The sequence below is a fragment of the Cenococcum geophilum genome (genome assembly GCF_001692895.1).
Source record: "Cenococcum geophilum 1.58 unplaced genomic scaffold K441scaffold_87, whole genome shotgun sequence".
NCBI lineage: Eukaryota > Fungi > Ascomycota > Dothideomycetes > Gloniales > Gloniaceae > Cenococcum > Cenococcum geophilum.
Window position 1 is genome coordinate 31675 of NW_027137645.1, and position 61703 is coordinate 93377.

The 61703-nt window shown below is 40.3% G+C and overlaps 9 protein-coding genes across 9 annotated transcripts; 4 read left to right on the top strand and 5 right to left on the bottom strand.

Annotated features, from left to right (window-relative positions):
* Positions 1-38732: 38732 nt before the first annotated feature.
* Positions 38733-41722, top strand: K441DRAFT_709420 (uncharacterized protein; the record flags this gene model as incomplete). The annotated part of the gene is made up of 6 exons (XM_067653850.1): positions 38733-39090; positions 39143-39463; positions 39541-40900; positions 40981-41272; positions 41305-41426; positions 41463-41722. The coding sequence occupies 6 exons, from the start codon at positions 38733-38735 to the stop codon at positions 41563-41565; spliced, it is 2556 nt and encodes an 851-aa protein (XP_067496835.1). The 3' UTR covers positions 41566-41722.
* A 4-nt stretch (positions 41723-41726) lies between these two features.
* Positions 41727-43817, bottom strand: K441DRAFT_670898 (ARF/SAR superfamily protein). The gene is made up of 14 exons (XM_067650342.1): positions 43766-43817; positions 43462-43505; positions 43279-43338; positions 43184-43194; positions 43008-43036; positions 42892-42945; positions 42771-42802; positions 42664-42682; positions 42517-42585; positions 42402-42461; positions 42325-42353; positions 42188-42266; positions 42075-42123; positions 41727-42020 (listed from the first exon to the last, which is right to left on the bottom strand). Exons 1-14 carry the CDS (start codon positions 43782-43784, stop codon positions 42005-42007), a joined length of 570 nt encoding a protein of 189 aa, XP_067496836.1. The 5' UTR covers positions 43785-43817; the 3' UTR covers positions 41727-42004.
* A 697-nt stretch (positions 43818-44514) lies between these two features.
* Positions 44515-44999, bottom strand: K441DRAFT_357354 (uncharacterized protein). The gene has a single exon (XM_067641355.1). It carries the CDS (start codon positions 44881-44883, stop codon positions 44590-44592), a length of 294 nt encoding a protein of 97 aa, XP_067496837.1. The 5' UTR covers positions 44884-44999; the 3' UTR covers positions 44515-44589.
* K441DRAFT_682675 (uncharacterized protein) lies at positions 44887-47256 on the bottom strand (the record flags this gene model as incomplete). Its single annotated transcript, XM_067651604.1, has 1 exon — positions 44887-47256. One exon carries the CDS (start codon positions 47254-47256, stop codon positions 44887-44889), a length of 2370 nt encoding a protein of 789 aa, XP_067496838.1.
* A 3155-nt stretch (positions 47257-50411) lies between these two features.
* Positions 50412-51734, bottom strand: K441DRAFT_594537 (alpha/beta-hydrolase; the record flags this gene model as incomplete). Its single annotated transcript, XM_067644957.1, has 1 exon — positions 50412-51734. The coding sequence occupies one exon, from the start codon at positions 51732-51734 to the stop codon at positions 50412-50414; it is 1323 nt and encodes a 440-aa protein (XP_067496839.1).
* An 863-nt stretch (positions 51735-52597) lies between these two features.
* Positions 52598-54064, top strand: K441DRAFT_514771 (HET-domain-containing protein; the record flags this gene model as incomplete). Its single annotated transcript, XM_067642106.1, has 2 exons — positions 52598-52959; positions 53083-54064. Coding segments are annotated over 2 exons (1344 nt in total), but the record flags the coding sequence as incomplete, so codon positions are not given.
* Positions 54065-57578: 3514 nt separating this feature from the next.
* K441DRAFT_670908 (glycoside hydrolase family 95 protein) lies at positions 57579-58708 on the top strand. Its single transcript, XM_067650343.1, has one exon. The coding sequence runs from the start codon at positions 57797-57799 to the stop codon at positions 58412-58414; it is 618 nt and encodes a 205-aa protein (XP_067496841.1). The 5' UTR covers positions 57579-57796; the 3' UTR covers positions 58415-58708.
* On the bottom strand, positions 58378-59300 carry K441DRAFT_623134 (uncharacterized protein). Its single transcript, XM_067646028.1, has 3 exons — positions 58810-59300; positions 58463-58747; positions 58378-58410 (listed from the first exon to the last, which is right to left on the bottom strand). Exons 1-2 carry the CDS (start codon positions 59279-59281, stop codon positions 58542-58544), a joined length of 678 nt encoding a protein of 225 aa, XP_067496842.1. The 5' UTR covers positions 59282-59300; the 3' UTR covers positions 58378-58410; positions 58463-58541.
* Positions 59301-59458: 158 nt separating this feature from the next.
* On the top strand, positions 59459-60276 carry K441DRAFT_670910 (Thioesterase/thiol ester dehydrase-isomerase). Its single transcript, XM_067650344.1, has 2 exons — positions 59459-59685; positions 59767-60276. Exons 1-2 carry the CDS (start codon positions 59605-59607, stop codon positions 60193-60195), a joined length of 510 nt encoding a protein of 169 aa, XP_067496843.1. The 5' UTR covers positions 59459-59604; the 3' UTR covers positions 60196-60276.
* The last annotated feature ends 1427 nt before the right edge of the window (positions 60277-61703 follow it).

A 61703-nucleotide genomic window follows, 5' to 3' on the forward strand; every position in this document is an offset into this window, starting at 1 on the left:
TTATAAAAGGGCGTAGATACGCTCCCCCTATATCAACCTAATAACTATACTATTAATATTAAATAAGGAAAAATGCTATTTTATAAGAGGCCCTATTTAATATCTAAAGATAAACTTCTAGTTATAAAAAAGTATATTAATAAACACCTTAATAAAAGGTTTATTCGTCTTAGTATATCCCTAATAGCCGCCCCTATTCTTCTCGCTAAAAAGCTAAATATAAAAAAAAGGTATTTAATTCTGCGTTAGCTATAAAGGACTTAATATTATTATAATTAAGAACTAATACCCTATACCGCTTATACGTAAGACTTTTAAGCGGCTTAATTAAGCTAAAATCTATACTAAGCTTAATATTATTACCGCCTTTAACTACCTATAAATATAGAAAGGTAATAAATAGAAAACTATATCCGTATTACGCTTCGGCTAATTTAAATATACTATTATATCCTTTAGCGTATATAACGGCCTAGGTACCTTTTAAAGCTATATTAATAACGCCTTATAGGACTACCTTAACGACTTCTACTCTGCGTATATAGACGACGTACTTATTTATAGTAATAACCCTTCTAGGTATACTAAGCGCATTTAAAAGGTCCTAGAGCGCCTTAAGAACGCAGGACTTTATATTAATTTAAAGAAGTGCAAATTCTTAGTTATAGAAGTAAAATATCTTAAACTAATTATTACTACTAAGAGTGTCTATATAGACCCTAAGAAGGTATATATAATTACTAAATAGCAAGCCCTTAACTGCATTAAGGACGTATAAGCCTTCCTTAGTTTTACTACCTTCTATTAGAAATTTATATATAACTTCTTAAGTATAGCAGCACTATTTATAGCAATAATATAAATAAAGGGCCTTTCTGCAAAAGGAAGAAAAATGTATTTATACTTTACCTAGATGCCTAAATACGAGAAGGCGTTCTAAGACCTTAAAAATGCTTTTACTAAAGCACCTATCCTAGCTTACTTTATACTAGGACGATAACTCTATCTTAAAACCAACTTCTTAAACTATATTAACGTAGGCGTCCTTTCCTAAATAGATAATAACAGCCTTTTTTACCTAGTTATATTCTACTTATCTAAGCTTATACTATAAGAGTATAATTATAAGATCTATAATAAGGAACTTCTCGCAATTATATAAGTATTTAAGGAATTCTAACCGGAACTCTCCTTAGTAAAACCTAATTAGCCAACTAAAGTCCTTATAGATTATTGTAACCTTAAGTACTTTATAACTATAAAGTAGCTAAACTAACGCTAAGTACGCTAAAATAAGTTCCTCTCTAGTTTTAACTTTAAAATCGCATATAGATTAGGAGTATAAGGTACTAAGCCTAATAGCCTAATACGCCGCTTATAAGACCTTCTTTAATTAAAAAAAGACCTTTAAAATTAGTTTTAGTAACAAACAATCCTAAAAGCATAGAATTTAGCCCTAGGTATACTACCTACAATAAAGCTAATAGTATTTTAGCTTTATACTATAGAACTAAAATTACCCCCTAAAATTAATAAGCTTATTACTATGGTATATAATACCTCTATTAACCTATTACTATATTAACTTATTACTATAAAGGCCGCTAGTGCCTATATACTACCTACTAATCTCTAAAGCCTAGGCTAGATTAATATAGCAGCTTTAAAAGTAAAAGAGAATAGACTCTATTATAAAGGCCACCTATTTATCCCTAACGTAGAAAACCTATAACGGTAACTAATCTAAATAGCCTATAACCTCCGGTTAAGCGGCCACCTAAGTAAAAAAGGAACCTAAGCTTTTTAGCTAATACTACTTCTAGCCTAAGATAATAGACTTAGTTAAACGCTTTATAGGTGCCTACTATAGTTATAAGTACGCTAAGGCCTTTAATATAAAGTACTAAGGACTACTATACCCTTTACTAGTACCCATATAATAATAAGCAGATATTACTATAGATTTTATTATTAACCTACTACCCTATAAATAACACGGCTGTACCTATAAGAATATCCTTATAATAATATGCCGACTTATAAAAGAGCGCCACTACATCCTAACCGAAGGCGTAGCTATTAGCAACGTTACCAACACCTTTTTTTTTTATAAAGTTTACTAATTACATAGGTTACCTAACTTAATTACATCTAACTAAGGTATATAGTTTAACTCTAATATATAGAGACAAATCTGCTAACGCCTTAGCATCTCCGTTAAAATATCTATATCCTTTTACTATAAAACTATAGGGTAACTAGAAAACGCGAACGCTAATATAAAAGCGTACCTATAATAGGTAGTTACCTATAGTTAAAATAACTGGGTAAATTACCTTCTACTAGGTAAATTTATAGTAAATAACTACGTCCTAACCACTATAGGACTTACCCCATTCTTTATAAATAAGGGTTATTACCCCTAATCCGGTATAGAGCTACTAGAACCTATTAATAAGAGACTGCCATATAAAAAACGCCTTAAGATACTACTTGCTAACTAGTACGCAGACTATATAAAAAATCTACTTACCTACTATAAGGGAGAAATGGCCTAAGCTTAAGTAAAGTAGGCCTACTTCGCTAACTATTATAAAACACCACCACCGGAGATACGTATTAGCGACTAGGTATAGCTAGATATATATAATATCTCTATATAAAGGCCTATAAAGTTACTTAATTATAAGAATTTTAGCCCCTATTAGATTAAATAAATTATTAATAGGGGAGCTATATATAAGCTAGAGCTTCTACTTACCCTAGCCACCCGCGGAATATGGCCTATATTTTACCTATAGCTACTATACCTTTACTAGCCTAACCCCCTACTAGGATAGATATAGCCTAAACCCCTACTAGTACTAATCCAAGATAAGAACAAAGGTAAAAACTATAAAGAGTAGACCGTTAAACAAACTATTAACTCTAAATACTTTAGCAAAGGCAGAGGACGGCAACTCTACTATAGGGCTATCTATACAGGATTCGACATAGATTAGCTAGAATGGTAATTATAGAAAGACTTTAAAAAATATAAAGGATCTAATTAGCGATTTTTACTACGCAAACCTATAAAAACTAGGTCTAAGCAGAGATTTCATACTTAATCCTTTATAGAAACCCTTATAGAGTTAAACCATTATATATTACTACGTAAGGGTAAATTGCCGTTAAATTGCCGCAGATTGCCGTTATATAATAGTAGAGTGCAGTTACGTAACCAGAAAATTGTTAAGATATCTAAAAACTTTAACCGGTGGTTAAAGTTATCTAATTAGTTAGATTCTTAGGTGCTAAGCCTTATTATATAACATTATTACAAGCCTTTAGCAATACCCCATTTTTTTCTTCCCTATACCTTAAGTGTCCCTTTTATATATATATAGTAACTATAGCGTCGCCAGAGCTCCGCCTCTATAAGAGGGGGGGTAGTATTATAAAACCCTACCATAGGGGCCTCTATAGGAGAGCCCCGTGCTCTTGCATATACCTCGCGTATAGCTTATATTAGCTACGCGTAGGTATATCACCTTCTTACGCCCTCGACCTTACAATCGATTGCATAATATCTTATAGACTCCTTAAATACATACATTTTATAGCCACTACCCCCGTCCTATAACATTAATGGCGGAGTTATTTTATTTAAGCTAGCTTATTTTAAGGATAATAGGGTAGTTAGTAAGCAGTATAATATAGGCTTAAAGCTCTTTTTAGTGCCCGTTTATATTTAAGTAAAGTTATACTATATAGGTAATCTTCTATACGGTATAACTATTATTAGTAAGTTATAGGGCGCGGGCTTCAGTAAGGGGTAAGGTAAGTAGGTTATAAGTATACACAAATTAGGTATCTATAAATTTATTAATAGCTTTATAGTTAATTATAGAATAGCTTTTATATTATTTTTTAGCAGTAGTTCCTAATATAGGTAAAACTATCTATTTCCGTCTATTTATCTTTACTAAGTTATTTATTAAGTAGGTCGATATATAGATCCCTTTATTATTAGGGCGTCCTAACCCGTAACTTAGGGCTAAATTTTAACGTTTTCCGCTTCTATATCCAATTCTACTACTATTACTATGTCTTATCTTATATAGTAGTAGCGCGTAGTAATATATTTGGTATTTAAGGCATTAAGTTAGATATTAGGCAGTAGCTACTAAACCTAGCTATTAAGTAGTTTAGGTTATTGTAATAACGGCCTTCTTAACGGTATTTATAGCAGTATTCTAGTTTCTAGAGTAGCTCGCGCTCTCTATTTAGGAGTTTTTACGGAAAGGTTAGTATAAAGAGGTTAATATTAGCTCTAGCGGTCCCTAAGGTAGTAAGCATTAGTAGCTTAATATATATAGGTTTAATAGGCCTAGAGGGCTTCTATAAAGAGGTCTTTAGGTAAAAGTTAGTAGTAGTAATCTAATTTAGTTATTATTTAATCTTATATAGGGCTGCTACTATATTATAAACATTATTATAGTTATAGCTAGCGGCTGCGTAACTAAGGCAATAAGTAACTTTTTTAAGGAGATCCTTCTAGTCTTTAGTATTATCTTAGGTAAAAGCTCTAGTATATTCCTAGAATTTAATATAAAACTCATTAAATAATTTAATAGGGCCTATCTTTAAGGTATATAGTTTAGCTTAGCTAGTAGCTAATAGGTTATAGTCGCGGTATATTAGGTTAAGATTATTAAGAACTTTTTAGTAGGACTACCACTTCTAGGGGCTATTAGTCTCCTATTAGGCGAAGAGTCTATTAAATAGTATATCCTTTATTCGCCTAATAATATAGCTAATCTTAGTATCTTCTATAGGAAAAAGGTAGGCGCTTTAGGTTAGTTTTTCGCGAATTTATATCTTTTAATGTCTATATTTCTTACAGTTTTTATAAAAGACTAAGGGATTAGAATAATATATATTAAACCCTATAGTAGCGGCTTAGGTTTAATTATTATAGTTTTTATTATTGCTGCTTTAATAAGGGTTCCCGTTAGGTAAGGCTACTTAGCACTAATTCTCTATTAGGCATTAAGTAGGTAAAGTTACTAGGGGCGTAGAGACTTAGGTAGCGTTATATACAGTAAAAAGGTATTTAGCGTTATTATAAATATACTTATTAAGCTAAGATTATAGGTATTTAATTATGCCCTCTTTTTTAGTAACTGTAGTAATAAGTATAATCTCGGCCTTCTTTAACTATTAGACGTCGCATTTAGATATATAGTAAAACCGCGTTTTACCATTATCTCGGTATACCGTTCCTCTACGGTATACCGGTCAATAGCCAGGAACAGTTGATTTTACTATAGGCTTACGTTTAAATTTAATACGCCGTTACGTTCAAAGCCCTCTTATACAAAAACGGTATAGCGCGAGTTATTATAGTGTTGAAAACCCTGTTTTTAGGAGCTGGTTTAGGCGCAATTCGGCGCCACGCATTAACCCCTTACTCTTAAGCCTACAGACCAGCACCGCAGCTATTAATATTTATCAATTTAACACCCCTCTTGCTATGGCGAAGCCTAAGGACCTTGAGCGCCTTCGCCGTCATAGTGTTTCAGAGCGTGAGAGGCAGTAGATCCGGGTATACTGCTATAAGAACCCTGGAAAACCTCAGAGAGACACTGCTCGCTATTTTACCGATTAATTTCGACGCCCTATGCGACAGTCTATTATATTAGACTCCTTAAAGCCTAAATATAAGTACCTTAATTCACTAGTCCTTTAATGCGGCAAGGGTGGCTTTAAGAGGTATAGAGCTCCTAAGAATCCTAAGCTTAAAGAAGCGCTATTTAAATAGCAACAGCGTATACAGGCCGCTGCTATACTTATTACCGGCGACCTTATTTGGGCTATGGCAATAAAGCTCTAGAATACAATGGCGTGCTATTAGGGTTAATGGTAGCCTAGCTTCTTAAGCGGTTAGGTTAACAACTTTAAGAAGAGGAATTGTATATTAAGACGGAAGCTACACGGTAAGGCCGGGTCAGCTAATATAAAGGGCGCTTAGGAGCGTATGCAGGAGCTTAGAGCTATTATAAACAAGTACTTAAATTAAGACGTTTACAACATGGATAAGGCAGGGCTTTTCTATAAGGCTACGCCGGATATAGGACTTGCAACTAAAGGGTAATTAGGCACCAAAAAGCAGAAGGAGCGTATTATAATCGTCCACTATAGCAACGCAGACGGCAGCCATATTGTACCCCTATGGATTATTAGAAAAGCAAAGAATCCTTAATGTTTTGGCAAGCACCGTAGCAACTTAAGGGGCCTTAACTTCGCCTGGAGGTTCAACAAGAGGGCCTAGATAACGGCGTTAATATTCCTTAATTATATCGAGTAGTTTAATGGCTTAATAGGCGGGAGGAAGGTCCTCCTACTTATTAATTCTACTCCTGGCCACGCTGCTAGCATAAATACGGTATTGGAGCTCGCTAGCTTACTTAATACTAGGGTCGAATTTCTACCTAAAAACGTTACCTTTCTCTATCAGCCCCTAGATTAGGGTATAATTTAAACCTTTAAAGCCTACTACCGCCGCTACTGGCTATCCTATATGGTAGATTAGGTAGAACAAGATAGGAACCCCCTTAAGTTAATGAACGTACTTAGGGCTGTTTAATAGGCCACTACAGCTTGGTATGAGATCAGCCCTTAAACCGTAATAAATTGCTTCACGCATTTAACGATCTTTAGACCCCGTGAGGGCCCCTAGGGTCAGCCAAGCGGGTACAGCGAGCCTCGGCTTAAGGCCGAATTGCAGGTATATGCATAGCAGCTCAGCCAGGTAGGGCAAATTGAGCAGTTAATGGCTATTAGTAGCTTCATTAATCTAAAGGGGGAGGACGCCTTAGCAGAGCCTGAGGCCTCATCAACTTAGGAAGCAATTGAGGCCTTAATTATAGCTTTATATGACGAGCCAGATAACGAGGAAAGCGACACCGATAAACCACAAGTTATTAAGCTTAATAAGGCTTTAGATGCACTGGAGCGCCTTAAGCTCTACGAGGGGTAGTAAGAGGGGGGTAATAAGGCTCTAATTTCAACTCTTATAAAGGTAGAGAGAGTAATTTAAGGCTGTTAAGCTGTGCGAGCAAAGCAGACAACTATTACGAGCTTCTTCAAGTAGTATGGATAGAGAGAAGAGTTAATTTAGCCCCTTGCAGCGATTAATAAGTGAACTCGCAATATAACGTTTCTCTATGATATAACGTTCAAACCCCCTGCCACCGAGCTGAATGTAATAACGAGGTTTTACTGTATAGAGGTTATCTTTAGTCTCTTAGCATGTATTATTAGTAAGCGCCTTATAAGCTTATAGGTCTTAGATAATATTATAATCTTAGGCAGTATATATCTTAGCTTATATAAGCTTTAGGTAGTAGTTCTATAAAAGGTAGTAGTATTTATTAGGTTCTTGTGCTACCCTTTTTATAAATATCTTAGCGTCTTATATTTTGATCTTAATAGGTAATAGCCATTTTACTTACTTATCTGTAGTTATATAGTTAATAAAGGATAAAATATTATTAGTGTCTACCTTATTAAGGTTATTATAATCTTCTAAGCTACTAAGCTTCCCCTTAGGGGTTAAGGCTAGGGCTAATAAATTAAATTCTTCTAGGGTTAATTGGCGGCGTAGGTTAAGTATAGGTATTAAATTACTCTTTAGGTTTAATATAGTAGCTAGTAAGGAATATTATCTTACTATTATAGGTTTCTTAGAAGTATAAAGTAAGGTAACTTATAGATACGCTGCTTTTAGCAGTGTCTATAGTATTACAGAGATATAGAATTAGTTTTAGGCTAAGTGTTAGTAGTAAAAAAGGCGTAATATAATATTATGGGACGGGGGTAGTAGCTATAAAGCGTCTGTATTTAAGGAGTCTACAAAATATTACGCGATTAATTGTAAGGATTAAGGGCGTAAGGAGGTAATATACCTACGCGTAGCTAATATAAGCTATACGCAAGGTATACGTAAGAGCATAAGGCTCTCCTCTAGAGGCCCTTATAGTGGGGTTCCATAATAAACGCCTAGCCTATATATAATTAGGAAGTTAAACTAAAATAGAATATCCACCTAACGCACCTACCGTACTATTAGGGCCTTTATTATTATAAAATATTTTAAGGCCTTATAATTGGAAACTACTTAGATAGGCTTAGGGGTCCCTTTTAACTATACTCACTAGTGCTAAAAGCTAGAGATAATAGCTAGCATTTCTTAATTATAAACTAGGTAGTTTAGCTTAGCATCTACTATAGTCTTTAAATAGTAAGCAATAGGGTGCTATTCTCTGTTCGTCTACTTTTAGGAATAAATACTAGCTATAGTGCTATTTAAGGCGTTAGTTTTTAGCATTAAGGGCCGTTTTAAGTTAAAGTAGATAAGTAAAAAAGCGGAGACCAGTTATTTCATAAGCTTGTTAAAAGCCTACTTATATGCGGTATTAAAGTAAAAGGGCTAGTCTTTCTAGGTAAGGCGGTTAAGGGGCCTAGCAATCTTACTATAGTCTTTAATAAAGCGTTAGTAAAAGTTACAGAAACCTAAAAATAATTATACCCCCCTTATAGTCCGAAGGGATGCCTACTAGGTAATTATAGCCGTTTTCTCTATGTTAGTCTTAATTCTATTTATACTAATAATGAACCCTAGGTACTTTATACATTTAATACTAAACTTTAATTTCTTAATATTGGCCTAGAGGCTAGCCTTATAAAGCCATTAGAAGACTTTATAGATATACTCCTTATATTCTAGCTTATTCTTAAAGTAAATTATAATATTATCTAAGTAGGCCGTATAGAAGTTATTAAGGTAGTTAAAAAGTATATCGTTTATATACCGCTGGTACGTAGCTAGTCCGTTAGTTAGCCTAAAAGGTAATACCTTATATTTATACGTTCTATAACGGGTTTAAAATATAGTAAAACCCTCTAAGCTAGGGTTTATTCTAATTTAATAAAAGGCCTAGCGGATATTAAGCTTTATAAAGACCTTAGCTCTACTTATTTAGGCTAGTGTCTTATTAAGTAGGGGTAGTGGGTAGCGGTCCTTATAGGTTATATTATTTAGCTTATAGTAATTAATATAGAAACAAAGTCCTCTATTTAGCTTTTTAGTAAAAAGGATAAGTAAGCTAAAAGGGGCTTAGCTAGGCTTAATAAACCCTTATTTAGGTTATTAATAAAGTATTACTTTATAGCCTATAATTTAATAGTAGACTGCTAGTAAAGGGAGCTAAAGCTAAGGGTTTTTTTTAGCTTAATCTTAATCTTATAGTCATACGGTTAATAAGGTGGGAGTTTATTAGATACTACCTTAGAGAATATATCTTTAAACTTTTAGTATTAATAAGGTAGTTTTTATTTTACTAGCTTCTTATTTATAAGTTCGCCTTTCTATCCACTAAGTTTACTTTCCTTTTCCTTAAGTATTTAGTTAATTTTATATAAGCTAGTTATAAAAGTAATAGTATTAGGCTAAATTAAGTTCTAGTAGAATCCTACTGCGCTAATATAGCAGATATTAACTAGTAGGAGGTCTATAGGTTTCCTTATAGCTGTTTACTAGACCATATTTTACAGTTTAGGGTTTATAATCTTTTTTAACTCCTATTTTATCTTTTATAAGTTATCCCTCTAATCTATTAGTTTAGTATAATATTTAATATCCCTTACTATTCTTTATAGCTATATAGGGCCTAAGCTCTCTATAGGGAGCTTTTTTAGGTTACTATTAACTTCTTAAGTTTTTAATACAGGTAGCGTAATATAGGTAGTCTAGGGGCGGTATAGTATACGGATCTGTTATAAGTCTAGCCGTATATCTTTCTTAAAGGTATAGTCCCTACGTATAGCATTGGCCTAATAAATAGTATTAATCTAGGGCCGTATAAGGTTTTCTATTATAATACTAATTTCTTTTATAAAGGAAGGGGTTAGAGGTAGAGTTTTAGGCTAAATAAGCCGTCTACTCTATGTATTAAGCTATAAGCCTAAATAGGCTGGCCATTTGCTCTTTAAGATTATATTATAGCTTCCTAGGTCCTTAATAAGAAAGGGAATATTATACTACCTTTATCTATTAACGCGAAGGTAAATCCGTAAAATAGTTAAAATAGGTAGTCCTCTCTGTCCGTTATACCCATAAATAGGAATTAGTTTAGGTAGTTCTTTAAGGGATATATTTAAAAGGTTAGCTAGCTTTATAGCATACTAGGTATCTATTAAGGTAAAGATATTTACTTTAGAGTTAGCTAAAGTAGAGGTTAAAACTTAATATCTATTATAGAATAAAGTATATGGGATAGTGTAGCTTCTTTTACTAACTAGCCGACCTAGATTAATATATAATATATTAATCCCTTTTAACCCTAGAGAGAAGTTTTTCTTTAGGGTTTTTCTTTTTCTAACTCTATACTATCCTCCTAGATTAATAGAACTTTATCCCTTTTTATATTTATTAGGTAGTCTTTAATAATATAGCCCTTTTAGCTTTAAGAGAAGCAGGCGCCTTAATTACTAAGAGCCTATATATAGGGGCTGCTATATATAGGCTAAGCATTCATTAGACCTATAGTAGGACTAGCCGTATAGCTAGCTGTTAAATTAGTGGTAGGCTATATAGCTAGTGCTATAGGAGTTATTAATCGCGCTAGGGCACTATGGGCCGTTTTTATATTGCTTATAGTTTAATTTAGAAGGTTTCTAGCTTTATACTGTTTAGTGCATGCCTTAATTTATTAGAGGCCTTAGTTAATAGCTAAGTACTAATTTATAAGTTCCTTTAGCGTCTATATAGTAGTAAAAACTAGTAGTACGGCTCGCTATAGGTCTAGTATTAGATCTTCCTAAGGAATTTAGGCCTGGCCTACTAAGTATAAAAGGTAGGTTTAAAAGACTAAAAAGGTCTCCGTTATTTTTATATTTAGGCCTTTATAATTAAGGTCGGCGTTTTATACCTTAAAGGGGTCCTTATAAATAGAAGATAAGTAATTAATTATTTCTTTTTTAGAGGTAAAAGGGTTTATTAAGTCCTTAGTGTATTACGGGCGTAGGTGCATCTAGGTGTCCTTACTAGTATGGCTAAAGACATAGGCCATTTAGGCCTAAGGGGTGGGAAAGTAGTCGGTATTAACTTTAAGCTTATCCCATAGTTAGAGCTTCTAGTTATTAAATATAAGGTCTATTTTATCTGTAAGTAATAGGGGATCCGCAACCTTTATAAATCGTAATAGTACTATATAGGGCTTATTGGGTCCGCTAAGGCGCTAGGATAGGGCTTTAAGGACCATAGCAAGTCTTTAGGTGTTTAATGATTTATTACTAAATACGGAAGTAGGGGTATCTCTAGCTTTAAGCAGCTCTTATAGTCGTTTAATCTTAGCGTTAGCTGCTACTAGCTCTGCCTAGGGGTTTAAGATATTAACTGTTTTATTATCTAAGGTATTTAAAGGTCCTATAGCTACTTTACTAGCTACTATATTTCTTAGCATAGTAGTAGGGGTATTAAATAATTCTAGGTAAATTTTTTAGGGGTTCTGGTCTGTGCTTATCCTATTCTTAGGGTTTGTATTCTTTTTATATATATATATTTTTTAGTTCTGGTTCTTAGGTTCTGGTTCTTATTCTTATTCTTATCTTTAAATATATTTAAGTTCCTTCTTAGGAAAAAAGGGTGGGTAAGCTTTAGATAATATTAGCGACTTAATTAATTAAGGCATAAGCACGCAAGAAGGATGCATGCAAGCCTATATAATTGGATTATCTATAAACGAGGATCTAAAGCCAGAGAAAGGAAAGGAGAAAAAGAGTAGCGCCGCTTAATATAGGATCTTCGCGTCACGTGACCGCAATATACGGCAATTTGTGGCAACTTGCCAGTATAAAAGGCTATAAAGTTTTGCTAAGTTTTACTAGTGCCATAATATCTAAGATAGAGATTAGCATAGTATTAATATAGTAAGCTTTAAGGGTAAATCAATTAATAAAGCTCTAAAGGCCCCTACCTTAACGGTATAGAAGAAAGATACCCTAATATACTACTATAGAGAGGTTTACTAGTTCTAAGATTGTCCTTATATTAATAAATTAGCTTAACTAAAGGATTAGAAACTAGATAAAGCCACAGCTAAGAAAGTTAAGGAAAGGATTGCTAGCGTACTAGATTGGATTAAGTTAAAAATAAAAAAGCTAAGGCAGTAGGCTTTAGAAAAGGAAGCTATATAAAGCCTAAAGAAAAAGGAAGCTGTATAGGGACCTAATGGTATCTTTACCGTAAGCTAAGCAGACACCTAAAATGCGGGAACTAACTACTATAACGGAACCTTGTAGTAGGTACTACGATAGGCTCATTAATAGGCTAGGTATATAAGTAATGCAAATTAAAGTCAATAACGTAATAATAACTAGTGGAGTGGTTGCGTAATAGATTAACTCTAATTATATTCTAAGAATTACTATAAGGAAGGAACTATCTAGGTAAGGACTAAGGGTCCTTAAATATATAACCGTACTCCTATAAAATCCTTTTTATACGTAATATATATATTATATATAAGGTACGTAAGTTCCTTCTATTCCTCTCGTTTAATACGTAGTATATTATATAACCTTAGCTACTATTCCTTGTTATATAGTTTTACCAGCTCTATACTAAACCGTGCTTATATTAACCAACTAGCTTCCTTTAACTCCTCTTTAAGTAGTTATAATATTGTACTTAAAGCGTCCGTAATACCATCTCCCTCCTTTTTATCTTCGTCATTAAAGATTCTAAATATCTCTAAGTTGTTTATTAAAGGTATAATATCTATCTAATTAATTTAGTTAATATTGTTACTTATTATACCTAAAGCATCTTCTTCTTTATATACGCAACGTCGTGCCCGCACTATTGCTGCTATACTATCGCTTAGTAAAATAATGCTATCTCCGTATTCTCGTTATACAAAAGAGGGGTTAGTCTATATTACATTAGCAAGTCCTTCCTCCTGGCAACCTTCCTCTTATTTAGAGTATACTAAAGCAAACATTTAATTGTCTTACGACGTTTGCTCTACTTCTAACGCTAAATATACGCGTCCTATAACTCTTAATAGTCTTTATATTCCCTAAGTAATTTATTATAGGGTCTTATATATAATCTATTACTGCGAAGCTAGATGGTAATCTGGCGTAAGCTCTTATAAAGTTAAAGCGCTCCCGTAATGTGGAATAGAAAGCTCTAAATGCTTATATCGCGGCGTCTACTTAGTTACTTTATCTTAAAAAGGTGCGTAAAAAGGTCTATTTTAAGGAGTGGAAACTTATAGAATAAGGTCTGTAGGAACTTAGTAATAAGAGAACTAATTCTCTTCCTATAGTAAAGGGAACAACTTTAAGTAGTTTAGCAGTCGCTCTTCCTAGGTCCCCTTTAGGCGACTTATTCTTTAGCGATCCTTCTTTATTAATATTACCTAACCTATTTTCTTCTAATACTCCTATACCTTTCCTATAGTGTTCTTTAGATTCTCTAGTAGCTCCTAGGTAGTCTTAGTATAGCCTATCTACTTTACCTTATACTATATTTTATTATCTACGTCCTTATAACTAATAATCTTTAAAACTTACTATTTATCCTCTTCCTGCCCTCTATACGTGTCTTCTTTATAGATTAGTAGCTTAATATTCCTATATACTAGCTCTAGCATTATAATATACTATATAGGGTAGATTTTTATTTTAGCTAGTAGGTTTAACTTAAACGTAACTAGTAAAATCCTCTATATAATTTTAAAAGGTCCTGGTTTAATATAGTCCAATTTCTTACTTAGTTATTAACTTTTAAAATTTTTATATAGTAGCTATACTTTATCTCCCTCCTTAAGATCTGGTCCCTCAGATCTCTTAGCGTCGTAATATCTTTTCATTCTTTATTATACTACCTTAGCTGTTTTTATTAGGTCTGCATAAAGATTTATTAAAGTCTCTATTCTTTACTTAGCTGTGCTATTTATTTTCTTTACTTAACGTAGCGATAATAATATTCTTAGCTCGTATCCATAATTCGCCTTAAATAGTAAAGTGCCTATTCCTTCTTATAGTGTTATATTATATATAAACTATATAACTAGTAATAGCAATACCTAATTATTCTATGCGTAATTAATATAGTGTTTTAAATACTGCTTTAATATCTAATTTAATCATTCTATTTAACTGTCTGTCTGCAGATAATATACGGTAAAAGTTACTGCTCTAAATCCTTGTTCCGCTAAAAATACATCCTAAAATACTACTATAAATCTTAGATCTCTATCTAATATAATTTTACTTAGTGCTCTATATCTTACGAATACTTCTTTAATATAAATTCTAGCGATATCTTCTACTAATATTTCTTCTATATATGCTATAAAGTATCCCTACTTTATAAGCTTATCTACTATTACTAAAATTATATTATAATCCTATCCGGTAATAGGGTCTCTTAACTTTAGTAACTTAATAATAAAGTCCTATAATATAACCTCCTATAGTCTCTCTGGTATTTTAATAGGTTATAGCCCTCTATATAGCCTATGCCTTATTAGCTTATTCCTTTAGTAATCTAAATATTCTTTAGTAACCTTTCTAGCTATCCTTTAGATTCCGTTAATAATATACTCCTCTTAAAGTCTTAACACTAAGCCTATAGCTTCGTTATGTCCTTAAGTTAATCCCTTATAGAAATCTTCTATAAAGTACTCTGCTATACTTCTTAGGATATACTTTACTTCTTAGTTTTTGTATATATCTATCTATAGATCTTCTAGCTATGCTTTTAGAATTCTTTATACCTAAAAGCTTTCTAGTGACTTATAAACTCTTTCTAACTTATTTTCCTAAGTCACTACAATTTTTAGATAATTGTATCTAATTAGTCTATCTATATCTTTTCGCAGTAAAGCCCCTAATGGCTTTTTATTATTTTATAGTTTAGCCTTTTAACTTAACGCATTGGCTCGTGTATTATCTATACCCTTAGTATACTAAATCTTAAAATAGTATTCTATAAGTATCTCTACCTATCTAACCTATCTTTAATTAAGTTCCTTTATCGTTAGGAATCCTATTAGGTTTTTATAATCTATTTTAACTATAAATAGTTTTTCTATACCTTATAAAAATGCTCTCTATTTCCTTAATACTATAATTATACTTAATAACTCCTTGTTATAGATGTTATAGTTTAGTTTTAGTAGTGTTATCTTTTAACTATAGTATACTACTAGGTGCTATCTATCTGGATACTTTTATATAAAGTATACCCCTAATACAAAGTCTAATATATCTATTTCTATAACTGTCTCTAGTCTTAGTTAATAGATTTTAAGAACTAGCTCCTAGGTAAACAACCTTTTAACTTCTTTAAATAGTTTTTATTATTCCTTTCCCTATATCTATAGTTCTTCTTTCTTTATTAATTGCGTAAATGGCTTAATATCCTTTAACTATTACGCTATAAACCTTCTGCAGTAATTGCAAACCCCTAAAAATAATCTTAACTGCGTAACGTTCTCTAGTTCTTACCAATTTACTATAGCTTTAATCTTTTTTAGATCTATGCTAAGTTGGCCTAGTTTAATAATAAATCTAACAAAATTAGTTTTCCTAGTAAAGAACTTATATTTCTTAATTGCTACTAGCATCTATTCTTCTTATAGTCTCTCTAAAACCTATTTAACGTATTCTCTATGTTTTTCCTTAGTTATTAAGTAGATAATAATATTATTAAGATATACTATAACAAATTTATCTAAGTATTCTCCTAATATATTGTTAATTTGCTTTTAGAATATCACTAGTACGTTTATAAGCTCGAATTATATAACTAATAGCTTATATAGTCCTTCCTTTAACCTAAAAGCTGCCTTCTATTTATTGCCCCCCCTAATTCTAATCTGGTGGTACGCCTATCTCAGATCTATCTTCGTAAAGATTTGCGCATTGCCTATCCTATCTTAGATTTCGCTAATTAAGGGTAAAGGATATCTATCCTTCCTAGTAATGCTATTTAACTATCTATAGTTAATACACAGCCTTAGTTTACCATTTTTCTTTAGTATAAACAGTACTAGATAACCTACTAATAACTACAATAGTCTAATATATCTCTTTTATAAGTTTTCCTAGATAAACTCTTTTAGTACTCTACCTTCTTCTTCGCTAAGCTTATAGATTGGAAAAAACCTTAGACTTATTCCTAGTTTTAATTCTATCTTATAGTCCTATACTATATACTCTAACAGCTTTTTACTTTCTAGTAACTATAGTTTCTTACTATATTTATAGTATCTCTTTAGTATATAGCTTAACCATTTCTCTATTTCTTTGTAGGTCGCTCCTACTTAGTACTATACCAGTTTAGCTTATTATCGCATCTTACGTTATTAAGTATCTCTAATATTAACTTAACCTATAACCTAATTAATCTTTAGATTATATTCCTATAACTAAGGCATTCCTAATACTGCCTTATTATTCCCTAATAGTAATATATTAAAAGACATCTTAACTTATCTTCCTTTAATGGTTAACTAAATAGGTCCTATTTTAAGATTAATAATACCTCCCCTATAGGCTATTAGATCTCCTAAAATTATTACTAATAAATATAGGTACTCCTTTTGCCCGTATAGTAGCCCTATCCTTTTAACTATTGCTAGTAATACGTGGTTCCTTATTACTTTACTATTTACTAATACTTTAAACTATTAATCTTGCCATTTAACTTATAAATTTAGGTGTTAACCTTAAATTCCTTTAAGGGTCTAAGACTCTACTACTGGTTCCCCCAGTTTTATAGGCCTCTACTTTTCCCAATTATTAGCTGCTTAATCCTATTTATACTTAGTCCACCTTTAGCTAATACTTAGTTCGCTTTTTGTCTTCAATATACTATAGATAGGTATTCTCTAGATATTCCCACCATTATTATCTATCTAAGTATTCTTTTATAAGGAATCTTTCTGGTTAAAGCGTTAAGTCCCCTTATTCTTAAACTTCTACTAAGTGCTAACTATATATATACTTAGCGTTTTAATATTTTACCTCGTCTGGTGCCTAATATATCCCTACTAAGTACTTCCGGTTTTTATCCTTAGGTGCTCTATATATATTATATATATTATCTATATATGCAATCCATGCCAATATATAATATACTTAGTGTCTTAGGTTAACTTTTAGCTCGTCTTTATCCTTAAGTTTAAACCTCTCTTATATTAATCTAAGTGTTGCGACTTTATTTGTAGGTACTAAGATTTACCTCTCGCTTCTCTAGTCCTCTAATTGCTCCTTTAGATCCTTTAATGTTATAATTAAGGCTCTTTTAATATAAGTTATAGCCTTCTCTGTAATCGGGTGGTCTTAGACAACTTTTTCATCTAACTATATATAGAAATCTTCCTACTTATTATTGTATCGTTATCTATACTACTTTTAGTACAGTCCTTTAAGTATATACGGCTCGTCTATAAGGAAGTATCTCTTTATTATTACGTTGTAACAGCCCTTTATATATTATTCTTCGAACCTAGTTAGAATCCCTAAATCCTCTTCTTCTTCCAGTTTAGTAAGCCACTTAGCTTATAGTATACCTACTCTCAGCCTATTAGTAATTCTTTATATAGGTACTCTGTCCCTTATACAACTTAGTATACTAGATCTCTTATCTAGTTTTTGTTCTTACTATATAGTAATTCTCGCTTTAAATTCTACTATAGTTTCTTTCTTTTCGCGTCTTATAAGCGGATCTTTAAAGTCTTTGTGCTTCTTAATTCCTTTATTAATAGTCCTTATTTATATATTAAAATCTTAGTTTTATAGAATTCTTAATCCTAAGCTTACTTCTAATTTAAGCTTAGCTCTTACCTTAGTCTAATTAGGTGTCTATAGTGTTCTCATCTCTTCTTAAGAATCTTAAATCTTACTTATCTTATCTTAAGAGTCTTGTACTTATAGGAAACTCCATCCTAAGCTTATTCGTATGTCTTTAAACTAAGCTACTGCCCTACTCTATCGGTTTTCGTCTATTGTAGGTCCTTAAGTATACCTTATCTTATCTTAAAAATCTTAGTTATCTCTTATCTCGTCTTAAGAATCTTAAGCCTTTAGCCTTTTACCTTTATTAAGTGGTAAGCTAGTACTAGCAGTCGTCTACTTACTTAATTTCTTTTAGATATTACTCCTTCCGTCTTATAAAGCAATAGATACTATATCTAACGGTGTTATAATACCCGTTACTAAACCTCACTTTATAGCGGTCTTAGTCTCTACTTCTATTATAACTTCTCTAAGGTTTGTACGCTCCTAGTAAGCTACCTTTATTACCTCGTCGTCTATAAATGTTTCGCCTATATCGAACTTATTATCTTTAATATCCGATCTACGCGATGGTTTATTAGTTCCTCTACACTCTATAGATTTTAGCTCTTATAGCCAATAGCTTATACTATACTTAGCGTCTTTATAAATTTAGTATGCGTTATTATAACAAAACGCGAAACTTCTAATTAAATACTCTTTTATTCCTCGCAGTACACTATTATCCCTCTATATATGTATGCCTTCTGCTAATCTAGTTTCCTTTATTATATAATAACTCTAACCATCTTTATAATCCCTTATAAAGTGACCCTATTTCCTATAATTTATATAAGCTCTATTTCTAAACCACTAACTTTACTATAGAGTCCGTGTTACGGACGCTTTAAGTACAATATTATAACTACTTAGAAGGGAGTTAGAAGAAGCTAGTTAGTTAATATAAGCACGGTCCAGGATAGAGCCAATAGAGCTATATAACGAGGAATAGTAACTAAAGTTACGTAACGTAATCTGTATAATTTATAGGATTTATATAATCCGTAATAAAGCAAATAGAGCACATATATATTACGTACAAGAAGGATTTTATAGGAGTATAGTTATATATTTAAGGACCCTTAGTTCCTACCTAGATAGTTCCTTCCTTATAGTAATTCTTAGAATATAATTAGAGTTAATCTGTTAGGCAACCACTCCACTAGTTATTATTACTTTGTTAACTACTATTATTTACATTTCCTACACACCTAGCCCAATAACAGGACCTATCGTAGTTCTTACTATAAGGTTCCGTTATATAATTACTACCTAGTTACAGTATTAAATACAGAAAAGTTAAACAACATGCTACTAAAAGCAGCCACCACAACGCCATTAACGGCGGCAACTACTTTAAGGTTAGGTAATAACACTAGTATAGTAGACACTAACTTATAGCAACCTATAACGGTTAGACAGTTATAAGAAATAGTTGACTAGCTAATAGAAAATAATATAATATTAGAAAATAGGCTTAACGGGATCGGAGCAGCGAAGATTAAGTTACCATTAATTAAAAGATACTCAGGCGAAAAATCTAAGCTTAAGGGATTTTTTACGCAAATACACTTTAAGGTTACACAGAAAGGGGTAAAATTACCGACATTTATAGACCAAATAGCCTATGCAGGACTATTCCTATTAGAAAGAGCACTTAAGTAGTTTAAGCCTTACCTTATAGAGATACAGGCAAACGAAATAACGACTACTAACTAAGAGGTGCGATTTATATTCTTAAGTTAGGAAGGGTTTACAAAGCGACTTACGCAGGTATTTGGAGATCTGGAGGTAGCAACTATAGCGGAAAGAAAACTCCAAAATATTACGCAATAAACCCTAGTAATTAAGTATATAATATAGTAATAGTAACTCTTTAATTAACGTCTGATACGGATCCTACTGGCCCACGCAGACTACTCCGCACAGGGGGGAAAACTTATGTATTTACAGGAAGAAAACCCCTGCAGTTGGGGGAGGAAAAACCCTATGAGCAGCCTCAGTAGGATGAAAAACCCCGATTTGCCATGTTTGCACGTAGCTGCGGCCCTACAGGCCTATAGCACGTCCTCCTCCTTAGATGTTTTAAACTCCTTGGGAACCACTGCTTCCCTCTCTAGCTTATCTAAAGCTAGGGTTTACTACGTCCTAGCTAGGCCTTGCCAATCGATCGCTGTGTATTTGCCTCTCCTATATCTTAACTATCCCCTATATACTATCTCCTATTAACCATTACTATATACGCCTTGCCTCCCCCCCCCCAAGAGCTATCGAAGGCGTAAGGGGGATTTATCCGTTCTAACTACCGTGATACTAAGCAGCGGGATATGTTGTATTAGGTATCTTTTATGCCTAAGCCCCAGCTAGGCCCTTTTAAAGGGTTACTACTCCGTTGAAAGAAGATAAGGAAAACCGTGGGTCGCAATCCAGGCTGCCAGCAGTATTACGGCAGTAAAACGGCGAGTGACCGCATGCTCCGCGGGCGATCGCCCTAGGGTTTAGGAGGGGCCGTATATTTGCTCGTTCGTTCGTTTATTCGCGCGTTCACTTATTCATCGATATAAGGTCATTAATGCTTTTAATTGGGGGTTGGGGGATGTTATCGAGTACTATCTATCCATGTTGGATCGTATAGGTGCCCTGGATAGGAGAATAGTGTAGTAGTCGTCGTATTGTAGAGGGCCAACAGTAGTAGTTTTCAAGATCTTACCATCCGAAAAATTTTCACCACCGCCCTTAACGCCCACAACCACCACCAGGTCCTGTCCGCACGCTGTGCGACGTCTCTGCGTTGGCTCTGGATCTGATCTTCGAAGACCTAGGTTCGTAGCCGTCACCACGTACAGGTGCAGAGTCTGATTTTGACGGCTAAGTATATAATATAGTTCCAGACGTTAGTAATATAAGTTAAGTGGAATAATAAGGCGCTTATAGTATAGTATAAATAGGGACTTAAGGCTAAAGTCTAGAACGTAATTATCTTAATAGAAGATACGGAAACCCTATAGGAACTAATAGATTAAGTAATTAAGATTAATAATTAGATCTACTAAAGGGAATAGGCTAANAGAGGNTANGATAGAGTTNTANAGTTATATAAGGCGCAGANTANNTAANAACTAAAGCTAAGTTAAAAACTATAGTATAGCGCAGAGCTAATGGACCTAAGTAGTACTAGAGAAGCCTATAAGAGATAAAGTAAGAAACCGTAAAAACCTAGAGGATAAGGATTAAGTAATCAGAGGTCTAAGGAGTAAAGGCTAAATTAGGGATCTTAGTAGCAGAAGATATTTAGGTAAACTCCATAGTAAGAGAAATAGTTTAGAAAGGGAGCTTACATAAATTGCGGAAAATAAGGTCACTTTATAAGGGATTATAAAAATGGTTAGAAGTACTATATAATAAAGAGAACTAGACTAATAGTAGACAATATATATGTATAGAGGGATAATAATATGCTGCGAGGAACAAAATAATGTTTAATTAAAAGTTTTACGTTTTATTATAATAACGTATACTAAATTTATAAGGACGCCAAGTACGGCGCAAGTTATTAGCTATAAGAGCTATACTTAGCGGAGTATAAAGGAACTAATAAACCAGTTCGTAGATCGGACATTAAGAATGATAAATTTAACGTAGGCGAAATATTTTATAACAATAAGGCTATAAGGGCGGCTTACTAGGAGCACGTAGACCTCGGAGATATTATACTAGAGGTAAAGAATGATTTCACTATAGAATAGGGAACATTAGTAGGGATTAAGACCCCACTAGCCATAATGTCTATTGCTTTATAAAACGTAAGAGAAGTAGGATAGCAAACCACTTCGGCACTTAATAAAGGCAAAAGGCTATAAGCTTAAGATTCTTAAGACGAGATATAAAACGACTAAGATTCTTAAGATAAGATAAGGCAAGCTTAAGGACCTATAATAGATAATAACTAATAGAGCAGAGTAATAGCTTAGTTTAGTAATATATAAATAAGCTTAGGATAAAGTTTCCTAAAGGTATAAGACTCTTAAGACAAGATAAGTGAGATTTAAGACTTTTAAGACAAGATAAGAACACTAAGTAAGCCTAGTTAAACTAAGGCTAGGGCTAAGCTTAAGTTAGAAGTAAGCTTAGGATTAAAGAATCTAATGAATTAAGAATTCGGGGTATAAGTAAAGACACCTATAAGCAAAAAGCGAGAAATTAAAGAATCTACAATATAAATAGCAACTAAACTAGAAGACAGATATATCGACCTAGAGGATTTACTAGGGGAATATAGTGTTTAGCCTAAGGATCGAAAAGTTAATACCAAGATTAAGAAGTAAGAGGACTTTAAGGATCTGTTAATAAGACGTAAACCAAATGAAACTATAAAAGAATTTAGGTAAAGAATTATCGCATAGTAAGAATAGAAACTAGATAAAAGATCTAGCATATTAGGACGTATAAGGAATAGAGCACTAGTATAAAAAATTACTAATAGGCCTAGGGCAGGTACACTAAGGGCTAAGTAGCTCACTAAACTAGAAAATAAAGAGGATTTAGGAATCCTTACTAGGTTCGAAGAACGATATATAAAAAACTATTACAATATAGTAATAAGAAGATACTTCCTTATAGATAAGCTATATACACTCTAGCAGCTATACTAAAAGTAGTATAAGTAACAACACAATAACAAGTAGGAAGATTTCTATATATAGTTAGATAAAAGAGTTATCTAGGACTACCCAATTATAGAAAAGGCTATAACTTATATTAAAGGAGCCTTAATTATAATGTTAAAGGATCTAGAGGAACAGTTAAAGGACTAGAGAAGTAAAAGGCATATCTTAGTACCTACAAACGAAGTTATAACGTTTAGATTAGCATAGTAAAGGTTTAAACTTAAAGATAAAAATAAGTTAAGAGTTAACCTAAAGCACCTAGTATACTACACACTATTATAGATTTTATATATAGACGATATATACGAAATGCACAAAAATCTAAAAAAAAAAAGAATTAAAAATACCCTATAAGAATATATTAGATAACGGACGAGTAATAATATAGAAATGCTAAGTATATACACAGCTAGTATCTAGCAGAAGTTTAAAAGTTAGGGGACTTAATACTTTAACTAGAAAGATTCCTTATAGAAAAATGCTTAGACGGATAATAGTAATAGAAATACCTAGAGAATACGTGTCTATAGTATATTAAAGACAAAAAGCGAACTAGACATTAGCTAAAGAGTAAGTTAAGTAAATAAAAATTAAGTAGCTAATAGTTAGGAAAAATAGAGGCCTACGAGACTAAAGGGAGCTAGTAGTAGAGCCTTAGACCCTTAAAGGAATTTAAGGATAACACCTAAATTTATAAGTTAAATAGCAAGATTAGCAGTTTAAAGCGCTAATAGATAGTAGAGTAATACAAAACCATATCTCACTAGCAGCAATTAAGAGAATAGGACTACCTTATAAATAAAAGGAGCAACCTTACCTATTAGTTATAATTTTAGGAGATCCAATAGCCTATAAAGGAGGGATTATTAATCTTAAAATAGGACCTATTTAGATAACTATTAAAGAAAAACAAATTAAGATGCCTTTTAATATCCTACTATTAAGACGGGATAAGGTAGTATTAAGAATGCCTTAGTTACAGAAATATAATCCAAAGATCGATTGGATTATAGGTTAGGTTAATATTAGAGATACTTAACGCCGTAAGATATAATAATAAGCCAAGTTAGTATAGTACTAAATAGGGGCAACCTATAAAGAAACGGAAAAGGGACTAAGTTATATACTGAAAAGATACTATAAGTATAGTAAGAAACTATAGTCACTAGAGAGTAAAAAGCTATTAAATTATATAGCATAGGACTATAAAATAGAATTAGAACTAGAAATAAGTCTAAAGTTCTTTTTAATCTATAAGCTTATAGAGAAAGAAGGTAGAGCATTAAAAGAGTTTATTTAAGAGAACCTATAAAAGGGATATATTAGACTATCGTAGTTATTAGTAGGTTATCTAGTACTATTCGTACCAAAGAAAAACGGAAAACTTAGGTTATATATTGACTATAAACAGTTAAACAGCATTACTTAAAAGGATAGGTATCCTTTACCCTTAATTAGCAAAATCTAAAATAGGATAAGTAACGCGTAAATCTTTATAAAGATAGATCTAAGATAGGCGTACTATTAGATTAGGATTAAGGAAGGCAATAAATAGAAGGCAGCCTTTAGGTTAAAGAAAGGACTATATAAACTATTAGTTATATAATTTAGGCTTATAAATGCACCAGCAATATTTTAAAAGCGCATTAATAACGTATTAGGAGAACACTTAGATAAATTTATTATAGTATACCTTAATAATATTATTATCTACTTAATAATTAAGGAAGAGCACGGGGAATATATTAAATAGGTTTTAAAGAGACTATAGGAAGAACAGATGCCAGTAGTAATTAAAAAATGCAAGTTCTTTACTAGGAAGACTAATTTTATTAAATTTATTATTAAACTAGGCTAATTTAGTATAGGTCTAAAGAAGATTAAGGCTATAGTATATTAGTAAGAACTAGAGAATATTACGCAGTTAAAATTATTCCTAGGGTTTTATAATTACTGTAGGAGGTTTATAGCGTAATAGTTAAAGGATATTAAACTATTTACGCGATTAATAAAGAAAGAAGAACTATAGGCATAGGGGAAGGAACAATAAGAATTGTTTAAGAAAGTTAAAGAATTATTCACCTAAAAGCTAGTTCTTAAAATCTATTAACTAGAACTAGAGACGGTTATAAAAATTAATATATTAGACTATATACTAGGGGCGTACTTTATATAAAGGTATTAAGATAGATAGCACCTAGTAGTATACTATAGTTAAAAGATAATACTACTAGAGTTAAACTATAACATCTATAATAAGGAGTTATTAGGTATAGTTATAGCACTAAAGAAATAAAGAGCATTCTTATAAGGTATAGAGAAACTATTTATAGTTAAGATAGATTATAAGAACCTAATAGGATTCCTAATAATAAAGGAACTTAACTAAAGATAGGTTAAATAGGTAGAGATGCTTATAGAATACTATTTTAAGATTTAGTATACTAAGGGTATAGATAATATAAGGGCAGACGCTCTAAGTTAGAAAGCTAAACTATAAAATAATAAAAAGCCATTAGGGGCTTTACTACAAAAAGACATAGACGGATTAATTAGGTATAATTATCTAAAAATTATAGCAACTTAGAAAAATAATAAACTAAAAAGAGTTTATAAGATACTAGAAAGCTTTTAGGTGTAAAGGATTCTAAAAGTATAACTAGAAGATCTACAGATGGATATATACGAAAATTAAGAAGTAAAGTATATCCTAAGAAGTATAGCAGAGTAATTTATAAAAGAGTTCTATAAGGGATTAACTTAGGGATATAATAGGGCCATGGGCTTAGTGTTAAAACTCTAGGAGGAGTATATTATTAATAAAATCTAAAATATTATAAGAAAAGTAATAAAGGAGTATCTAGATTACTAAAGGAATAAACTAATAAGGCATAAGCTATATAAAGGGCTATAACCTATTAAAATACTAGAGAGACTATAGGAGGTTATATTATAGGACTTTATTATTAAGTTACTAAAGTTAANAGATCNTATTACNNGANNAGANNATAANNNNATNTTAGTAATAGTAGATAAGCTTATAAAGTGGGGATACTTTATAGCATATATAGAAGAAATATTAGTAGAAGATGTCGCTAGAATCTATATTAAAGAAGTGTTTATAAAATACGGAGCACTAAGTAAGATTATATTAGATAGGGATTTAAGATTTATAGTAGTATTCTAGGAAGTATTCTTAGCAGAATAGGGAGTTTAAGTAGTAACTTTTACTGTATATTATCCGCAGATAGACAGTTAAATAAAAAGATTAAATTAGACGCTAGAATAGTATCTAAGGCACTATATTAATTACGTATAGAATAATTAGGTATCGCTATTACTAGTTATATAGTTTATATATAATATAATACCTTAAGAAGGAATAGGCATATTACTATTTAAGGCAAATTATGGATATAAGCTAAGAACATTATTATTACTACGGTAAGTAAAGAAAATAAGTGGTATAGCTAAAGAAAGAATAAAGACGTTAATAAATTTTTATATAGACCTTATAGAATTAGTAAAGAAAGTATAAAAGAGAATAAAAAAGTATTATAATACTAAGAGATCTAAGGGACCAGATCTTAAGGAGGGAGATAAAGTATAGCTACTATACAAAAATTTTAAGAGTTAACGACTAAGTAAGAAGTTAAACTATGTCAGACTAGGACCTTTTAAAATTATTTAAAGGATTTTACTAGTTACGTTTAAGTTAAACCTACCAGCTAGAATAAAGATCTACCCTATATAGCATATTATAATACTAGAGCCAGTATATAGAAATATTAAGCCACTAGTTTATAAAGTAGATACGTATAAAGGATAAGAGGAAGATAAATAGTAAGTTTTAAAGATTATTAGTTATAAGGACGTTAATAATAAAATATAGTATAAGGTAAAGTAGATAGGCTATACTAAGACTACCTAGGAGCTACTAAAAAATTTAAAGAATACTATAAAAAAGGTATAGAAGTATCGGAAGAGATTAGGTTAGGCAGCATTAATAAAAAAGGATCGCTAAAAAAATAAGTCACCTAAGGGGAACCTAAAAAGAGCAGTTGCCGAACTACTTAAATCTATTTTTTTTTGCTATTAGAAGAGAATCCGTTCTTTTATTACTAAGTTCCTATAAACCTTATTTTATAAGTTTCTACTTCTTAAAATAGACCTTTTTATAAACTTTTTTAAGACGGATTAACCGAGTAGATGCCGTAAGATGAGACTTAAGGGCCTATTACTAAGTATTAGCAGCCTCTTATTCTGCGTTATAAGAACGGTATAACTCCGCTAGAGTAATAGATAGTTTATTATCTAGCTACGTAGTAGTAGATTAAATATAAAACTGTAAAATAAATTAATTAAGGAACCAGATAACTATTAAGAGTAATAGGTCGCGTATATTTAGCATTAGAGGTAAAGTAAATATTATAGGATAAACAAATATTCGCTTTAGTATACTTTAAGTAAAAGGATAGTTGTTATAAAGATGGGTTTACTAATGTAACGCAAACTAACCCCTTTTTTAAATAACGAGAACATAGAAATAGTATAATCTTACTAAGAGATAATATCGCAGCAACAGTGCGAATACGACGAGCAGTTAAAGAAGAAGAAATTACTTTAGGTATAATAAGTAATAATATTAACTAAATTAATTAGATAGATATTATACCTCTAGTAAATAACTTAGAGATATTTTAAATCTTTAAGGATAAAGATAAAGAGGAGGGAGATAGTATTACGGACGCTTTAAGTATAATATTATAACTACTTAAAAGGGAGTTAAAAGAAGCTAGTTAGTTAATATAAGTACAGTCTAAGATGGAGCCGATAGAGCTATATAACGAGGAATGGTAACTAAGGTTATATAACGTAATCTATATAATTTATAGGATCTATATAATCCGTAATAGAGTAGATAGAGTATATGTATATTATATATAAGAAGGATTTTATAGGAGTACGGTTATATATTTAAGGACCCTTAATCCCTACCTAGATAGTTCCTTCCTTATAGTAATTCTTAGAATATAATTAGAGTTAATCTATTAGGCAACCACTCTACCAGTTATTATTACTTTATTAACTACTATTATTTGCATTTTTTATACACCTAGCCTAATAATAGGACCTATCGTAGTTCTTACTACAAGATTCCGTTACAGTCCGCCTAAACATCTTCTACTACTAAAATCCCTAGTTTAGCCTCTACTCCTTAGTCCTATAATTACTAAATCCTTAACCTTTAGGTTTCTATAGTTTCTTACTTTATCTCCTATAGGTTTCTTTAGTACCGCTTAGGTCCATTAGCTCTACGCTATACTATAGTTTCTAACTTAGCTTTAGTTATTATGTACTCTACGTCTTATATAACTATAGAACTCTATCTTAGCCTCTCTTAGCCTATTCTCTTTAGTAAATCTAATTATTAATCTTAATCGCTTAATCTATTAAATCCCTTAGAGTATCCGCATCTTCTATTAGGATAATTACGTCCTAAACTTTAGCCTTAAGTCCTTATTTATACTATACTATAAGCGCCTTATTATTCCACTTAACTTATATAGCTAATGTTTAGAACTGTATTATATACTTAATTACTAAGGTTTATTATATAATATCTTAAAGTTTTCTTTTCGCTATAGTTACTGCCTCTAGGTCTCCGAATATTTGTATAAGTCGCTTTATAAACCCTTCCTAACTTAAGAATATAAACCATACCTCTTAGTTAGTGGTCGTTATTCTATTCACCTATATTTTTATAAGGTAAGGCTTAAACTATTTAAGTACTCTTCCTAATAGGAATAGTCCTACGTATGCTATTTAATCTATAGGTATTAGCAGTTTTACTTCTTCTTACGTAACCTTAAAGTGTATTTATATAAGGAATCCTTTAAGCTTTAATCTCTCTCCTAAGAATCTCTTAATTAAAGGTAACTTAATTTTTACTGCCCCTATCCCGTTAATCCTTTATTTAAGTATTATATTATTTTCTATTAACTAGTTAACTATCTCTTATAATTATCCAACCGTTATAGGTTGTTGTAAATTAGTATCTACTATACTGGTATTACCTCCTAACCTTAAAGTAGTTGCCGCCGTTAATAGCGTTATGGTGGCTGCTTTTAGTGGCATATTATTTAACTTTTTATATTTAATACTATAACTAGGTAGTAATTATGTAACGGAACCTTATAGTAGGTACTATGATAGGCTTATTAATAGGCTAGGTATATAGGTAATATAAATTAAAGTTAATAACGTAATAATAACTGGTAAAGTAGTTGCCTAATAGATTAACTTTAATTATATTCTAAGAATTACTATAAGGAAGGAACTATCTAGGTAGGGACTAAGGGTCCTTAAATACACAACTGTACTTCTATAAAATCCTTCTTATACGTAATGTACGTGTTATATATAAGGTACGTAAGTTCCTTCCGTTTCTCTTATTTAATACATAGCATATTATATAACCTCGGCTACTATTCCTCGTCACATAGTTCTACTGGCTCTATGCTAAACCATGCTTATATTAACTAAATAGCTTCCTCCAACTCCTCTCTAAGTAGTCGTAACATCGTACTTAAAGCGTCCGTAATAACTACCTACTGCATAACAGCGTAATCCTTAATAATGCAACTAGTATATATATTATCAACAATCGATCGAGATTCGTTAACGAGCTCCGACTAGGTAATAGCTTTTTATATATACTGGAACGGGCATAGATTTAATTAAAGGTATAGAAATGGCAGCGATTACGATCTAAACGCCATTAGGTTCTAGGGAGATTTCACTAACTAAGGCAGTGTATATACCAAATTTCCATACAAATTTAGCCTGCTTGAAGAAGTTTAACGATAAGGATGTATAGTAGGACAATAGAAGGAGCCTACTATATAAGAACACTACGAGATATTTACCTATTGCGAGCGTTATTGCGACCAATCGACGCTTAAGTATAACGGGCCGCGACTAAGGACCTTAAGCAAGGCCTTATTTAACCCTATTTCTAATTAGGAAGGACTTTAAAAAGAGCTTAATAAGACGTTAGAGATTGTAGATAAAATTTAAAAGGATATTAGTAGAAGTTAATAGGTAGATTTTAATAGAAATTAAGATTGAGCGACTAATTGAGAGGAGCTTAGTCGTTAAGACGATGACGTTATTAGCCTATAAGTCTTAAAGGACGACTTCTTACTAGAGCTTCTTACTCTAGATTCTACCCTAGATTCTACCCTAGATCTTACCCCAGAATAGACCCTAGAGCCTCCTACCCTAGATAAGACTTTAGTAGGACCTTCTAAGCCTCTAATATAAAGAACAATATCTCTAGAAGCAGTTTTTAAAGAGTAGACACGTAAGACCTACCACGTCTATATTGACAATATTATAGCGATTTACTGTAAAGAGAGCTTACCAAAGCCCTAGCTATTTAAAAAGAAGCTTTGGCTTAGTAAGATTTCCTATATTAATAAGATCGATTGGCGCTTTATAGACTGTTTAGCTTATTTATATTATCTCCTCACTTATTAGTTTAACACTATAGATATTTCCTATTTAGGTATATTGGTATATTTAGCTAATTACCGACTAGTTAATTAGCTAGGGGGGTATATTAACCTAAATCGGACATCTATACTACTATTATACTACTATTATACTACTATCTAACGACTTAGATCGTCTATACGAACTATGTCTTAGTTGTCTCTTAACTTATAACTAAATGTCTTATTGAATATTTTATTACCTATTTCTATTACCTATTTTAACTTAGTTGTTTAGACCTACCTAATGTATATAAAGAGCTTTTAGAGCCATATTTAATAGATAGAGTCCTTATCCTATTTTACGTTCAACAGTATCTATTATATAAATCTTCTTACTTAGCTCTTATGCTGTTTTATTTAGGCGTTATAAAAGAGAGGGTATATACTTAGGCTTGCTCGAAGCGACTGGCGGATATATTAAGCATGGTTAAAAAGTCTATAACTAAGTGGACAAAAGAGACGTCCCAGCTATAGTAATTGTATTAGACTAAACTAGACTAGATTTAAGCTCAAATCTAGTCCATCTAATTCTTTTAGAATTTGGCTCCTAGAGCTCTAAAGAAATCTAATATAAATATATACTATAAATAGTAAGTCTTAGCACGATTTTGGTATTAATATTAAGATAGGTAGGTAAGTAAATGTACCAAATCTAATGTAAAAATAGCCTATATTACATCTCATTAAGCTTATCTACTATATTAACCTTAGCAATATTATCGCCGTTGCCCTTAATTAGAGCTAGGGCATCCTTAAAGCCCTCCGTACTATTATTAGGAAGCTCCGCCTGCGCAGTAGTAATTATAGTAACATTTATAGTAGTATAAGCCTTCGCGGCTTCCGTTAGTAGTATTCTTAATAAAGCCTATAGTTCCCCTTCTACCTTATTAATATCCTTATTATTAAATATATCTTTCTATAGAGGCCTAAACGAGTACTAAAGGACCTTATTTACCTTAATTATATCTATCTAAAGTTAAGATTATTAGTCTTTAAGGATGATCTTATAACTGCTAAATAGGCGTTTATATTTATTACTTATAGGAGGTATTATAAGGATATTAAGGGCAAACTAAATAAGGTTAAGTTAGCTAGTATAGCAATCCTACTAGTATTAAATTACATTAAAGTCTTTGTTATCTTTAATAACCTTAATATTTATATTAAGGTACTCCTAGAGATTATCTATTTCTATTAGTAACGTATTATCTTCTTAATAAATAGTCTTTAAGCATTTATAAGCCCGAGCAGATATATAAACCTTTAACTATCTCTACCGCAGTACCTACCTAGATAATAATTCTTAATTAAGCTAGCGCCTGCCTTTATATTTAAGGAAGAGATCCTTTACTAGCTTTCTTACTTATAAAATCTAGTACTTTTTAACCTTATAGTTAATCTATTTCTCTTTAAACCACTATATTTTAAGTATTAAATTAAAAATAATTACGGTATAGTAAGCTAGCGTATTATCGGCATACTTATAGTACTTTTTACACTTTTTTTATACTATATTAGCGCAGCTAGATAAGATCTTATAGTTAAGCCTTAGCTTACTTTTATTTTTTAGTTACTAGCTTAAAAAACTTCTGCTTTATTTAATTAAGCTCTATTATAAGCTAATCTAAAGTTTAAAAGTGGTTAGTAAGACCTATATAATTGCCTTTTACTATAAGAGTAGCCTTATAGAATATCTTAAGATAGTTATATAGATATTTAAGTTCTTTCTAGTAATGTAGTTAAAGGAAGCTATTATATATAAGCCCCTTTAAGCTAGTAAACGGCAAATAGTTATTATAAAACTTAATAATACGCTCTTTATAGTTTAGAAAGCAATTAATAGCTATAAAAAGGAAGTTCTAATACGTTTAGTTATTTTTAATAAGCTAGTAGATCGTTAGTATAACTTTGAAATATTGCGACTATAGGTAGAATATTGCGACTATAGGCAGAATATTATAATTATAGAGCGGCAGATATAAAATTTTAAAGCTATAACTAATTAAGAAGCTAATATTATTACCTTTAGTATTTGACTAGTTAGCAAATAGTACAAATACTTAATACTATAAGTCTATTACATACCTTTAAGCTATTAAATTCTACCAAATTACTACTAATTTAAATCTTTTTAAAGAAGCTATAATGCTAGAGAGTTATATAAATATATTGAATAATATTGTAAAGCAGACTAATTACTCTGTGCTTTCTATAGAGCTTATATACTTTCTTAAAGTCTTATTTATAATAAGTAGTTACTAGCTTTTTATAGATTTTTTAATATCCTTTTTAATAATAAAGGCCTATATATAGAGATTTATAATATAACTAAAGTAGTATAATTATTATTCTTTCCGCTTTTTTACTAATATCTTTAAATAGAGAACTTAAAAGATTACGTTAATATAGGTATTATTTAACTTAGTACTATCGGCCATAAAATACCTAATATTACCACCAATTTAATACTCCTTAAATAGAGTAATTAGAATAACTGCTATATTATTACTACTATACTTACTAATTACTTTATAGAGGCCTAGTATTATATACCAATACTTACCAAACTAGTTAATAAAATAGGTAGTAATACCTAGAATTATCCCTTGCACAGATAAACACGCCTTATAAAATAGGGCCCGTGCGCACCAATCAATGAGGTGCATATATAGGCGGTAAGTCGTTCTGCCGCATCACCAAAGGTCTCAAATGAAGTCATAAATATATCGAATTTTTGGTATATATTGTATATAGGGCCCTCATTCTTTAGAGTTAAGTCAATCTACGTGCTCCTGCTAATAGGGGCCCTTCTTACATAGTGGTATTCGACAGAGTCTACACCCATACGTCGTTCTTGGCGACTTTTGAGGCCTCTTAAAGTCCTTACTGTCTCGCGATCTCTTTGTTGTATTGACTAAAAGCTCGCATAGAGGCTTCCTTTTTAAAAGCTTCTTAATGCAGCTCTTTCTTCCTGCCGCTAAGTATGCAGAGTAAGTCTTCTGCGTCTTATTAATCCTAACTGATTTATATCTATAATATACCATAGGCCGCCACTATATATCGTCCATAGAGAGCCGAGCGCGATCGCTTTAAGGTAGATAGATAGAGAGTTTAAATAGAGAGTTAACAAGGCGTTTAAGGAACTTCTTATGGCCACTGCGTTTTGGCCAGCCGTTGGTAGAGTAGGAAGATAGCTTATAGTAGTTGGTAACGGTCATATTAAGGAGGAAGTGGAAGAGAGGCTTCTAAGTGCGGCGGTGGATCCTAAGTAAGGTATAATACGACCTTATTTAATCGGCGGTATTAATACCATTTATAAAGTAATTATATATATCAATGAACTCTGGTATAGGTAGCCACTTCCTAGCTGCGTTACCGAACACCTTACGAGTCTATCGGGCGCCGCTGGAGGTAGCGGCAGGTCGTCGTCGCTCTCGTTCAATAAAGGTTAAACATGCGATGTATAACGTCATTAGCCGCAGAGCCTTAATACAAATTAGAATACCTACCGTCGCTAACAGTACTTATAAATAGGACTATATTAGCGTCCTTCTAGGCAAACTCTATAACTGTCTCGTCTTCTAAAAGCCTTGCATATAGTATACCCCATAGAATCTAGTTCTAGTAAAGCAATTTAAGGTCAGTAAGCTACCGGTCAATTTACTCCTTTTTTAATTTCTTTTTTTTATCCAGTTCCTTACGCTTTGTTTTAGTTATCTATACGGTTCCTGCCCCCCTAATTCTAAGCCTACAAAGTTTCTGAAGTAGTTTAATAGAGGTAAATAGGTTATCTAGCCAGACAGTATACATATTTAGCTAATAGAGACGCTGGCCCGTCTCCGGATCTTCTTAAGTCAAAAAATCTATTACAACTGCCTACGTCTTTAAGAGGCCTTCCTCTACCCAGAACGTATCCAAATCTACTAGGCCCTTATTATCACCTTTCGCATAAAACATCTAATTAAGGACATAGCCCTGGTTAGCCAGAACCCAGATCTTAAAGCCCTTAGGCATAGGCTTAGTTGGTATATTAACAATTTCGGGGGCGCGGCCAGTAAAGCGCTTAATCGTCTCATTAACGGTAAGGTGTATTTTGGGCTTATAATACCTCATTAAGGCAAGGCGGAGCTCCTCACTAAGGTCCTTAATCCTCTTAAATGTATTCTAAAAGGCTTCGTCATCTTCAGATCTAGGCTCGGTGCAGTAGAAGTAGCGATCAATCTGCTGCCAACGATTGGCGCCAATATATTTCTAAACAATATGCCTTAAGCCATAGTTAAAGTCTTTATGCTAATAGTCCTTAATGGTGCTTTCGCCGTGTAATCCCATATAAATTAGTACCGCTAAATATATATAGAGCTCCTGCCTAGATATAGGCTTCCATCAACGCGGAAAGTCCTTCTCCTCCGCAATTGGGTGTAGCTCCGCATTCTTGTTTGTATATTCCATAAGTTAATCTATCAATTCGTCTGTCTAAAATAGCCTAAATAGTTGCGCAGGATCCTGATTGTTAATATATACTGGAAGCTTTGGCTGGCCATATTGGCTTTTATTAAGTATAGGGAGAGGCTCAAAGGTAGGTAGTGGTTCGGGCTCTAGCGGTGGCCTTTTTGTAACCCGATTTTTAGAAGTAGGATATTAAGTAGGCTGCACAAAGTCTATATCATTGGATATATAGTTGCGCACCATCTTGGTGGTGTATTTAATTGAGGAAGTTATTTGTTTACATTTAGACACCAAAAGTTTGATGTTCTTGACCCCGCGCACGGGCCACAAATTATAGCACCCTATCTGTGCAAGGGATATACCTATTTAGTAAGGTTTAAAAATTAAAGGATATTAATATAGAACTATAAGCTGCGTAAAGTTCCCTCCTTAGTTCTATTTTCCTTTATTTAAAAGCTATAATAACCTAACTATATATTATCTTCCTAGTCTTTAATAGGAACTTTATAAGCCCTAAATAAATATAAAATAGGAGCGTTTAGAAATACTTATTTTTAAATTAAAAAAAGGCAATATAGCAGCTAATAATCTATTAAATTAATAGGTGTTTAAAGGCCTTAAAGTTTTATTATAGATTAAGAGACTTTACCTACGGATATTCCTTAATTATTGGCTAATTTAGTAAAGGATCTTTTAGTTAAAGCTTACTAGAAATACGGTTTATATAGTAATTAAATTTAAAGTAATTTAGAGTAGTAGTTTTTCTAGATAATATAACTATAAGCTCCTATTAACGCTTTACCTTCTTATATAGATAGCAATAGAAGTACTATATTTTAGTAGTATTATCCTTCTCCTATATATTCTCCCCCTACTTCTAAATTAGCAATAATTACGGCTTAGTATTTTTTAGTTCCTTTATTAAGGCCTTATAGTAAATATACTACTTACCCTATAGCTTAAACTCTTTAACCTCCGCCTAGCCCTTAGCCTTTTTATTAAGCTACTCTAGTATAAGAATAACGTTGTTAAATATAATAGAGGTACAGAGTTAAAAATAAAATCGCTCTATAGCGGTAGTAAGTAGGTAAAAAAAAAAAGGTTAAATGGCGGAAGTAGTAGTAATAATATAACAATAATAAGCTATTTTTAATTCTATACTAATAATATACGCGTTTTTTAGGGTAGACGCTTACTACTAGAGCTAATAATTGGCTCTACTAGTCCTTAATACCTATATTAATATATTTTAGTCCTTCTTTCTTTAACCTCCTTTTAATTTAGGTATAGAACTCTTCCTATTTAGGTATAGAACTAGAGCTCTAGAAGCCCCAGTTTAACTAGATCTACTTCACTTTAGATCTAAAATCACTAGATCTAGCTCTAATGCGACCCCTAAATCTATATAGAGCTTTAACATTGCCCCAGTCTAATACAATTACTGCCCAGCTAAGACAAAAGGAAGTGAGGCGGTTAAGAAGTCCATGACTAAGTGGACAAAAGGGACGTCCCAGCTGGGACAAAAGGAAGTAAGGCGGTTGAGAATTATGAGTGAGCAGGCAAATTGAGCCCAGGTGATGTAGGAGTTTGGGAGATTGAGGCGAAGTCGAAATGCATTAGGGCAGAGGCTATGGGGAGGTTAGTTTCAAAAGTAAAGAAAACCTCTGTTTAACTTACTATTCTGTCATAATGATCAGTGATCTATTTGGATTGGAGCCTTTTTAGCGTGTATAGTTGGAGCCGATCTGCTAATTTTTTTAGTGGCGTGGAGTAGTATAGTGGTAGCTAAGCCTAATATAGTAATAGTAGGTACGTAGGTAAGGGGAGGGGCTAAAAAGGAAATTAAGAAAAGTAAGGGGCATATAGGTATATACCTCGTAAGCTTTGCAGTATGGGAATTAAACGAGCGACTTGATTGTAAATGTAGCTCTAAAGCGTCTATATATACACGAGGAAGGTAATAAACAAGAAGGGGAGACTAAAATGTAGCTGAATCAGGGTAATACGCAGGCGAGATAGGGTGGCGTTTTGGCAGGGTACCGGTAGTCGGTTATATACATATATATATATATACGTGACTTCATGTAACATTACGTATAGTTATAAAATAATAAGATAAGAGAACTTTTACCATAACCTAACTTTATACACGTGCTATATATCAACACTAAAGCTCCGCAGCGCTCCTGGCGTTAAATCGTTATTTTGGTGGATGGAGTGGATGGAGTGGATTTGCCTTTAGATCCGCTCCACTCCGATCCAAATAGATCACTGGGTTTGACGCGTGAGCCGCATGGAATCTAGTCTATGCAAGGAAGTAGCTGCGCTACACTATAGGTTAGTGCAAGACGATATGGATTTGGTAGATGAAATTAATACTCACGCCGAGCTCAAATAGAAGCAGCCAAGAAGAGCTCTTCGTTCACCCATAGCCCCCGGCCCACAAGCCAGGCCTCTGGAACATGGTGTACCTAGGGCCATTCTATCGAACCATATAGGACCGCGGTCGAGGTTTAGATCCACGACGAGGGCTACTGCAAGTTAAAGCAAGCTGTTCAACTGAGCGACGACCATTGCATTTCTCTTATACCTGACAACATACATTAATAACTAGTTTCTATGATGAAAATAGGACAATAGAACCTTGTAATTAAGAGTAAAATACTCTGAAGCAATTCAAGGCTTTTGTGGTTGTGTATGAGAAGGTGGTCACTAACGAATTCCACTATTTGCTTCTACCTACAGACTCGGTAGCGCCCGTCCTCATGCCTGGCCGCCTTTTTCGTCTCATGGATGCAGTCAAAGTCTGATTACCGAAAGTCAGATAATGGATATGCAGGCCGACCCAAGAAAGTGGTAAATGACGCACTGAAGCGCAGACACTAAGAGCATGGTTGTTGCCTTGAACACTTTGCTTTGCGTCTGCGGCAAGAGTGGCATCTACAGGTTTATTAGGTCTGAAGTATGTTTGAGGATCCGTCTGTTCTCCACCAGACACGTCCTTGGAGATAGAGAACACAAGCAGGGCCATCATCGTCAGCTCTTACACTTTGATCTTCCTCCTCCAGCTGCCGTTTTTCTCCTTCGTGCGAACTGTTTCGGGTGTTTGCCGGCATTTCCACTACGTTGGGAGGTAGAGCTATCGCGAAACACAAGGAGAAAGGCGGGGAGAAGGAAACTCGTGGAAAAAAAGAGTTGCGGTATCGAGCTCCTCGAGACATGTCGCCATTCGTGGATCAAGAACGCGGGGTATGGGGAATGAGGAAAACAACCGTAGCAGTTAAGGGCAAGGAAGCTGCCAATCGATCCGTTGCCCGTCTTTCATCCAGATACTATCTCCCATTTCAGCCCTGTTTCCCGGCCTCGGGACCATCTCTCGGGACATGCCCCGGTTGCCATGTGTCTGGTCCACCTTTGAACCCTCTCGCGTGACCAGTTACAAGTCGGTGGTGGCCAAGCCGATACCTTGCCCGAGGAGTTTTTTCAGCCACAGCACACCGCCTTCTACATGACACGGTCGAAGCTCGAAGCGATGGACGAATAGCCACACCTGAATCATTGCCTCAGCCTTGCCCAGAAAAGGCAGGCGGCCAGCTTTCAGGTCGCCACGGTAGGCTGTTCTCGGAATCGCCCACGAGGGCTACCTCGGTTTCGAATCAAGACTATTAGATGCCTACAACCTCAAGGAACGAGAACTGCAATCATGTAGAGAGGTCGGCGCCGCTTCTCTTACTTTTGCCTCTCTGACTGTAAACCGCCCCCACTTTCTTGACCGAGAATCCCTCAATCAGGACTCAGCCTTGCCCCTTGAGCACGAGGTTAATGTCACACCGGCGCCTATTCTTCTATAGGGTCTACGAGATAGATCTCACGTAACTGGGCATCACCGGAGAGATTGAAACTCGCTCTGGCACTGCCAAGATAAAGGTTTGATAACAACTAGTTTCCTGGGCTCTATCCACCCCAAAGTGCCCCCAAATCCTCCAATACCTCATGGCCAACTGCGGTACCTTGGGACTTTAGCCAATGAAACAGTAGGTTTCATTAAGATTATTAACATGAATCTACAAACGTCAACTGAACCCCTCTTTTTTGTACTCCTGGAACCCTATCCTCTTGTACGCGACAACCTAGAAATACTCGACTTTCGGCTATCATAATGAGGCCCAATTTCACAGAATGCGGCATACGCTACCTTGACAACCGGGAATTGTCCTGGGTATATGGCTACAATGGCTCGACACGTGGTATTCATCACAACTTCTCCTCCCAGGTAACTTATCAAGGCTGCAAGGATCTCTGCGGTTCTGGTGTTGACTATTATTCGTGGTCAACGGCATCAGCAACAATTACGACATGGCTCCTGCCTATTGTTGGAATGCTTCTACAAGCGCCTTTTGAGAGCAATGCTTTTTGGCGGACGATGCTAGCCATCTGCCGATGGGTGGGCTCGCCCATGGCTTCCCTATCATACATTCTCTGGAACATCAAGGTGTCAGGCAAGTGCGCGCTTATGGGTATGTCGGCTGCTGTTTTTTAACTTGGCACTCATATCTAACATTATATCAGTTGACATGGCTGTTCCTTACGAAGATCAGGTTCCTGGTCAGGGAAGCGACTTCGCTAGTATCAGGGACTCATTTTATATCCTCACGACCATGAATCAATTTACCATGAACCCTCAAGCTTCTATGAGGAAAGAATCGGAAGGCCTATTACGTATTGCTCTCTTTAGTAAAGATCTTCGACTGCATGGCACTCCTTCATCTCTGAAAGAGACGCGTCAAAAACTTGCGCAAGAGCTAAGAGAGGGTCGAAAACGGGGTGTAGTTCCGGTGTTTATTTCTACTATGTGGTTTCTCTTTGCTCTAGGGCTCTCAATCCAGTCTGGTATGTACCTGGGCTATTTCATTCCATTGGTGTCTTTTTATCCCTAAATTTCTTAAAATTAATACTAACAGCAACAGCTTTTGGTTTCCTAGGAAACAACAGCACAGCTCATGATCTAGCACTTGGATTTCTCCTCGCCTGGCTCCCCGTTTTAATTCTTGGCTCAATTGTCGACCGCAATCCTGTAGCCGCCGAAGACACCCGGCGAAGGCTCAATTTCTTAGTCGACCACGTCCGAAGATCTTTACAAGACGAGACTATCAGGCTTGAATATATCCAATCCTTCCAAAGCCAACATGAAGCAAGTCGTATGGCAGAATGGGTTGAAAGGGTCTATAGCAAGTGTGAGTTCATGGAAAACTTCTTCGTCGACTTTGCAGGCCAAGGGAGAATTCCCTACCACTACGGAGCCGCACACCCCATTCTTTCTGATATTGAGGACTGCTACATAGCTGACCGTGGCCGCAACTGGCTGGACGATGAAGAAGAAGCGCGGGCCAATCTTGTTCTTGGTCCGGTAGACGGTCTCATCTGGTTTGACTTCCGTGAACTCTGGCAAATTCTCTCCTCGATAATCATTGTGACTTGGACCGTGGCTGGGGCTTTCATTCTGTCCTACTTTACACCTACGGTCGGTTTAGGATGCCGAAGCGGCGGCTATCTTATCTTTTTCTGTATCAGCCTTGGATTACTACTCCTTGAGCTTTTAGTTTGGTGGGCATCATCCCCGGTCTACGTTGAGCAGCCGCAATGGCTAGCCCGAAGCCGTACGCATCTAGAGAGCAGCGCTTCTTTTGTACGTCTCGAACGTAGTTCGCTAGGCATACTCCGCCGCACCTCCGAAGCCATCTCAGATTTCCGCGATACGGTCGAGAACTTCCTCATTCGAGCCACCGTCAAATGCGTCAGCATTTTCCCACTCAGCAATAAGAAGCATAAACTCCAACATATCGAACACAGAATGAAAGCATCCTCCCTCATTATCCGCGAGTATAACCTTAAAGAGTGGACCCGGCGCTTCTTCTTCATCCCCGTCGAATTTATCAACACGACCTGGCTCATCTACATCGTACTCGCTCAAACCTTCGGCGGCTACCGCAACTGCGAGTGTATAACGAGCAGGTGGGCCAGCGGTGGCGGATACGTCGATTTCACCCAAAACGACAACACAGACTCGCCCTGGGTGAACTACTACTGGATATCCGCCACCGTTTTGGGTTCCACGACCATGGGCACCGGCATGATCTACATCGTCGTCGAATGGTGCCTCCAATCGCACCTCAGCACCGAGAACTACGCCGTCGCGCGGCGCGGGCTAGAGCACACCCGTCGCTACCGCCTCATTACCTACCCCATCCGCCTCGCGCTGCGCTTCCTCATCAGCCGCATGCTGACGCTCTTCGCCTTCACGGCCCGCAAACTCAACCTCTCCTACAAGTCGCACAAATCCCTCCTCTGGACCCGCAAGACGACCTACCGCCCCACCCGCCCCACCCGGACCATCCCTCACGCTCCAGCCTATGCCAACACCCCCGCTTCCCCCCGCCCCTCCCCAACCCCCATGGCCACGACCACGAGCTCCAACCCTACCCCTATCCATCCCCCCACTCCTACGCCCTCAGCCCCTCCCCGCTCGCCGGCCCCTCAAGCCCACCCTCGACGTCCGTCCGCGTGCGCGAAAACAGCGATGCCTCGCGGCGGCCGCTGATCCACACGCCGGACCCTGCGCCGCAGTGGACGATTCCGCGGAAGCCGTCCAGGCAGCAGTTAGCGTTGGGGTCGGGGTTGGGGTTGGGGATCTCGACGCCGGTGGGCGCGTCGCCGCGGCTGAGTTCGGAGAGTGCGGTCTCGCCTACGGAGCGTGGGCGGGGGAGCGAGGAGGCAGAGGCGCCGCTGGTGCGGTCGGTGAGTTGGGCGGAGGAGGAGGAGGGGGGAGGGGGGAGGTAGTTCGGGGGTTTAAGGAGTCTGCGTGAAGAGGTCGGTTTGCTGAGCTCTGGAGCTTGGTGGCCGGGGTGCGTGAAGAGGATGATGATGGTAGTGCTTTGAGGCGCCAGGGTCTTAGTAATGCTGGAAGGCGCTTGGGTGATTATATGATGGATTAGATAGAGGTAGATAGGCTGGGTTCGGGTTCGGGTCCTGGTATTTGATGTGCCTTTTTGGTTTACAGTTTTGGTTTTGTATTCTAGTTTCCCTTTTTTATCTGGCGAGCTGTTTGATACCCCACATAGTTGGATCGTTTCGTAGTGCTATATGATACTTCAAAAGGCGGTTGAGTTTGGCATTGCAGTGACTAAGTGACATCAAACAATAGTTCCTGAATCCTGAAACTCAAAAATATAGTCAGGTCACAGGACTCCCGATTTCTTTGCGTGCTTCACAGATTAGATTACCGACTTTGGTATCCTCGGGAATATTTCAAGTCACAAAAGCAGCGCCCCTTATCATGGTAAATCCTACAACCCAACCTACCAAATCTCGCACCACGACTTCAGGGGTAGAAACTTTACCACGGCCCATAGTAGAGACCCCAGCGAGACACAGTTACAAATACTGCGAGCTAAACCAGAAATGAGCAAAAAGCCAGTCTGCTTCAAACAGAATCTTAACTTACAGCCACCGAATTCCCTCATCGTAGCCTTGCCGCTCCACTACACTGCACACTACGTCCCCCATTAGCACACTACAGCTCCCACAAGATCCTAGAAGAGCCAGCTGGCCACCTACTAAACAGCTCGATCGGCCTAGCATTCTCTAGCGGCACCTTGCCTTTGCCAGTAGTCTGCACGAGTCCAAGCTTTTGGCGCTAGCAAACCTAGTAAGCGTCCTCACAGCTCCAAAGAAACATCAGTAAAACGACGTACGAGTTTGTCTTCAGACAGGGCATTCGGATCTACAGCGCATCAGAAGCAGCCCTCTCACCAGAAAGAAGGAGGCACACCATCCGTTTTATTCCCGAGGACCAAGAACGGCGTGCTCAGCATGTCTTTCTTCGCGAGAACTGGGATAACGCATCAGCCAGCCACCGCTACCGCTCCGAGGAGAGACGGGCTCACGCTTGTCCAACTCCACCCTGCTCTCCGCAACGCGCTCGGGGTCCGCCGCGTCAACGACGAATACGACGCCTGGTCCGTCGTCAGCCTCTGAGCGGCTCCTCGGGCCTCCGTTTCTTTGGGGGGTCGGGGCGGTGGCGAGGAACGTACCTGAGGCTTCTGGGAAGAACTGGCCGGGAAACCGCTTAGCTTGTCTTTTCCAGTCTGCTCGATGCACCGGGATGGGGTCAGTGGATGGTTGGAAAGAGGAGGCTCACGTCGGGCCAGAGACGCCGCAATTGGGTGTGGCCTAGATGGGGTCTTTAACTTGCAGGCCTGCGCACCGTGCGGGATAATGTAGGAGTTGGTGGGCTGGAGAGGGGAAAAGGGCCGACGTACCACCGAGGTCATACACTGTGAAGCGATAGAAGCCAAAGGTCAGGTCTTCGCATGCTATGGTTAGGTTAGCCGTGAGCCTAGCTGGTTCTGCACAAGGATGAAGGGGGAGGACGGACTGGGATGCAGTGCTGGCTGCAAGATGGTGCTGTGTGCTCGTGTTAGCATTCGGCGTGTTTGCTGCTCGTTCTTGTGGTCCGCTCCAGCAACAGCTATGCCCCCCATAGCCAGCCATGCCATTGCTCCTCAACAGCACAGAATACCAGCCTCGGGACCGACGGTTTGAAGGACCTACGCTCGACCATTCTGCCACATCCTATTAGCACGTTCCTTTCCCTCCACATGTACCAAACGTCCAGCCGCAGACCCAAAGAAAACGGACTCCCATACCTTCAACATGTGCAGCAGCGTCGTCTTGCCCGCGTTATCCAGACCCAGGAAGAGCAATTTCTACCGCACCCCAACATCAGAACTGCGCTGATACAGCCGCCCAAGCCCCAATCCCGCACCAACTCTTGAGGCGCAAGTCCCCTAGAGCAGACATGACCTAACGCTACGAGAGAGCCCGCCTACCGCGCGCGTCCCCCCAATCCCTAGCCACGAGAGCGTCTCCCAGACTGCGCACACGGGCGGTGTCAGTAACTGTGCGGCCAGAGCCCCCCTCCCATGGTCCCATGAAAACCAGAAGCCACTAAAAGGCAAAGGAGAAGCCACGAGCAGACTCAGAAAAAAAAAAAAAAATAGCGACATGTGTCCAGAGCCACGGAACTCGGGAATAGGTACACGTGTGCGGGTGCGTGGAGCAGTACGTGGAAGGAGGCAGAGTGCCGGACGCGGGAGCAGAGGGAGTTGGGAGCGTGGAGGAGTGCATACGTACGCCAGTCTGGAGTCCACATTTGGTGTCTTGGTGTTTATACTTGGCTTTTGCGTATACTCGAAGAAGAAAATACAGCAACGGACGGATGGTCCGGTAGAGGAAAGGTTCAGAGCGAAATCCAGCTCTGATTCTATGTCCAGATATATTTTTTCCCTCTGAGTTACTGCAACGTGGTGAGATGAACAGTCAGAGAGCTGTGGACAGCTTTGCCACGACGAAGCTCCATGGCTTGGATGCCTAGGTTAGAGAGGCCAAAGCTTGGAATGTGGTGGCTGGCTTGGCCGCCAGGGCACCCGTGCAGTTAAGGGTCCAAAGGCCAAGGGTCTCATCCACTCCACAAGAAGCTTAAAGATTCTGCCTGCGAAATCCTCACTGTGCATTTCTGGATATCAGCCAACCGTGCATCGTCTCTTTCAAGCAAAAACTTCAGGCAGAGCAGATTCACAGCACAAACGTGGAATGAGAGATCAAGTGACCGATGCATTGGAGCTAAGCCTTCTCAAAATTTCCACCAGCCAAATTGTGCACAGTTGCTATTCCGCCCATGTATGCAAGTTGCAAAGCGACATAACAAGCCTATCCCGCCATTCCTTTCCGCGCAATGCAAAGGCCCTGAAGCCACTCAGCCGTCCAGCCCGTAGCGAGAGAAAATCACAAAAAAAAGCCCAATCTTGATTCGCACTCATGATATTCGTCAAAAGATAACCGCCCTTGCCATATTTTTGCAATCGCAAAAGTCTGAGATTCCGCCTCCAGCTCAACCTCTGAACGAGGGATGCCATGCAAAATGAGACATAATATAAATGCTAAAAGAAAATCGCTAGTCAGTTTTGAAAGTGGAAAAAAGGAAAATTACAAAGCAGTGTAAGACATCGACAAAAGAGGTATTGTATCAAAGTGGCTGTCCGGATGAACGACGGACAGGCAGGATGATATGTACAGCAGAAGAATGTGAAAGGGGAATCCTCAGAATGATAATTTTGAGCGAGGCGATCTGGAGTGTGATCGTCCGCGTTGCTTTGTGAGAGCAGCGACCAACAAGTTCTTTCTCGAGTGAAAAACATGTGAGGTGCCGACACCACATCACCGCTCCGCATCAGCGGCGCTGCTCTCGTCATCTCCTACACAGACAACATGTGCATGTCTTCATCCACTTTTGAATGGGAGGCCGAGCCAGCGAGGCCTGACCTACGGCCCTTGTGAGCTGCAAGCTCCATTCCCATCTCCCGCATCCTCTCCGCTCCTTTACCAGGCTGTGGCCGCTTCTCCTTTTCCTTGCAGGCTTTGCGATGCATTTTCTGGTAGAGCTTCTCCTTGCGCCTGAGTCGTTTTCGTTCGAGTCCAATCTTGATGTCGATAGCCCCACGTGTAGGCAACTCGCAACACGTATCCTCTCCATTGTCCGAGTCCTCACCAACAGTTGTTGTAATGGGTGCGCGAGGGAGAGAGGACGCTTCAGTAATCGGAGGACGTTCAGCGAGAGCAGCGAAGCGGACACCTAAGCCCGTGGGTTTGGGCGATATGATGACGGAGCCGCGGCGGGTCGGTGGAGGAGAGCGTAGGCGAGTGGGAAGCGGAGAGCGAAGGCACTTGGGAGATTGACCGAAGAGGCGGCGAGGCGGAGGAGATCGGCCTCGTTTGACGAGAGGTGGAGGCGAGCGAAGGCGTTTCGGCGACTGAACCGGCGTACGTTTCTTCAAGCCATCTTTCCGTCGTCCGCGGAGTTCAGTGTCCTCGTGAGGTTCCATTTGGCCATGCATCATGAGATGCTGATCACTCTCTTCAGTAGCATGTTCGACTTCCTCGTCTTCCTCTTCGTCCATCTCGGGATCAGAGGTGGGGAAGGTCGGATCAATGTCTTGTGGTGTCACTCTACGCTTTGCAGCGCGTCGCCGTTCCAAGCAGGACATGTATGCGTCCTCAAGCGGTCGGTCTTCATCAAGCGTGCCACAGACGAAGTCGGTACTATCAGGTAATTCGGGGCTAGCAGCTTTGAAGACGACAGGACGAGATCTTCTCCGCTTAGGAACGCTTGGGGCTGCGGCTATCTTGATTGAGCCAGATACGCTGTCCACAGACCCAATCGATGACTCTGAGACGCTCCTATTGCCCATGGGTCGGATACGGTCGAGGTAATCTATGGATGCTGCCGCGGTTGAGCGTCCAGGAGCCCACCAACGATAGTCGGATCCGGTATCGCTGTCGTCGTCAGATCCAGCGAAGCCTTCCTCGTCATCAGTTTGGAAGCCTTCACCTGAGACGTCAGAGACATTGCCATCGGCCTCTTCCGCATCTTCATGGTCTTCCGCATCTTCATCGTCCATGTCATCATCCTCGTCATCCATGTCCTCGTCGTCGAGATCCACTTCGTGCTCGTCCTCTAGAACTTCCTCCTCGACTTCTTCTCCCAATTGTCGGAGAGTGTTCTCCACCTTCAACGTATCGGTGATGGTGAGACGGCTTCGATGGCATGTAGACTCTTGGAGCCATTCATCAACTTCCTCTTCGGAGCTCGCGAATTCGTGGAAGCGAAATGCTTCGGACCTTGCCAAGTCGGAGTTCCCGCTCAACTTGCGTTGTCGCATGGCGAACGGTTTCCGAACGCTCTGAGGGGACTCATTGCAGACAGTAGAATCAGAGCCACGATGTAATTTTTGCGAAGGTTTTGGAGATCCACGGAGCTTGAGTGCCGCAGGAGCCGGGCTTGCTGGTCGCACAATGCGAGGTTTGTTGCCATTGGAAGGACCCTCGGTTGAAATCTTGGTAGGGCATGCGAATTTGATAGTACAAGCTCGTTTTGGGGGAGCGGTTGGCTGCTCCGTAGTTGACTTTGGGCTTGATGCGGGTGGCGATTTAGGGGTATCTTTTCGTCCACAAGCAAAGGTGATGCAACGCTTGCGACCTAGACTGGCCTCAACCGCATTCTCGCTCAAACCAGAAGCTGGTCGATGTTGTAGAGGCCCAATGTTCTCGTCGTCTTGTCGGATGATGGAGACCGGTTGGCCGAAGAGCATTTTACTGAAGATTGGAGCGATGCTTGGAAATGTCGTTGATGGAAGCGGTGGGCTTGGTGTGCTTGTTCGCGTTCCAGGACTGGTGAAGCCTCCGTCGCTTGTCAGCTCAGCGGTTGATGCAGTACTGTTGCTGCTCCATGTCGAAGCGAATGACAATCCTCTAGACAGCGTTGTTGATACTGGGTTGGATTCCTCGACAGGGGATCCGGGCCCAGAAGAATTCAATGCGCTTGTAAGAAGTGATTCTTTGCGTTGAGGCTGTCGAGGTGTTGTTTTTCCAAATGTAGCCGGTGTGAGGAGTGGGTATGGAGAGGTGAAAGGACGAGGGGTACATTGGTCGTCGGGAGGCTCGTCGACGTCGGCTATGATCTCCTCGTCGGAAGCCATGGGAGACGGTGTAGTGGTTGGGAGGTTTTGGATCGCACGGTTCTCTTGCATGCCATGTCTTCCATCGCGTTCTTGCTGGTGTAGTGCCATTTCAGGCCCTGGCGAGACTTTGAAGTGGAGGTGCGCGATTCGAATTTGAGCAGCGTGGTGACGAGATTAAACGCTTTCTGACACCGCCCTAACACGATAGCAGGAGCGGGTCGTGTACGTGTAGTCCAACAAACTCAACGTCCTCGTGTACGGTGAAGACACCTTGTATGCGGTCGTCGGATCTGCCCAATAAGGATTCTAAGGCTGAGAGGATTGGCGTGCGTGTCAAAATAGTGGTAACAGATCGGTAAAAGAGGATTGAGGCTAAGGCGAAATGTTCGAGGTTGGTTCTGAGGCTGAGCTTATATCCTAGGGTGTCCCTAAGGACTGAATTGTTATAATATCGGAACCAACATTGCGGCTGGTGAAAAGGGATCGTTTCAGGGACGGAGTTGAAGATGCTACTGAGGCAGATGTCAGGCCGTCGGTACCGCCAAGTTGTAAACTGGGCTTGGGTACCTTGCGAGATGAGGTGAGGATCTGCGGCGGACGAGTGGCAACGATAGTGGTTGGCGAGGCCTGAGATTCTTGTAGGCTACGGATTGGACAATGTCTCGAAGGGCGTTGAAAGTCGGGGTTTCTCACACACGCCTACTGTGGCAGCGCAGTGTACGCGGCACGATAGAAAGTCGAGCGGAGAGGAGGGTTGAAGAGAGATTCCGGGAGAGCAGACGGGAAGGTGGTGGGTGCTTGGGTGCGCGCTTCGGGCAGCTAGCAGGAAAATAAGCACAACGCAAACGGCAAAGCCGATCCAATGCAACGAATACAACGGTACACGGACAGGCGAGATGCAGAGGATCGACAAGATTTCACAACGAGTGGATCACTGCGAGCATAATTATAAGGGCGAGCATAAGGTTTGACTATTGTTATTATTATTATTATTATTTGGCAGCAGGCGACGACCAGCCACCTGACCAACACAGCGCTGACAGACTCTTTCTTCGCCGTTGCCATCAGGTTGCAAATTCCTTCCGTTGTCCATCGTCCCATTTCCCACATTTCGCAACGGTTGTGTCAGCAGCGCGCCAGCCCTATCGGAAAGATTCATTACACATATGTTTGGTGAGACAAATCCTGCTTCTCGCGCGGCACGTCACCCCTCTGGAAGCCCTGGAAGCTTTGGCAGACCCTGATTTGCAACTCTTGGATGTCGCTTCGTAATTCCCGAGACATGCGCTCTGCGTCTCCTCTGCCTCCTCTCTGCGTGTGGACCGTGACAATGCCAAACCCAACCGTTTCCTCCGGTCGTTGCATCAAACCAGCGCTGCAGAGCGAACTCCCTGGTGAAAGTGACAGATCAGCTATCCGCTAGGGACCCGACACGGCGGATAATATGCGACGGGCTGCGATTCCTCAGCCTACGGCCCAGACGGGCAGTTTGAAGCTGCACAGCCTTTTTCTCTGCTTCCGTCCTTCTCATGCAGGGAGAAGTCTTGTCAGCGATGATGCGCAGCGTCTATGCGAGCTTTGCAGCATCGGCCAAAATGTCCTCTGTTTGGCCCGTGCTTCTCGCGGCGGAGCGTACAGGTCGCCACAGCCGTCTCTCTGTGTCCCCTCCATCTTTCGCTGCTGGACCAAACAGCCTCGCCAATGCTGATGCTCCTGCTATCCCTCCTCGCCTTACCTAACCTCACACCGCTCTTCCACCACTCTTATCATCTTCTTCCCACCATTCGGGTGTGCCTCTATCGGACCGTTGTCAGATGACAACACGAAGCGCTAATCTCGACACCAACGCTGCATGTCGGCCACCTCCATCCCCACCAATTTTGCTCGATTCACGGCTGTCGGCCTTTGCTAATCCCCCACTTCGTGTTGCGATCACTTCGTGTGCGACCAGGGTCCTCCGAGGCCCTTGTCCCAGCTTGCCCGTTCACCATGCGCTCCAAGCACGCCCCTTTTCCTTTCCCTTAGCCGGCAAATCATCGCACGCCGTCCATGGCGAGTGCGGGGAAGTTTCCGCTGTGACTGATGCTTATTTCTCCTTTGTTTTTCTCCTTTGTCTTTAGCCTCGATTTCACCATTTCTTTCACATGCCATTGGTGTTATTGGCCTCATTGGCTACTGCATCTTTTTTCATGCGTCGGCCACTATTTTCCGTCGAGCCGAACATGAAGCCGCGTTTGGTGTAGCTCTCCGAACAAAAGCCGGTGGACTTTTACTCAGCATCGTACGAACATCGGCCGGCTTTTGTTTGAGACATGAAAATGGCTGAAAAGTTCTCTGCATGATGCCGCATTGTGACGTCGATCATCTCGACGTCAGAAACGTGGTAAATGCATGCGGCTAATAAATTCTTCCAATGAGCGTTGCGGAGTTCTCTATCGTGGAATATGCTCAACGACGAAGAATCCGGATATAGTAGGGCACCAAACCGATTTCACCTTCAACGGTTCGAGCCATTTACCAAGAGCAAACATCAGACCCACCACATGGTCCTAAAATGACTATATCTGCGCTATTTCCTTGTGTCTGCATACCACCTTATGTTCGGAGTCCGATATATATCCATGGCGTCACGATTCATAGGGCTGACCACTCAATCTCTTATTGCCAAGATGCCTCGTCGACCACGGGCTCCGAATATTTAATTAAGATTGCTCATCTTCATGCCTAACCGCCAAGGAGTAAATATTAGCGCAGAGTAGATTTCTTGGCTCAATACTCAGCTGCCCTTTGAAACGCTTGGCAGTCCTAAAACTTCTGTCAAATAGCATGATTCACCATGATTCACCATGATTTACCATGATGTATCATGATGTTCACAAGCCAAGCCTTCAAACTCAGCCCCGTACAACACGTGTACGACGATGTCGTAAAGCGGGTGTCACATTACGCCGACCAAGTGTCTTAACCAGCTTCGCCAAGTGTCTTGACCAGCTTCGCCAAGATGCCTAGCCGCTCCGGTGATGCTGCCAAGGACTGCGTTCAAAGCAACGACTGATTCTTCAATTTACCTCTTTAGCCAATGCAATCCGCACCTTGCTCTTATAACATCCCTACGTCTTCTCTTCAGTGCTTTGTACACCGATTGTACTCCGCCCAATGTAGTAATGTCTCAAACGCGTCAATGTAACCGCCAGCGAAAAAATCCGACTCCTGACTCCATCCCTATGTCCGCCGAATCTCTCTGCGTACCCCTATTCTACACCTCAACCTCCCCACCCCTCCCTCACGAAATCCACCGTCCTAGCAAAAACCTTCCTCCTCTCCACCTTCTCATGCTTGCCCAACCAGCTCTCCGGGAACTGCGTCCAGCCATGCCTGCACCCAGGCGCATGCCAGACCTCTAACCCATCATTCCGTCTCCCTTCTCCTTCCCCCTCCCCCTCCCCGTCCGTCTCACCTTTTTCATCCCCATCTCCATCTCTATCCGCCTTCCTAACCGGCCCACCCCACCCCGCCTCCCTCATCTTCCCCACCCAGACCTGGCTCTGCACCGCCAGGCTATCGCACTCCGGCAAAACCAGAAAAATGCTCACGTTGCGATGCAGGGCATGCAGCGGGTTCGCCAGGCCCGGCGACGCGCGTGGGTGCGCCCTGAAGCGCCGGGGCAGGTACGTCGGGCCGAGGACGCTGAACAGGCCCGGCACGCGGGGCTCCTGCGACATGCAGGGCGGCAGCGGCCGCTGGTGGTGCGGGAGGCGCGCGTCCAGCGAGGGGTAGAAGAGCAGCAGCGGGATGGGGGTCGGGTGGGCGGTTGGGAAGGGGAGGAGGGACGGCCAGGGAGGTGAGACGTCGGGTGCTGCTGCTGATGATGATGACGACGACGATGACAACGACGAGGGCGAGGCGGAGGGCGAGGCGGGCGGCGAGGCGGACGCGGGGATCGACAGCGCGAGGTTCAGCGCTAGGTTCCCGCCGGCCGAGAAGCCCGAGATGGAGAGGTGGGCTGGGTCGAGCTCGATGCTGCTGTGGGCCGCTGCTCCGTCCTGCTGTCGCCCGCCCTGCTGCAGCGCGCTGTAGTGCCGCTGCAGCTCTGCCTTGAGCGCCCGCCCGCCCGGCGTCGCGCCCTCGCTGTCTAGCACCGCCGCCAGCACGTCCTCTGCGTCGTGGATCGCGGCGGGGAACTGGTGCAGTGGGCCGAGGCGGTAGGAGACGCTGACGACGACGGCGCCGAGTGTGCGCGACAGTAGGGCGCAGAAGGGCGCCTGCTCGAGCGGGGAGCCCATGATGAAGCCGCCGCCGTGGAAGTCCAGATGGACGGGCAGCTTGCGCGGGCCGGCGTCGTCGTTGGTGTCGTCGTCGTCATTGGGACTAGAGGCCGGACTCGGCGGCACGAAGACGTAGATGGGGATGCTGTGGGTGTCATCGCGCGAGGGCAGGGCCGCGACAAATGGGTGCGGGCCTTCGGGCGACGTGAGGTGCAGGATGGAGAGCGGGACGTAGCGCGGGAGCTGGACGAGGAAGGTGCGCCATTGGACGGCGAAGGGGAGCCGGAGGAAGGCGCTGAGGGTGCACAGGTACGAGTTCATGGCTGTGTGCGTGCGGCGGAGCTTCGCCATTGTCTAGCTGTTGCATTGGGGGTGGTGGAGCGGAGTGAGGTGGTGATGTTTGATATGCGGTGGATAATCGTGTGACGTCGGGTGGCGGAGGGGTCGTGGCGCCGTGTGCCTGGTGGTGGGATGTGGGGAATAAGCGTCTCTAAGCACGTCCTTGCATACGAGTGCTGTATGAAGTTCGAAGTGGCTTGTTACGTTAATTGATATTCGTCGTGCCTATGCTTGGTTTCTTTTGCCAAGGCATGAGGAATGACGTTGTATCCTCGCACGGAAAACAGGCGAAGGCACCTTGCAAAGATCACAATTCTATCCAACTCCATTTGAGCCGTGCATCTAATTTACAGAAACATCTAGAATCTAGATTTGACAATGTTTCCCCGGAAAATACTCTCACTATCCTCGAGGTTCGCAACCCAAGTTCTGGTGGATCTGACGGAAAGGTTGATAACCTGGGGCTGCGGGCAGAGATTCTCCGTCTGACCACAAATCCCCCCTCTGGTCGCGGCACTAAATACGGAGAAGCTCTATCGTGAAGGTATCTGCAGGCACGTCAAGGCAATTTGCGGAGCTCGCTATTTCAGCCTGCGACTCATGNTTGCGATGTGTTCTGCGGGCATCCCACACAACCGTGATTACTTAGCTCGCACGGTCACAGCCACCACAGCCACCCGCTCCTCACTTCCCCTCATCGTCAGTATCCGTATCAGCTCATTAAAGCATGATCTTATAAGTCGTCTTCTTTTACTTTACAAAGGCCTGAGTTGTGCTCCTTGAGCCCAATACCAAACGCGAAGATATACACACCTACATTTATAGCCATACGCTGAAAGGCTGAGATGAGGTTGCTCAATACGACCTCTCTCGAGCTGAAAGACTTCATCGGCTCCAATATCCCTCCGTATGTCATCCTTAGCCACACATGGAGTGATGAGGAAGTCCTATTCGATGACATCCAGAAAGGCACTGCTGCTTTGAAAAAAGGGCATGCGAAACTAAAGGGCTGTTGTCAAAAAGGAGCAGAAGATGGGTTTGACTGGGCGTGGATCGACACGTGCTGTATCGATAAATCTAGCAGTGCTGAACTTTCAGAGGCAATCAATTCAATGTATGAGTGGTACAAGAAGTCCACAATATGTTATGCGTACTTGCAAGATGTGAGCACGAATGCTCTGAGCTCTTCAAACCCCTCCTTTACCAGGTATGATAACCTTCAACGTTCTTTCGATTGGGCACGTTCTTTCGAGTGGGTACATATGCAAGAAAACCGAGTAAAAAGAGACGCAGCCGGGTGGTCCCAGGTATCTACCCCAAAGATATTCAGGCCCCAAGATTTCTCTAAGAGCCGATGGTTCACAAGAGGGTGGACTCTACAAGAATTAGTTGCTTCAAAAGTCGTCGAATTCTATACAGCAGAGTGGGTTGAGATCGGAACCAAGAGAAGCCTACTTACACAACTTTCCGCCATTACTGGGATACCTCCTCATATTCTACGTGGAGGAAGCCCTTCAACCTGTAACATTGCCGAACGAATGTCATGGGCTTCCAAACGACAAACCTCAAGAGAAGAAGATCTTGCATACTGCTTGTTAGGACTATTTAATGTGAATATGCCCATGCTATATGGTGAGGGAAAGAAAGCATTTTACCGGCTTCAAGAGCAAATCATGAACCAGGAGGAAGACTATAGCATCTTTGCATGGTCCCTTCAGTACGACTGCGGTCCGTCGTTGACTGGTTTACTTGCTTCCTCTCCTGTTGAATTTTCGAAAACCGCCCCATCGGGACTGCAACTTCCAACGCTACAACACCTATTGTTTCCGAAAGCACCCGGGGAGGCATCCGACGCGTTTAACAATCAGCTTCTGGCGCCTCACATTTGGGGTCATAACCCCTGGGGCCCGGATAAACTCACACAGATCAATATGCGTGATTTCTACGCCACTGGATCCTGGTACCGAGTCTTACACGACAAAGAATATGAGAGTCTAAACACACATATCCCACATCAGCATTTGTCGGCTTCTGGCACTACACCTAGCCAAGATCAGGCACCCTGGAAACCGCCTCAGCTCACGAGTCGAGGCCTCCGTGTCAGCCTCCCAATAAGGAAACCCAATGATCCCACGTTGCCTTCAGTCGCTTGGATTTATTGTAAATTTGGATTAGAAGCTCGGCTTCTGTGTATTCTCTTACAGCATCTAAGCCCCTCCTCACAACTGCTTGGCAGGCATTCCGCATCATGGCTAATTAGCGTTGACGCGTCCATCATAAAAGAATTCGTACTTACGGAGTTATACCTCCATCCAAACGGGACATTCGAAGAACCACCCTCGAATCCGCATCCAAGCAGTTACTCCTTCAAACCCTGGGGTCGTGTCAAAGTAAAATTGCCAAACACCACTAGCAACTACCTAATTTACGTTGTCTCGGCTTACCCCTATACAAGCTGGAGCTTAAATGAGTTCTTCTTCCACGGCGATCCCCCAGTTATCGGCGTCTTGTTATTCGAGTGCGTACATGAACAACAATGTATCCGCTTCACCGTCGCTATTGGTGCGTATGAAGGACATCCTTGGTGCGAGGTCCGAAAAGAGTCGGACCAAAATGAGAACACGCTAGAAGCATTATTTCAAGAGATATCGAGGACATTCCATCCCGAAACATCCGGTTATAGGTCAGATCGGGCAGCCGTCTTGGCTAGTCCAGGCCTCTTCTGCTCAGCAGCCATGCGCAAGAGTCTTGCTACAGAAGATCATATCACTGTCTATGAACTCAGGGTTACTTCCTGTGCAGCGGAACGGCCCGATATTTGGATTGGTCTGCACATGTCTGAGAGCGGCGGAGCCCGACAGCCGACCTACCAGAAACATTGGGGGAAAACGTCGGAGGGGGTTAAACCTGAGACCTTTTTCGAAGAGCCTAGTAAGCTTCGATCTCCTCCTGTAAAGGACAAAACATGGTTCCTTAAGAGTGAAGAATGGCGTGATAAGGCTAGATCACTCTCTGGGGGTGGGGCTATATTGAGCTCTGTGGGGGCTGCATTGTCTACTGTGTACGAAGAGCATAATGGTTGATAGCAAATTGCGGACACGAAATACCGTTCCAAGGAAATGCGATCGCAATCTTTCGAGCTATGATTTTTACCCAACGGTGGCGGTTAGACTGGTCTCAATTAATAACATATACATGCATCAAAACCTACATGATTATTAACTCCAGGATCAAGCTGAACTTAAAGACCCCTTTAAACAATAAACTGACCTTAGTGGGCAAACTTCTATTCAAGTAGCAGTATTATTCACTTATAAAGATAGGGCAGTGGTATTCTTACATGCCTTTTCGGTGCATACACATCCCCCCAGATTAGGCTTAGTGCTTGCCTATAGGAGACTTATGAGGCAAGGAAGGAAGAATCGCGGAAGCTTTCAATCGGTTTAAACTGCTGAGACGGCACAGGGGTAAATGCTTGCGGTAGAGCAGTAGATGTAGTCGATTGAGAAGCTGCAGTTGCAATGGTTGATTGTGATCCTCCGCATCCTCCTCGTCCTCCCGCACGTCCGTCCTCTTCCTCGCCTACACCTTCGAGGAGGCTCCTAGTGTGAAGGGTTGCGCGCGGGTGGGCGTATTTAACGCGATAGATTGTTATCTCGCTACCAGACGTCCACCAATCACAAACCGGCTTATATAAGGTTGGGTGGACGGACTACTATCTCTAACTTGATTTAATACTCTAATATTCGGCCGTCTATTTCAACAGGATCCTTTCCCTTTTTGTCACCAAGCGTATGCTTGGCCGGGGACCCAATAGCAAGTACGCTAGCTTTATGAGCCTCATGCGCGTCTGCAGAAGCTCCCTATCGCCATCACTTTAATTTCAATGGAATGACAGTCTCTTTTAGTTTGGTATCACTAGAACCCTCGTCAGTATCACTTAAGATTGATGTAAAATTACCACGAGCTAATTGAGTATAGGTCCTGCGAGCTCTGGCGCACGCTCTGCTCTGCCAGGTTGATAGAGTGGGAGAGGTGGCGGCTCTTGATGGCTGTTAGGTACCGAATGGGTCACGACAGGCTCCTTCTCACCAAAATATTGGTGAGAATCGCCTAATATGGTACCATGGAGTACCTCAGTGCCATTAAACCACAAGTCGTCGTCCTCCCCCGCTTCCAAAGTGACCACCTCATCTTCTAACCGTGTGGTGTCACGTGACACGTCGCCGAGCTCAAAGAGACTGCCCAAGTACCCCCCCTACCAACAGACGGTTTCCAATATGTCGCTTTCTCTTTATTTGGCTATTCTTGTGGCAACATGTGAATGCCAAGTCATTGCGGTCTTCTACCACTCCGATGTCATCAGAGAAGCATACCCTGCTGGTAATGGAAGGCCTGGAGATTTGTTTTTAAGTTCTAAGGAGCAACAGCAACGCCTTTTGGAGAAGCTGGAGCGGAGAAGGTCAGTCAGAATGTCGATTCCTTGTGGTCTGAAGGCCCTTTCGAATCTGATGTAGGGTCGCGCCCATGTCATACCGCTCGTTTGATTGCGATATTGATAATTTATGTGGACTTTACAATTCTTTCACTTCTCAATGAAGCTCGATTTTAAACTGTCTAAATATACCCTCAGTCCTTCCTGTGAGGGGACTTCCAATACACTAAACCACAGCTGGTAATTTCAGAGTTTATACTGGAGGAAATCCTTTCACGGAGAAATATACCTACTTTCCAGGGATTCAAGAATGGATTTTCCAGAATGGTACCGGAAGTATACTCGAGCCACTCAACATATGAAGGAACGCATTGCCATACTAAGAAATCCAGATGTGTCTCAGCTTCTGGAGAGTGATTCAAACTACGACTGTCAGGTACTCGGAAACCTAACTGTAAGCCCCGGGGTTACTGCAAAAGCGGCCACGTATAACCGATCATTTGGTCTTACAACCGGTATTCACACAACAAGCTTCAGTGGCGATGGTGGGAATACCTATACCGGCACTATTTACTGTTCTTACCCAGACCAGGTCTGCGTATATCAGCTGATCTCTACAGCTAACCTTCCGGAAGTCTTAATTAGTCTAGAAAATCAGCTCGTTAACTCCACTACACAGAACCAGACTTGCGGGAAAGGATATGTTCGTCCCACTAGCATTACCCAAGCCGACCTCCTGTTGGGATGAAATATGATGCTATTGCTCGTGCCATAGGAGGAGGCCATTCTTCTTGTTGCAGTAACACAACGTCTGGCACCCTGAATATTCCTTCTATCCGTTAAACCCGCTCGATTGGGTTCATTATAAGTGTTGGGACAAATTATGACCAAACAAAGGGAAATGCAGCCAGCGGTTTCTCTTTCAGAGGAGACGACCCAGGTCCGCACGTTGAGAAAGTCACTTCTGCTGCTGCTGCCAAATCCGCCACTATTTTATCCAATGCACATATCAAAGACTACCAGATTCTTTCTGAGGCGTTCTCGCTGGAACTGCCAGACCCAAACAATTCCGCGGGAGTTGAAACTTCCACTCTAATCAATCAATACACCTCGAATGATACAGGCGACTCATTTCTTGAATCCCTCCTCTCGAACTATTCCCGCCATCTATTCATCTCACCTTCAAGAGACAATTCTCTTCCTCCCAATCTCCAATGTCGCTGGAGTTACCAGCTTACCTCAGCTTGGAGCGCGGACTACCATGCCAACATCAACCTACAGATGAACCACTGGGTGGTAGACTAGACAGGACTTGGGGGTCTGCAAGTAGCACCATGGCGATACATGCAGGATACTTGGGTACCTCAAGGCACCGAAACAGCACAGCTTCTATACGGGCTCCAGGATGGGTAACACACAACAAAATGAACATATTTGGGCACACTGGGATGAAGGATTCCGCGCAATGGGCAAACTTTACATTACCTCCCTTTCCTTCTCCCTCCCCTTCTGCCCACTCCCAAAATCGATCTAACGTGATCGTCTAGACCCCGCCTCAGCAGCCTGGGTGATGCAACACGTCTCCGACCATTTCTCTTACTCGCAAAACATGACCTGGCTCCGGGCCCAAGGCTACCCATTGCTAAAAGGCGTCACAGCCTTCTGGCTCTCCCAGCTGCAACAGGACGCCTACACGCACGACGGCATGCTCGTCTTCAACCTATGCAACAGCCCCGAGCACGGCCCGACAACATTCGCCTGCACGCATTACCAGCAGCTGCTACACCAGCTCTTCGCAACCATCCTCTCTCTCGGCCTGCTAGCCTCCGACTCCACCGCCTTCCTCACCAACGTCTCGGCCACCCTAGCAGCGCTAGACAAAGGCCTGCACATCTCATCCTGGGGTGGTGTGCGGGAATGGAAGCTCCAGCCAGCCAAGGCTACGACTTCAAAAACGACACGCACCGGCACCTGTCGAACCTGTGGGACTAGTACCCGGGCATATCGCTCTCGTCGCTCGCGCCCGCGCCCCCGTTCCTCGGCGGCTTCGCCAACGCAACCATCCAGCGCCGTCGTGACCAACCTGTGGAGCCGCGGGCCTGGCAACGGGCCGGATGCGAACGCCGGGTGGGAGAAGGTGTGGCGCGTGGCGTACTGGGGAGTCATGTTTGTGAATAAAGAGGGGAAGGTCTCGAAGAGGTTTAATAGTAATTCAGGAGTGGTATAGAAGACATTTAGCCTACCACCAGTCAATTACAGGAAGGATAATATATACATATCTTACACGATCTCTTTAAATAGAGTTGACTCCAAACCCCGCGCCAAATGCCAAACTTTTTTCTTGAACAAATGCTTTAGTAGAACCTCGGCCCCCTGTCCGCCTGCATATTCGCCCGCGTCTGCTCTTCAGTCCTCTTTAGTTCTCTCACCAGCTTCTGTCCCCTCTCCTGCTCCACCTCCTGCTCCCTCGCTTTCTCCTCTCTCGCCGCAGCCTCCTTCATAGCTTTCCGCCGCTTTTTTGACTGAAACAGCGCTTCCTCTTCCTCAATCTCTCTCAGCACTATGACTCAGACAAATCAGTAATCGCCCCCAGCTTAATTGACGGAAGAGAGCAGCGCTCACCATCCTCCCACTCCCTCTCACTCTCCTTATCCCCAGTCCCCAGTACCCTCTCCACATCGACCTCCTCCCCCCTCTGCACGCGCTCAATGACCTCTCGCAACAACCCAATCTTCGCATCCGCCCGCCTGCTGAAATTCGCAATGTCGTTCTTCAGCGCAATCATCTGGATGGCCTGCGACCCTATAAGCAACCCCAGGATGATATACGGCGTGGCGGGGTTCCACCCTTTCGGTTTCGGGGTCGTGGAAGCGCCAGCCGGGGCGCGCCGTCGCAGGAATTTAGGGATAATAGAGTGCCAAATGGAGGGCTGCACGACGCGCGGCAGGGAGTTGGTGGATATGAAGCGGCGGGCGTAGTTGGAGAGGAGGAAGAGGCTGCAGGGGCGGGGGCAGGGGCGGAGTGGCGAGGCGAAGAAAAGGTATGAAGCGGACGGAGCTCGCAGGAGCTGGCGGAAGAGAGTGGAGGCGTCCATGGCCCGTATGGGTTGCTGGTAGGTCTTGGTATGAAGACTTAGAAAACTTTTTGGTGTTGAGCTTCTGGAAGATCTGTGATGGATTCTGCATATTCGGGATGGAAAATACGCAGATTGCTTGACCTCCCCCAGATTTTGAGGAGTCCCAGCCGAGGCTCGGTGTTTAATGAATCGTATAGCAACAATACATGTTCCGCTTTAATGTAGATGATATTGCTCTCTTTCTAAACCCTCTCTAATTTTCTATTCGTGATGATATTTTGAGGCCTTTCTATCCCTATTCACGCCATTCTATCCTTAACCCATCTCAGCGCCAGACATCCATGGGCATCGTCAACTCCAGCCACACGCCCTTCGAGCGCGCAACCGAAGTCTTCAAACTCGCAAGCGTTGAAGGCTACGATGTACGCCCGTTCGATATCCTCTTTCCATATATCTCTCCAAATTCTTGCCCAACAAGCGCTAACCCCTCCTCCCCAAAGTAGGGCTTCGACTCCCCCCTCTCCCACCACCTAACGCTCCTCTCCGCAACGCACAACCCGACGCCCTCGCACCCGCACAACGCCACAACGACCTTCTCCATGACGGTCCCGCACACGCTGTGCAACATGTCCGGCTCGCTGCACGGCGGCGCCGTCGCGCTGATCTTCGACATCTGCACCTCCGTCACCATCGCCATTGCCGCGAAGGAGGGCTTCTGGGACCACGGTCATGTCAGCCGCACGCTGAACTGCACGTATCTGCGGCCGGCGGCCGAGGGCCAGAAAGTGCTGGTGGAGAGCGAGGTCGTGCATTTAGGGCGGCGGATGGGGGTTGTGCGAGGCGTGATTAGAGGGGCGGAGGGCGAGGGCGAGGGGAAGGTGTATTATACATGTGAGCATGGGAAGGCGTGTTTGGATGGGGGGAGGTTGTGAGGGGGCGGGAATGGGGAGGGGGGATGTGAGCAAAGGCGAGAGATGGGAAGAGGTTGGGCTTGGCTCGCTCGGCGTTGGCGGATATTTAGTTTGATGGTGCGACAGTGGAGGACGGCATATGTTAATTTAAGGTGCTTGGAAGCTGTGGGCAAATAGATGGTGGTGTACAGTGATCATAAATAGAAAGCCAAATTTCGGAATCAGGACAGATGACACATACTTTACGTTCTAGAATTCGGACGGTCAACGCCCCTATCGGAAGATGATCCCACAATAAACTCCATTCTATATCTTGACTCAGGTTTGACTAGTTCCTTCTACCTTGAGATTATCCCAATCTTTGGATACAGTGCAAAAATGGCTGAAAACTCTCTCGAATAGCTCAAAAAAAACTCTAAGCCATTTACCCAGCAAAAGTTTTTAAGGGGTAATCGTCGGTGTAGCGGATGCTAGAAGGCTAGGAGAGGGCTACCAGGCTGTAGTCTGTACTGAGGGCGCGGGCCCTATATTACCGCTCATAGTGAAGCAAGGCATCACCCTAAGTCCCGTGCTTGTAAGTAACTGCTACTTTTAAGATTTCTTCGTTGGTGATCCAGCTTGACTTACGTTGGTGCTACAGGAAGGCCCGCTGAATTGAACGACCCCGGTATCGTAGAATAGCAGAGGGGCATTTTATTTTGAATACTTGGCGTATATTCTGAGCTAGGGGGAAGTCAACCGGAGGCCTACACAGTGTGGGGATTTGTAGTTACTTACATCCCAGTAGAGTAGCATGTCAATTGTACAGAGCCAGTACCATATGCATACGGTGCGCATCCATCCGCTGCGCTTGGTATGCTTTGATAAGTTAGTAGCGTACCAGATGGGAGTCATGGCATGACTTACGGTGTGTTTGAAAGTAAACTAGTATAGGCCATAGACGTATTTGCAAAGTTAGAAGTAGGAATAGCTCCAGAGACAACAGAGGAAGCCATAGAAGAATATACCGAACCAGCGGGATATCGCCGGACTAGAGCCTGGGTCATTCCCGAAAGAAGAGGAAGGACGACAAATACCCTGTAGTGCATTGCGAAATGAAATGTATGTGTTCAAAGATGATTTAGAAGGTGTAAGGTTTGAATGTGGAGTGTTTTTGGACTTTCAAGATAATGCTCAGAGTAGTGGGCAGGTGGGATTTGTAGAAAAAAAAGACTGTATGGGACTGAAGATGCTATTAAATGGTATAGATTTGCTAGGGTTACGTACACTCAATTGATTGACTTACACCAGCAGAGGCTTTGCGAGCAAGCGGCATGAATAATCCTTCATCAAACCGCGCGGGCGGCGCAAAAAGGTGTTCAGGTTGTCACTATGAAGAAAGAACAAATGGCAATAGAAGCTGTCACACCGTACGTCATATCCAGTAAAACGCCAGTATCAGGGTTGCAGATTAGACATGGTGTTGGTGGGGTGTGCTGTGTAATGGGGCGTTCGTGAGCTAGCTGATGGCTAAGAATCATGCTGATGGC

What these genes read in the sequence shown, in the direction of transcription:
- K441DRAFT_670898 (XM_067650342.1), bottom strand. An exon ending in GGATTGGGGGGACGCGCGCG is followed by an intron (nt 43,339 to 43,461) that starts GTAGGCGGGCTC and finishes GGGGTGCGGTAG; the next exon opens with AAATTGCTCTTCCTGGGTCT. An exon ending in CCTCGGGAATAAAACGGATG is followed by an intron (nt 42,354 to 42,401) that starts GTGTGCCTCCTT and finishes GATGCGCTGTAG; the next exon opens with ATCCGAATGCCCTGTCTGAA.
- K441DRAFT_357354 (XM_067641355.1), bottom strand. Translation starts at nt 44,883, where the DNA reads ATGACGAGAGCAGCGCCGCTGATGCGGAGCGGTGATGTGGTGTCGGCA.
- K441DRAFT_670908 (XM_067650343.1), top strand. Translation starts at nt 57,797, where the DNA reads ATGACCTGGCTCCGGGCCCAAGGCTACCCATTGCTAAAAGGCGTCACA.
- K441DRAFT_623134 (XM_067646028.1), bottom strand. Translation starts at nt 59,281, where the DNA reads ATGGACGCCTCCACTCTCTTCCGCCAGCTCCTGCGAGCTCCGTCCGCT. An exon ending in TGAGAGGGAGTGGGAGGATG is followed by an intron (nt 58,748 to 58,809) that starts GTGAGCGCTGCT and finishes TCTGAGTCATAG; the next exon opens with TGCTGAGAGAGATTGAGGAA.
- K441DRAFT_670910 (XM_067650344.1), top strand. Translation starts at nt 59,605, where the DNA reads ATGGGCATCGTCAACTCCAGCCACACGCCCTTCGAGCGCGCAACCGAA. An exon ending in CAAGCGTTGAAGGCTACGAT is followed by an intron (nt 59,686 to 59,766) that starts GTACGCCCGTTC and finishes TCCCCAAAGTAG; the next exon opens with GGCTTCGACTCCCCCCTCTC.